This window comes from Rutidosis leptorrhynchoides, unplaced genomic scaffold (assembly GCF_046630445.1).
Source record: "Rutidosis leptorrhynchoides isolate AG116_Rl617_1_P2 unplaced genomic scaffold, CSIRO_AGI_Rlap_v1 contig441, whole genome shotgun sequence".
NCBI classification, from domain to species: domain Eukaryota; kingdom Viridiplantae; phylum Streptophyta; class Magnoliopsida; order Asterales; family Asteraceae; genus Rutidosis; species Rutidosis leptorrhynchoides.
Window position 1 is genome coordinate 1 of NW_027266674.1, and position 68066 is coordinate 68066.

The window sequence follows — 68066 nt, forward strand, 5'->3', positions numbered from 1 at the left end:
GTTATTGTTCGCTGCCATATTGTGCTGCTGTTCGCTGCTATTTGCTGCTGTTCGCTGCCGTATTGTGGGGTTGGCTGCTGCTGTTCGCTACTATATTGTGGGGTTGGCTGCTGCTGTTTGCTGTTGTATTGTGGGGTTGGTTGCTGCTGGTCGCTGCCATATTGTTGTATTGCTGTTGTTCGTTGCTATATTACTGCTGTTCATAACAGCTCGCTGCCGTCTGCTGCTGCTTGCTGTCATTTATTATTATTCGTTGTTGTCCGTCACTATTTTGCTGCTGTCTACTGCTACTTACCGCTTCCTGCAATGTGTTTCCGGTTGGTATTCAATCTCCCTTAGTTAACTTTAAGTAAGAAACCTTATAGCAATTGATAATAACATGTTTATTTTTATTTTTTGTAGAATGTTTTCAAATTTAAACATGGCTAGTAGTACTTCAAGCACACAACAACCTACCTCTAGCAATGAAGTTGTAAAACAACCATTATGGAGGTATGTTACTAAGTTAATTAATCATACTGATGCGGGGGAAAATTTGTCTTGGAGATGCAACTTTTGTCATAAAGATTATAAGAGTTCATACACGAGAGTGAGGGGCCATTTGATGATGATAAGTGGAAAATGAATTGGAAAGTGCACAAAACTAGAAAAAGAAGATCTTTTGGAGATGGAAAAATTAGAGGAAGAGGTCAATACTCAATTAATGAGTATAGAAACTAGAAATGTACATTTGCCTCTTGCTAGTTATTCACTTAATTGTGGTAGTGGTGATGGAATGGATTTATCATAGAACTCCAAAAAAAAAAAGGAAAGGTGGAAGTGGGAGAGGAAAATCACTTGAAAATGCATTTAATATGACTCAACGGGAACGTCTAGATTGTGAGATTGCTAGGATGTTTTATTCGGTGGGCTTGCCGTTTAACCTAGCAAGAAATCCTTATTTTCAATCCGCTTTCACTTATGCTGCTAATCATAATATTGTGGGTTATGTACCACCGAAATATAATTTGTTGAGGATCACTTTATTGCAAAAAGAGAATGCAAATATTGATAGGTTGTGTACACCTATCAAAATCATGTGGAAGGAGAAGGGTGTAAGTATTGTGAGTGATTGATGGAGCGACTCACAAAGAAGACCGCTTATTAATTTCATGGCGGTATCGGATGGAGAACCGATGTTTATAAAATCGGTTGATTGCTCAGGAGAAACAAAAGATATGCATTTCATTTTTAACTTGCTGAAAGGAGTTATCAATGAAATTGGGCATGAGAATGTGGTCCAAGTAATTACGGATAATGCTTCAAATTGTAAGGGCGCGGGACAACTCATTGAGCAAGAATTTCTATCCGCACACTCTTAATCTAACTTTGAAGAACATTTGTGCTGCGAAAAATATGGAGAGCAATCAAATAGTTTATGAGGAATGTAGTTGGATTTCAGATATTGTTAAAGAAGTTGTGCAAATCAAACATTTCATCATGAACCATTCTATGAGATTAGCAATATATCATGAGTTTGTTAGCTTGAAGTTGCTTTCTATAGTGGATACACGTTTTGCTTCGATGATTGTGATGCTTAGGAGATTCAAGTTGATAAAAAGTGGTCTTCAAAACATGGTGATTTGTGACAAATGGAATATCTATCGAGATGTTAATCAAGAGAAAGCTAAGTTTGTCAAGGAGAAAGTGTTGGATGATTTTTGGTGGGATTTGATTGATTATATACTTTCATTCACGGCTCCTATTTATGATATGCTTAGAATTTGTGACACCGATAAACCTTGTCTTCACTTAGTTTATGATATGTGGGGTTCGATGATCGAAAAAGTGAAGAAAGTTATATATGCACATGAAGTGAAGAGGCTAGATGAGAAATCCACATTTTATGAGGTAATTCACACAATTCTTGTTGATCGTTGGACAAAGAACAACACTCCACTTCATTGCTTGACACATATCTTAAATCCCAGGTAAGTTCTAAAATTGTATGAAATTATTATTTTAGTAGTTATTCTTTCTTTAACATGATAATATAATGCTCATTTTATTTATTATTGTTTTCTAATTTTATTTTATTTTATTAAATAAATGTACTATAGTGATCAATGGCTTGATGAAGATCCTACTCTAATTTCTCCATACAAGAATAAGGAGATCAACCAAGAAAGACTGAAATGCTTCAAGAAATACTTTCCTAACTTGAATGAGCGCGATAATGTGAATTTGGAGTACGTGGATTTTGCGAGTAAAAATGAGGATTTTAGAGATTTTGATTCCATTCAAAATCGATATTCTATGGATCCTAAGGCTTGGTGGGTTGATCATGGTGCATGTGCACCGATGCTTCAAAATATAGCCTTAAAGCTTCTTGCACAACCTTCTTTTTCATCATGTGCTAAGAGAAATTGGACTACTTACTCATTTGTGCATTCGGTGAGAAGAAATAAGATGACCCCAAAACACGCAAAAGATTTGGTTTTTATTCATAGCAATTTTTGTCTTATATCAAGAAAAAGCCCACAATATGCAGAAGGAGAGACTAAAATGTGGGATATTGGCGGAGATGCATTTGACTTGTTTGAAGATATTGGAGTGCTTGAAGTTGCAAATCTTTCACTTGATGAGCCGGAGATGGAGTCTGGTTTTTTTTTTCAGAAGAAGTGGATAATATGGATGAAAGACTTTTTGTTATATTACTTGATGGAACGTTGATTGTTTTTTTGCCTATTGTTAAATTTAAATTTAATAGTGGAATGTGGATTTCTTGTTTTTTCCTTTAAGTTTTATGGATTATTACAATGAAATGTAGTTGAATTTGTCAAATTAAAAAAATGAATGATATTAACAAATGTAGGATTAATGTTTTTATTATAGATTAATTATAAGCTCTTATTATTATTATTATTATTATTATTATTATTATTATTATTATTATTATTATTATTTAGTTATTTATTCATTTATATATAAAAATATTTATTTAATATTTAACGTGTTAGAACGTGTCGGAATTCTCTACTTTTTGAGAAATGACGTGTCACGTGTCGTGTGTTGCGTGTCGGTGCTACCTAGCCAGCAGCACGCTCGAAGAAGCCCATGCCTCCACCGAGTTCCTCAACTGCTGCCACATCCGAGCTTTCTCCAAGCTTGATCAAGCAAAGAAACGTTTCCCCAGCCATGTTGACTCCCCTGCCAGCGAACCCACCATCGTCTATCTCCTTCCACCGAGCAGACCAACATCTTCCACTCACTCTCTCTCTTTGCCAGCGCCATTGATTGAGGCTAGCAGTCCATCGGAGACATCAACCGAAATAGCCGAGCTCCTCTCCTACGCTGCGCCCTTCATCCGCGTGTCTTTGGTCCAGCACTCAGCCCACGGTTTGGCCAGCAAATCCCACGAGCCCAACAGCCCAGCAAGCAGCCCATAGTTCGGCATCTTCAAGCCCAACTCTCCGCAAGCCCAACCCAAGTTGATTAGAAGTAGCCTGGTCCAAAGCAAGCCCACAACTTGAAGCCCAAATCAGCGAGGCCCAAGCAAGTTCAGCACATCTTCAGCCCATCTTGCGCCCACGAAGCAAGTCCACACTCGTGGGTGTCGTCACGAGCCCAAGTTTAGTCGCGGTCGCGGTGTTCCGGTCTTCGCTTTGCACAAGTGAGTTTAGTTCACTAAACCCTGCTTAGTTTGCTAATTATGGTTATGGGTTGATTAGTGTTAATGAAGTCTGATTATGGGGTTAGATTAGTTTAGATTAATTAAATTAGTGACTTAACAATGCAAGTTAGGTGGTTAGACATAACCATTAGCAAGTAGACACGCTATATTAATTATTGAATGGGTCTTGGGATTTTTTCCGGTCCGTTCCGACTTCCAATTAGGCGATACGGGCCTAAGTTGGATTTTTAGTATTTATTTAATTAATTTTTGAAATTATTTAATTAATTATTTATTTTAGTCGGTCATACAACTAGAGTCTTAATTTCCATAAGAAGAGTTTCTTTGTTTAGAAATAACTTGTCTTTATGATTGATTTGTCAATCAATTGAATCAGTCAAATCTTTATTGGTGTGAAATCTAAACCAAATCATTAGCTGTTATAGGTAATTGGTCTCGTTTTGAACTAGTCACCTTCTAAATGTGTGCTTTATTCTGAACTAGCTATGCTATGAACTTTCCAAGTTCTAGATTGGCTACATTCTAAACCTTGTCAGGATGGGAATGAGAGTAATTTTCTTAGTCTTTATCTTCAGAATAAAGTATAGAGTTTAAGTTTAAGTGTGTTTCGTTTGAACTAAACTTTATAAATAGCGCTAAAATGAGATGTTTCCATCCCTCGAGTGTATCCCCGAAACAACATTCTTCAAGACAATTATCATATTTAAGAAAATTTATTGGATAGTTTGCCAATTTCAAAATATATTATAAGTTTTCTCAACAATTGAGTAGACTAGAAAGTTCGGGTACCAAATAGCAAAGTTTAGGGGGTCTATTAGGCAATAAATCGGACAAGGTTGTTCTCAGCCTACAAAACTGTTTTCAATTGAGTCCCTAGGAAAGCCTGCAATTATCACATAGTTTCGGTGCTTATTTGCAAAAATTCCATATATGAAAGTTGTTATTAATAGAATGATCTAACTCCCTATAATATTTGGAGGGAATTTGAAATTTCTAAATATTTTTCCTGTATTTTACAAAACCAGGTCATATTTCAGGTTAAAATTGGAGCAATGTTGATTCTGGGTCAATTTTGGATCTTTCGGATCAAAACTCGGTCAAATAGTCTTAGTGACCTTTGAAATACACTTCATAAGCTTTCCAATGACACCTAAATCAAGTGAATTGGAGTTCATTTAGTGGGTCAATTGAACTAAAACTTAATTGCTCAGAATCAGTAAAAATGAACAAAGGATTCAATCATTGGCTCACAATTTGACTGTTGACTCTTCAAGGCTAATTAGCGTAAATTGCATGTGATTGTTAGATTGTACGCTTAGGGCTGATGCATGTCTCGATGGGTACTTTAGAGGGGATGATTAGGTCAGTGGTTAATGATGTTGTCCATCTCTTTATATACGCAAATAGCGGTCAATTATCATTAATCTCAATTAATGAGCCCTAGTCTATTAAGATGTGGAATGAGATAATTGAAATGCATGATCAACTCCAAAACCAATCTCAAGGCAAATCGAATGACGATTCAATGTGAACGTTGCTAATGCTTCACATTGTTTGAGTGCATGTTATGAATTGTGTGGATGAATGAATGAATGTCCAAGCTGACACTTGTCGGGACATGGGCAAAGATGGCAGTCCATAGAGACGGTGGCTAATGACGAGTCGATGGCAACGGTGAAAGACCGATGTCCGTTTTGGCCTTATCTTTGTAATATTTTGTTTATTGTTTAGTTTAGTTTATCATTCTTAGGATTAGCTTCAATTTTAATTCCCAAAAAAATTAAAAATCAACTTAGACTGAGCCTCATTTTTAAACAAATAGCTTAGGTTTAGCTCTAATCAATCAAATAGAATTAGGCTCGCCTTAGCTTTTCAATAGCAAGTTTTTGAGGGTTCATGTCCCAAGACTCAACAACAAGGCCATGTATTATTTACCCGACAGATTGCGGGACATTTAAGTTTCTCGTACTTAGGTAGCCGCTTTCAATTCATAGCGTTTTTACTTTCGGCACCACGTTTCAATAAATTGAGTGTTAATCACTTTCCTAGATTAGGAGAGGCTTAGTTTAAAATCTCAATGAACTCCCCACAAGAACATTTGCTCAGACACCTAGTGGACTAATACCTTTAGGATCATAAAAGGTAAACCAAAATTGCATAATCACCAAAAAAACCAACTAGTTAGGCACTGAGAAGACATAATTAGAAATATTAGTGTAATTAAGTCCTCAATCCTAGAAATATTTGGTAATGTAAAAAAAGACAAAATTATTCTACTTCTTGTTTGGGTTCTAGCCAACCCCCAAGCGACTCCTAGTAACTCTTGGTATCTAAAAAACTTCAAAAATAATCCCAACGTCCTATGACGTATAGGCTTGGGCCCGTGCTCATGATTGATGAATCTTTTGGATCGTCGATAAGATGATGTATTTGAGTCATTTTTTAGCTGAAGCGATTGGATTGTCTCGTGAGCAAATACCTCTAAATCTGCCCCCCAAAGGCAGTCCCTTGAGGCATAAGTCGTGACAAAATAATGAGGTCTCTTAAGAAAAAATTATCAAAAGTATTATTAAGTTATTAACAGCACGTGATAATTAATTTGTTTTTATTTTTTGTTCCCAATAACATGTTTGGAATAGAAATCTGTTTAATAATATAATTTTATTTTTCTATTTCTGGAATAAATTTTTAGTTTAGAAATAGGTTTGAAAGAAAATGAGAAGTAAAAAATTTATACTTTACTATTTTTAGAATATAAAAAAAGAAATAAAAAATTTTCCCATCGCTTTGCTACTAGCCTCCCCCTAGCACCCATTGTCCCATGTCATCTCTACTCACGCCGCCACCAATCTCTATCCTCTGTCATTGCCAGCCACCTCCTGTCGCCATTTGCTACTGACAACCTCTTGCCACCACTGCTTCTTGTCCTCCATCACCCATCCCCGTCGGCCGCTGCCTGTCATCCTTTACCGTTCCCATTGCTCGTCAGCTGTTCGAGAGAAGAAATTTTGTGTCTCTATTAAATAAATTTCTGTTTTAAAAACAAAAATTTTGTATCATTATCAAACACATACTTTTGCTTAAAAACACGTTCAGAGAATAGAAAAGTCAATTTTTGGCCAGAAATTGATTCCAACAAAATGATTATCATTTGCGCTCTAAGCCTCTCCAAGCCCAACTTCCCCAACCCAACCACTTCTTCTAGGAAGATCAAGATTAGCGCATATGAAATAATCTACAAGTGCCGAATTTTCGCAACAACGATAGTTTAATGCATAGTAGCAAGATAGTAAAACTGACTACCGAAGTTTATTTTATATAGTGTAATTTTATGAAGTGAGCATTCATTAAATTTTACCAGGAACATATGAATCATTAGTTTAGTATTTCTCCGTAAAATATTACACTGCTCATGTGAATGTTGTTATGTAGATGTGTAAATTATATTTTGTGTTGTATTGACAAAAAATGATAGCATATTGTGATTTTTGTTGATCTCTATTTATATGCCTTGTGTTGTAATATGTAATATATATTTATTATTCTAAATATGATCCCAAAATTGTATTCCTAATTAATTTCGATTTATTGCCCAATTTATCACCCACGTTTATTATGTGATATTTGCCTGTTAATATGTTACCATAACGATATTGATGGAAGTCGTCGGTAACATAAGAAACGGAATAAAACGGCTGGTTGTCTAGTTCAAACCCTATCACTACAGAAAACACACCATCAGGTTTGAGGGATATTGGCTAGTAGAACAAGATGTAGAGATCTAGTGTCTCTATATCACAAATCGATTGTGCTATGTGGATCCGTCCAAGGTTTTGAGGTTTTCCGCCTTTGTAGATTTTCATCAATTGCCAAAGGTATGTTGATCTTTACATTTCCACAAATCGATCCCAACTTTTGAACGGATTTATCCGTGATTGATAAATCAGGATCGTCAAGTTTTAGTTTATATTTAGTCTAACACCTTGGTCACACTTGTATCTGGATTAGTGCTATTATATATTTTATAGGATCTTTTCCGATTGGTTTTGGGACCTATATAGAAGCCACGGAATGTCACCAGGTTGTAATCTTATAGAAAGATTCTTGTGTTTGTAAACAGATATTGCTTCTTTCTCACTTATACTCTTATTATATCTTTAATTTTAAATGCATAAAAGATTTTTTAGAATTAATGTATTCATTCATGTCTTTCTCTTGCTAGTGTCCAAACGACATAATAATTCTATCTTGGTTTCTTTTAGTTTATTTCATAGTTGTCTAATGGGCCATATTTTCCTATAACTCTGGTTCAAGAAAACTCCATCCAGCCACACGCTTGATTGGTGATTGCAAATATGGACATCACTCTCATGAATTTTGATCCCACCACAGCAAGCATGACTCAACGCGTAGTATATAGCCATACTAGACATATAGTATTGCAATCAAATCCATTTACAAGAAACATAAGAATTAGCACTTTTCAGTTTGCAAGAAGATATCATCTAACAGCAAGCACTGAACATTTAAGCATTTCTTGGTCCACAGTTTCACAATCCACCACCAATTCCAGATTTTTAAGTGCATGGAGGTTCTGAGATATCAATTGAAGATTGGCTTGGCAAAACTTGAACAATATTTGTTCTTGTTTGAGTATTGGAGAATTCTGCCACGCTCTTTTCTGAGCGATCGAGCACAATTATGTGCAAGAATGTTCACATTGGAAGAGATCAAGCGCTTTGGAGTCCACTACTCATTAATTCACGAAGGAATTCCTCCTGTCCATCATCAATTCCTTTGACAAAACAAATCGAGAGGTTAACACATGGAAATGAGCTAAAGCACAAAGGATGGAAAGCTCCCTAGCTTCGGCTTTGTGGCATCAAGACTGACTTTGATATGGAGGGAGCGATGAGATTTAGAGGAATGAAGAAATTATTCTCTCTCTTTGAGCGCTAATTGAAGAAGTGAAGAAGCAAGCCATAACTACTTCTAATTTCCCCCAATCTTCGGAGAATGGAATGTCGATGTTTTCAGTGGAATTATTCCATGTTAGCAACTGATGTAGACATAGTGTTGACGTGGAACTACCATGTTAGAATACTTATAGTGGTTGTTGACATCCAAAAAATACCCCTGCTGTCATATGCTGATCACGAGGGATAAAACATTTGAAATTAGCCTCACGACCACATATGTGCCATGATTTACGTCAACCAGTCCCTACTGGTCATAAAAACGAAGGATGGGCAAGAATTTCAAGAGCCCTTGGGTTAGATTTCGATGGACCTACTAGTGGAGACACATGACTTGATAACAAAGCAATTGTTATCATGTGTCTAAACCAAGAGACATTATTGAAGACATAATATTGACAGCTAAGTGTCGGCTAGAATGGTCGATACTTAAAAGGGTGCCAAAATCAAAAGAACGGTTAACACTTACTGGACTAGTCATAAGAACATCGTCGAACGGGTTAGAAAGTAACCAAATGCAAATAAGGCGATTCAATATAGAAAGTCGAGCGACTTTTAAGGAGGAAGCAACCGACCACTGATGGTAATCAAGTTGGCCTATAAATATCGTGGGCACTCCAACGGAGAAGCCTCCTCTTCCCCTCGAATAATATGCAAAAATACTTTATCTTACTCTTTATCTTAGATTAGTCTAGTTTAGCTATAGCTTAAGATTCTTGTCATAGATTCAGTTCTTGCAAATGTCTATATCCCAAGTAATATTGTCGATTAGATTTCGGCGCTATTATACTATCTAGTGTTATCAATTAAATTCTGATGTTGTATCCTCATACCCATCTAAGAATAGTGTTAACTAGATGTTGTTGTCATTGTCTAACGTCGTCAATTAGATTCCGATATTGTATTTTCATACCCATCTAGGAGCAGTGTTTTCTAAGTATTGTTGTCATTATCTAGAGTCGTCGATTAAATTTCGATGTTATGTTCTTGTATCCATCAAAAAGTAGTTCTCACTAGGTGTTACTATCACTATCCAGTATCCTTGATTAGATTCCAACATTGTGTCCTCATATCCATCCATGTGCAATGTATACTAAGTGTTATTCTCATGGTCTAGTGTCATTGATTGGGTTCCAACATTGTGTTCTCGAACTTATTTGAAAGCATTGTTTTCCAAGTGCTATTGTTAATACTCACAGTTGTCAAATCAACCTCCATATTGTACAAACCCCTTTAATTTTAATGGGCTTTCATTAATATGTTGAAGTGAGTTTAAATCAAACCGTTGATTGGATTTCGACATTGATTATCATTAATTTTGAACTCATGTTAGGCGTGTTAAGCAACTTCATTAGAATATTATATATATAATTGTTTATATATATATATATAGATATATATATATATATATATATATATATATTTGTTTGCATTTGACCCGCTTTGTCCAATATTAACACAGAACCCGAGTCTCCTTTAATAAAAATCAAAGTATAACACTTGATAAAAGATACTTCGTTGCGTGATCCAAAACTAATGAAATAGTAGTTTTTTGGGCGTAAGCTTAATGGGGGTACATTTAGGACTAGAAGGAAAATTAAGAATTTTTTTTTAAAGGGTTAATACTATGAAAAACCTCATATTAGTACAATTGTTACAAATTTATCCCAATTAATTTATTAACCACCAAAAACTCAAACCAGTATACCTTTGATAAATTTACCCAAAACTAGTATATTTGTAATAAATTTACTTTTTGTTAGTTTTTATTGAATTTTACTATTAAATTACTGAGTTGAATGACATGTAATAGTTGTCTAGTGTACCGGTTTTTTATTTTACACTTTATTTGTCATAGTTATGCCCATTTTGTGGTTTTTAAGAGTAATAATCTAAGTTAAAGGAGGGTATATTTGTCACAAATATATTGGTTTTGAGTTTTTGACAATCAAAAAATTAATTTATGATAAATTTGTCACAAGTGCATCAATTTTTGGTTTTTTTGTGATTATTTGGGGTGAATTTATTATACATGTACTAGTTTAGGGTTTTTGATAATAAAAAAAAATTAGTTTAAGATAAATTTGTCACGAATATACCAATTTAGGGTATTTCATAGTATTAACCATTTTTTTAAATAAGAAAAAGTTTAGGCAAATTTGAGACTGAACCTAAAGTTTGTGGTTTTTTTTTAAGGAATTAAGTAAAAAAGTCACACTAATAATTTCTAAACTTTTTATCCAACATACAGTATTATTCTTGAACTTTTAATCCGTTCAGTATTGTATTTAAACTATTCATAAATATTCAATTTAGTTTGCAAATTTTAAATTTGGTCAACCTAGTCCTCAAGATATTAATTTTGTTCAATCTATTTCCTTGACTTTTAAAATAAAGTCAAATTAGTTTTTTAATACTATTTACAAGTTTACATAATGATATCATTGCTCAAATTTTATAATATGTTTTATTTCAATTGATTTCCTAAATCAACCAAAAAAAAATACTATTTTTTATTACATTTTTACCCTTTTCATCTTCATGAATTTTATGATTGTTTCATTTAAGTATATTTTGGTTTATGGCCTCTGTAATAGTAAAGATAAAACACCACCCGCTGCGGTGGCGTTGTTGGCTTGAGCTTTGTACCTCCCACAAAAGGTGCCAAGTTCGAATCTTAGTGGCGTTACTTGGTGACTTAACTACTGAGTGTGGTGGCTAGCTTGCGTCAACCCCAAGTTCTTCCCGCCGACTGTCAGCTTTCGGGGTTTCCTGGTCATATATATATATATATAAACTTCATTTAGAATTGCCTCAAGTTGACATTCCTTTATTTTTGGAATAACTATTTTTCATAAGGATATCAAAAAATGATATTAATTTATTTATAGATACCCATAATTATATTAATCTAATCTAGTCTCGACTTTTTTATATAAATAACTTTTTAAGTTTTTAAAATTCATGTTTTCTTATTAAATTTAGTTAAATTTGTAAATTAAGAAAGCAGGTGTAAAACATTTTCCACAGACATGAAATTTTTCGCAAAATAAATATACTCTAATATTATCTCATCTTTCTTGGTGAAAGAACACCTAGGAACATCATTTGGATGATCCACAGTCGCTACAATCATTTGGATGATCCACAGTCGCTACAATCCTTTAATTTTTTTATTTTTTATTTTTTTGTCAAGGCACTCTTTTACATTGATTACCCTATGAAGAGGTCAACATGTTCTCTACTCTCCAAACGTGTAATGAATTTTAGTCAATTTCCCAGAAATGGAACTATCATTTAATCAATTAACTAGAAGATCCGGAGAAAGAAAACAGAATTTTAGTGTTGACATAATTATAGTTCATATAAGACAGTACAAACATCAATATTTCAAATTAGGCATTTAGCTATATTACTTTGAGGTAAATATGTGGACAAAATTTAAGCACAATCTATGTCATTTACATGCTCATCTCAAATTCTGTCCTCGTCAATTAAAGTATTTGCATCATATCCGAATACCTGAAGTAGGGATGAGCATGGTCCGAGTTGGTCCGAGCCACCCCCTAACCCTAGGACCAACCCGTACAGTGTCGATCCTCAATTTTTAGGATCGAGGACCGGCCCTATTGAGCTTGGGACCAAGGACCGGACCGACCGAACCCAATGGGTTCGGTCTGATTCCAGGGTCAACCTGGGACCGATCGATAATTTTTTTCGTCTTAATTTTTATACTCCCTAAAAAAGCAAACCCACAAATTCAAATTACACATCCATCGACAATGCGGCATTATGCAACTAAAACTATAAATACCAATACATATTTAGCAAATTTAAGATGACACAATAATAGAAATTTCATACCTGCTAACCGCTCATCGAGATATGGGACAAGATGGAAAGTTCTTGTAATTATATATTTTTAATATTCATAACACCATATGCAAAAGCGTTTTCCTGCATTTGATCATGTAGAGTCTACTCAACCAAAAATGAATTTCACACCACTTGACTAGCATTTGATCATATAGAGTCCACTCAACCAAAAAATGAGCTTCACACCACTTGACTAGCAAATCACCGTAACAACTGCACTACTACTCTACTCTTCAAAAACTTCTACCATTTGACACAAATTGAAAAGCAAAGTGCAGGTGAAAATCATTAGTAAAATACAACTAAACCATAAAAAGTTCAAAATACTTAATATAAACCATGAATATATAACTTCACATATTGTTAATTCACTTGAACTTCTAAACACCCGAAAACAAAACAAACGACACATAATTAATACTCAACAAAAGTTTTAAATTGAAATTACTATTAGTGCTATTGATAGAACATGTCAATATAATATAATATAACAAACATTTTACTTAGGTTTGAATATATAAAAGAATTATATATAATATACAGGGTTAGTCCAGGGTTGGACCGACCCAAAACTCTTAGGACCGAGGACCAACCCGCACAGTGTTGGTCCTGGAATTTCATGACCAAGGACCGACCCAGTCCCCTTGGGAACCGGACCAGGACCGGCAGGGTTGGGCCGGTCCAGGGTCGGTCCAGGGTCGACCCTAGACTGCTGCTCACCCCTAACCTGAAGACGGGCATTATTCCGCATCCAATGGTGCTCCTACATTTCTCTCCTCCCTTAGGATGAAAAATATGTCAGGTTCCTCTTAAATGGGGTCTTCCCGAGGGAAGCAGATTTAGCGGATTGTCAAATAGGAACTAGCATCACCACAAATTTCGCTCGGCACGGGGTTCTTCTAAATTTTTATCGCGCGCGACATTAGGAAAATCAAATTCGTTGATTTTAAAGATGATATACTATCCTCCAAAGGACTTGTCATTAAGTTATGAAGATCGACTAAAAATTAAATAAAACGCAGGAGAACATTTCACTTACTATGAACTAGAAATCAAGGGTCAAGAACATGATTGTACTAATGTCTAATTAACGCCCTTTCGATCTTTAAACTCAATTTATTTGCTGAAAAAAGTGATTCATGCAATCCTATCAAATTATGAAATCATAAAATTCTTTCCACTAGGTGTTCACGCGCTGTTGTTTGGATTGACTGGGATAATTTCTAAAAGGTGGCCAAACCGTTGAATGAAAATCTAAGCAAATCAAAGACATTAGACACATGTAAAGATAATCAACCAAATCACAAAGAAACAAAGTACAAAAAAATATAAAGGTGAGTATGGAAGAGTAAATTCGATACGAATCGAGCAAAAAGCAGTAGACATTGTTATTAAGTTTTGAGACATAATCCCGTATTAGCTAAAAATGAAATGTCATGTCACTTGAAAGAGATGGAAGAACAATAATAGTAAAGATGGATCTTCATTTAGAATTACCTCGGGTTGACATTCATTTATTAATGGAATAATTATTTTCATAAGGATATCAAAAAATGATATTATTTAATTATGATTGTTTTAATTTTTTTATAAAAATAATTTTTTAAGCTTTTATAATTCATCCTTTCTAATTAAATTTAATTATATTTGTAATTAACAAAGCAGGTGTAAAACATTTCCCTTGGACATGAAATTTTCCGCAAAATAAATGTATTCTAATATTATCTCATCTTTCTTGGTGAAACAGGAACATCATTTTGATGGTCCACAGTTGCAGCAATTTTTTTCATTTTTTTTTTCTGGTCAAAGCACTCTTTTACAATGACTACTCTATGGAGAGGTCAACATGTTCTCTACTCTCGAAACGTGTAATGAATTTTAGTCAATTTCCCAGGAATGTAGAACCATCATTCAATGAATTAACTAGGAGATTCGGGAAAAGAAAACAGAATTTTAGTGTTGACATAATTATAGTTCATACAGACAACAAAAACATCAATATTTCATATTAGGCATTTAGCCATAATTACCTTGAGACAAATATGCAGACAAAATTTAAGCACAATCTATATTATTTACATGCTCATCTCAAATTCTGTCCTTGTCTATTAAAGTGTTTGCATCGTACCCCAAAGCTTGAAGATGAGCATTCTTCCACACCCAATGGTGCTCTTACATGTGTCTCATTCCTCAAGAAATTTTCGTGAACAAAGAAAATACCTTTTATTTATTCATTTTTATAACAAGCGATCATTTTCAAAAAAATATTTTTGGGAAAATTTCAAATAAAAGACTTAAAGTACCAACATCTTTTCAAATAAATGTCTTGAATGGACATTATTTCATGCCATTATTTTCTAAAATAATGATCTAAAGTAAACCTTGTTTCAAATAAAAATCTGAAGTAGCTATATGAATTTCAAAAAAGAGCCTCAACTCACTATTTGATAAGGGCAATTTTGTAGTTTAATTTTTTCTATTTTTTTCCATAAAACAAACGAAAAAGTTACAAAAAAGAAAAAAGAAAAAAAGAACAGAGATGGGACAGAGGGCTCCTTCCCGCCTATGGTCATAGCCCTATTGTTGGTGGGGCATCGACGATGGCCAATGGGGTCGCCAGTACCTAGGCAAGGGCTAGCAACCCTCGTCAATCAAAGACAAGCCCTTCGTCAGAGGCAGGAGGGGGCGGTGACCCTCTCTCAGAACTAAGCCCGAGGTCTGGGGGTGTTGGGCGAGGGCCGCCCAACACCTACACGAAGGTGGGTGACACTCGCCTAGGCTGGGGCGAGGGCGGGCAACCCTCGCGCAGGCACCAACCAACGCTACCACCCCACCAACAATGGGGCGACAACCACAGGCAGGAGGAGTCGCCTTTATTTTTTTTCATAGAGTTTAAGTTTTTTTTAAAATTTTTAATCTAATTTTCAGATAAAAATCTAATTTAATCTAAATTTAAATTTTATTTTGACAAATTTAAATTGTATTTGACAAAAATACCTAGTTAGACGGAATTTTTTGTTGGCCAATGAGCCGATTAGGGTAGGCCCTTATTTAAAACAAATATAATTAGCTCATGTTTTTCTTTAAAACTAATATGACCACTTCAAGCCTTTAGTTAAGAAAATGAATGTACTTTGGGCCCTTATTTGAAATTTTCCTAATATTTTTTAAATTATTCATTTTCTACGGAACAAACAGAGCCTAATTTTAATCTTAAGATCTGGCTACCTAAATGAGACATGCATTTTCATATCATTTTTATATTGGGTTATCTTGAAAGACCCCAAACTAGTATACTCGTAACAAATTTATCTCAAACTACTTTTTTAACCATTAAAGACACCAAATTAATACATCTTTAACAAATTTACCCAAAACCGATACACTAAATTACCATTTGTTAATTTTCGTTAAATTTTACTACCAAATAGCTAAATTAAATGACACGTAATAGTTGACTAGTGTTACAGTTTATGATTTTACTCTCTACCCATTATAGTTGTACTAGTTTTGTGATTTTATTGTGGTATTAATTCAATTTAAAGGATGATATAATTGTCACAAATATACTAATTTAGGGTTTTTGGTGATCAATTTAATTTGAGATAAATTTATTATAAGCATACCAATTTGGGTTTTTGTTGGTCAGTTGGAGTAAATTTATCACAAATATACTAATCCAATACTTTTTATGGTTAAAATATTAGTTTGTGTTATGAAATACATGAATAAATGAGATACGTGAATAAATATTCATTATATTCATCTTATCTAATGTACTTATTATGGTACATTTGTATTATACATTATAAATACATCTCCCTATACAATGGATGTTCATCTTCCTATCCAATACATGTATTATTCGATACATTGATATTAATGATAAGTGCATCATTGTTTTCCTATAAATAAGAGCTTAGTTTTTTGTTGTAAATATAACAGTCATAACAATGATACACTGGAAATAAAATTATCTCCTCTAACTTTCTCTACAATCTCTGATGTCTGATTTTCTCTACTTAATCTCTCTATTATCTCTATTATATATTTGCAATGCAATATTTTACAATAGTTTGAAGTAAATTTATCACATGTATATTAATTTGAAGTTTTTTAGATATTAACATTTTATCTTTCATAGCATTTATTTATTTCTTTCTTTCTTTCTTTCTTTCTTTCACTCTTTTATTTTCCTCCTTCCGTCCATCTTCTGCTCGCGCTAATCAAACGTGCGCGAACTCTAAATGTAGATCCCCAAAATATCTCTACCCGGTCGGAGATCAACAGAACTAAGCTTTAGGCCGAGAACCAATTATGCTCTGCCGTTGACCATCCCTAACCATCACTAGACCATCACCAGACCATCACCTTCGGTCGCTAGCAGATCAACGCTCACGATTACAGGATCGCAAAGATACGCAAAACATGGACAAGGAAAGAGAGACACCACAGAGAGATGGAAATATGCATGGACATCACCAGATGTCGATTAGGTCATTTTCTCGCCGGTCACCACCATTGACCGCCATAGGAGCACGCAGAATCATAGAACAGAGAAACAGAGGCTACTACGTAGGTTCAGCAATGTGCTCGGCGAATACGCAATTACGTCGGAAATCATATCTCGTAGCTAATAAAACGATTAACAACATGAAAAATAAATCAAAACATCTTCAGATTGAACAATTCCACGAACTAATTCGTGATCATATCTAAGAGGCATTTCATCAAACAGGTTCTATGCATTCGACTCGGAGGTGAATCGACGCATCAACGAACGCGGGTTTGATACTGATCTCATACTAAATCGATTTATGATGTTTGTAATCGACAAATTAATAAGAAGAAAATGTCTCGGCCCTAACTCCCTCAGAATAGACCAGAACAGAGCATTTGGTGTTACCTTGCTAAAGAAGCTAATCAGCGTCGCCTTGGATGATCAATCCGAGAAGGAAGCTTCTGCATATTTCGACGACCAAGATCAGGCCGGCGGAGGAGCTTCAAGCGAGATCTGGCCACTTCGATCTCTCAGCCACAGAACAGAGATGAGCAGAGCACGGCCGTCGCGGCCGCGGAAACGAGTGGAAGTCGCGGCAGAGGGCGACGGGAGATCACTGGAAACTGAGAAAATTCTCTACAGAGAGGTTTGGAATTCAGCTTTCGAATCTGGCTCCACGGGCTTTTGATGCTTCTGCATTTTTATGGGCTTGAGTGATGGGTGAACTGGGCTTGTCTAACCGAGAAACCCTGGCTTGGTGGCTTGAGCAGCGGGCAACCCTCTGCTAATTTACCCAGATCATAGATAAACGCATCAGTGTCTTCCTCGCAGGGTTTTCTACTTCTTCGCCGACCATCTTTGAAGGATTTCATGGATGCAAGAACTCTGTAAGCATCCCTTCGTTCTTGTTCGGCTCCCGATGCCAGATGATGCGTGCGTTTCATATGAAATTGGCTACTCGTCTCTTCTTGTTCATAGGAGATGCCCCATGATGTATGGGAAGGGTTTGAAGGATTATGTGGAACAAGTTCCAGCCTCTCGATCTGGGTCATTGTTCTCTGAAAGAACTCTGTAAGCAATCTTCTCTTTCGTTCGCCCCTTTTCGTGGACAAATACGCATGCTCGACGGTGCGCTTATGCATCTAGGGTCTCGGCTCTGGATGTCGGATGACGACCGTGTGTTTTCATATGAAATCGATTTGTGATTTGTTTGGATGGCTTGCGTGATTTAGTTATCTGTATGTGATGGGCTACCTATGAATGGTTATTTTACCCCAAACTTTTTTTTGTCAAAAAAATCAGAACTTTAACTTCAATCCTAAATTTTCCGACAGATTTTTTTTTTTTTTTTTGGGTAAAAAAATCGACTTTAGAGGATGAAAGCTACAGTTCGGATTTTCATATGAAATTGATTGCGATTTGGTTGGATGGCTCGCGTGATTTAGGTATCCGTATGTGACCGGCACGGCTTTGGTCGCACTCGTGTACCGGGATGGGATTCTGATGGCTGCTGACATGGGAGGTTAGCTTCTTTGCTTCATCGGTCTTGCGATTCCCTGATGCTGGTGCGCTTTGATTTGAACAATTTGTTGCTTTCGCTAGGGAGAAATTTTGGCTCTTTTGTCTGTGTTCGGGAATTAGATTTCTGTCAAGGCCATAGAATCATGATCGAGATGTTTGAGTCAAGTTTTGAAGAGTTTAAGATGCTAAAATTTTTGTTGCTTCACTACACCTTTTGTTCTAGCATGCTATATATATATATATGCTACGAAGCACCGACACTTTCCGAGAGCCTCTATGTCGTGTCGTGTGTCGGGTGTCGGTGTTAGTGTCGGTTCTATTTAATATATCTGCTCACTATGAACATAAGTCTTGACCAGTCATGCCAGAATGAAATATTCTACTGCTTCTGAATTTTCTTCCATTTCACTATTTCTGACTATTAAAGTTATCATTACTACATAGCTTTCGAAGTTCTTTGACTTTAGATAGTATAGTGATCTCAAAACTGGTTTCCAATTGTTGGTTGCTTACATGCTCTGGTAACATGGTTATTGAGTCCTACATTATCCTTAATTGTGAGTAAGTTAGTTTCCAGCTTATCTTGATGTTCTGATAGTGAGAAATATTTCGCAGGTTCTTATGGATCCACCTTGAGATACAAAACTATTGAGCGAATAAAGCCTGTTGGAAAACATTCTCTCCTGGGTGCGAGTGGAGAAATAAGTGATTTTCAGGAGATACTGCGTTACCTTGATGAACTGATGTATGTATCAATTGATTAAGATTACAAGCAGCGATTTCTTTTTTATTGCCGAATATTTGTTACCTTGCTTCTCTAACTTTGAGGCGGCTTCTGACTAAGACTGTTGATTTTGGGGTCTGTTGTTGCAGTCTTTACGACAATATGTGGGATGACGGGAATTCCTTGGGGCCCAAAGAGGTGCATAATTATCTGACTCAGCTTATGTATAATAGGCGCAACAAGTTCAACCCATTGTGGAACTCACTAGTTATAGGTGGTGTTAAGAATGGACAGAAATATCTTGGCATGGTAGGCCTCGACCCTTGGTGAGATTCGTTGGACTTTTCAGAATGTTGTCGAATTCTCATTCACTTGGCGTGCAATTTTATCCAGGTTAGCATGATAGGCGTGAGTTTCAAAGAAAACCATGTGGCTACTGGGTTTGGCAATCACCTTGCACGGCCAATTCTTCGTGACGAGTGGAACGAGAACTTGAGTTTTGAAGATGCTGTTAAGCTATTGGAGAAGTGCATGCGCATTCTTCTGTATCGTGATAGATCTGCAGTCAATAAGATTCAGGTTCTAGTTTTATCTGTGTTATTGTTTATGGTTTTCTTCACTTCTCGATGTTTGCATATGCAGCATACTATAAGGTTAGGATGTGATAATATCATATCAGTTGTTGGCATTTTCTTCCTCTTATTCATATAATTGCGTGATTTTGATGAACTGATGCACACTTACGCATCCTTCTTTTGTTGAGGAAAGGATGTCTTATCTGGGACTGAGGGAGAATTACAGTGTATTATCTTGTGGATAACCCAGTTGCACAACCAGCCTCCACATATAACTCTGGCCCCTTTTGGATCCACCATTGCCCAATTCATTCCTCTCTACAATTTTACTTAAGCAGGTCCAACCCACCTGTGATGCATGGTTGTTACCTGGATGTACAATGATTAGTCATGGATGACCTGCATTTGGTTCGTATCCTAAAAATTCTGGGGAGATGTTTCCAGACAGATTTGAAGTCTGGCATCGTGAGGAAGAATAATGAGGATGAATATCAAGTTGTTTCAAGATCTCTGTCCCCTAAATCTTCTTCCCTGTATGCTAGTTTTTGGATAATTAGGAATCCCCAGAGGCTAAGTAACAATTGGAACCCAGGAGATGTCATACTGTTCTTTGGCCATTTTAAAGGGATCTTAGCCTTTTATCTTGACTTTTGAGAACTGGAACTGGTAGCGCTTGAATATGTCGTTAATTGGGTCTCATCTTTTTCTTGCTTCGGAGCTGTTCTTCATATTTACTGAGATAGACGATCCATGTGATAAACTATAAACTAATAAAGTGTGCCAAGGACTGAGCATGAAGAGAAAAAGATTGGGGGGGGGGGAAGAGAGGGACAAGTCGGTTTCATTTTCCTGGAGCTGACGAGTTGCTTTCTAAATTTTGACAAATACTAATTATAGTGATTAGAGAAATTAAATCATAATTGAGAAGGTGGAGAAGGTTCTCATTGGTCATGTTCCTTATAGACAGCAATTGATCTCTGGTGCATGACTTCATTTCGCACTCTTTTGTTGTGATTGTCTCACATGTTCTTCTCTTTGTTCCCTCACATTTTACTTATATGTTGTTCTGTCTACAAGCATTGGACGTTCTTTCTTTGTAATATTGCCATTAGCTTTATTTCGAACCATCTAAATCACATGGCGCTTGACTTGCAGATTGTAAAAATCACAGAAGAAGGAACAACAAATTTTCCGCCCTACTCTTTGAAAACCTTCTGGGGCTTTGAATCATATGAAAACCCCACTGCTGGTGAAGAAGGTTTGTGGTGAACTTCGTTCTGCATATTCTTTTATTCGTTTAGACCCTGATCTTGTCATGTTAATCATGTGATGTAACCTTTAGAAAATGTGTTTTTAGATGTTTTGGAGAGGCTTCTTTGGTAAAGAAGCTGTTGATGCTTTATTCGTCTTCACTGTCGATTGCCCCTTACAGATTCGTACTTCAGTTCTTATGGATACATCATCTGACCTTTTCAGGGTCATTTTGGGGGTAAATTTTGCAGATGGGCCAATGTAGTTAGGGTAGCTTTTGGTTGGAGCAGAACTTGTGCTAGGTGAGAGAAACGGAGACATTGTTTGTGCAGAAATTGAGTAACAGTGCGTAAGGTACAGTAATCTTTATCATAGGGGGGAAAAAGAAAGAAAAGAAAGTGAGTCGGGGCTGTCTATTTCGTTAGGAACATCTTCCACGCAATTGAATCAGAGTAAGGATTTGATCCCTGGGACATGGGCCCACCCACCATGCAGCATTTGTCAACATAACATTGGAAAAACATCTTTCGTAACTTTCACCAAGTTGTCTGACGTAAAACCCTGCTCTTACCACAATTATTGGATCGTGCAGGACATCATTTGAAGATGACCAACTAGAATAAAGTTGGATGAAGTCTGATTTAGATGCAAAATACCCTTGAAGGGTATTCCCCGTTGCTGATCTTGCTGCGGTTATGTATTTCAGCATTCTATCATATCCCATGATCGGATTGCATTTTTTGTTATCGTTTATAGAATGGAGTTGAACTCAATATTTGAAACTTTATGTCGAGAACTTTGATTTTCTTGTTGTGTTCCTGCCTTGCCTGTGTATTTCAGCGTTCTCTCTCATTCAAGCAAGTTTCGGATTGCTTTTCTGTTCGGCTTCGCCTATGGTTTATCGCAGCTTTACTGCTACTGCTCGTTAAAATGCGCCTGTTGTGTTTCTGCTTCGCCCATGTATTTCAGCATTCTCTCACATGATCACATTCAAGCAGGTTTGCATTGTTTTTCTGTTAGCATGTATAGAGTGGAGCGTGACACAATTAGAGATGTCAAAATGGGTTTTAAACCCACATATAACTCATTTAAATTATAAATGGGTCATATATAAATCACTTACATTTTGAAGAGACTACTTAAATGAATTTAAAAATTGAAAGGTTAAAATAAATGGGTTTTAAATAAGTTGGACTTAGAATTCATTTCCAATCCAAGCCTCATACTCTTTCTTTTCCTCTTTAATTTCATAAAAATATTTTTTTATTAAAATCAAAATTATAATTTTTTTTTCTTTTTTCCTTTCCTTTTTTTTTTCCTTTCTTCTTCCTCCGTCTTAGGTTGTATATGTGTGGATCATGAACTTGAAATATATATATATATATATATATATATATATATATATATGTGTGTGTGTGTGTGTGTGTGTGTGTGTGTGGCAAAAAGAGATCCGTATAGCAATCTCAGGGACTCGAATTGGATCTACCATCACCATCTCATACATAATATTGTATTCTTCTTTTGTCGTTGGAGAGAGGAATTAGAGAGGTTAAAAGGAGCATGCATGTGAGAACGAAGGAAAGAACCTATGATGGCTTTGCATACTCTTAAGCTCTCTCCATTGCCAATTGGCCAGAAAAACAATGAGCATGATTTCAGCAACTACAACAAAAGGCCCAAAAATATACAAACGAAAAAGGAGGGGCCCGAGCTAAATCAGGCGTGTTCTGTATGTCTCAAAAGGACCGGACGTCCGAGCTAAACTGGACGTGGTGCGATCCTATATAACGTATAAATTTGCCATATTGTTCTTAGAAATAATTATAGAAAGAAGGCTAGTTTGGTGTTTTCGGCTCACCAGGCACCGCACGGGCTATTTCACGATCAATGAACTGTCGAGTCTGTGACACTAGTGACATGATCCGTGAATCCTCCCATACCCAGGTACCCTTCGGAGTGAAGCTTGTGGTTATCAAGTGAAGAGTGAAGACGCAGAGAGGATGAACACAACTGGTCCGTGGGAATGGTGTCAGGACAGTTAATGCTAGGAGTTCTAGGACGGATACAAGGAGTATATTGTTTAGGAGCTCTGAAGGCAGGGTTGGTCTCCCGTACACAAACTAGTCGAGAGCTGATGCCGCTCTCCTGATGAAGCCAGGACAAATCGAAACTAGTTGTTGAGTCTAACGAGGGATGCTGTCTTGCTCGATGGACTAGAAGCTTGAGTAAAGCTGAGCGTGATACGATCTCGTATAAAATGGTTATTCGTCGTATTGTTCACTAAAACAACTATAAAAGGAAGGCTGGCCTAGCGAATTCTGCTTGCTAAGCGCCACATGGATTGATCTCAGGCCAAGGAAACTATTGACCCGTGACACTAGCATGTCTGCTGTGAGTTTGGGCTAGTATTGCATATGGGTTAGTCAATAGATCACTTGAAACGTGGTCATTATTCGCCGCATGAGGAGTTTGAGGTCATTGCAAGCAAGGCACAATGTGAAGCATTTATATTAATCGGCATGACGGGCATTCCTGGCTTGATTAATTGGCTCGAGAGACAATCCAGTTGGAGGAGAGGTCATGGTTTCCTACACTATTATTTCAATCTCCCATGGTTTCATACACTATTGTTTCAATCTCGCTCTTCTTCTGCAATTAATTTCAAGAGTTTGGTGGGGGTTGATGCTATTGTTCTGCTCTAGTTTTGCTTTTCAGTTTCATGAGATCTTCTCAATGTCAACAAATAACAGGGTATGCAATAGTTTTGCTTTTCAGTTTCATGAGATCTTCTCAATGTCAACAAAAAACAGGGTATGCAATAGTTTTCTTTTCAGTTTCATGAGATCTTCTCAATGTCAACAAATAACAGGGTATGCAATTTTTATGAAGTGCTTCAACTAAATCAGTCAGTCGACTCAGTCTATGATCAGGACATATTCCTCTTCTCTCATCAATCAAGAGATTTGCCCGAGAAAATCAAAGTTCTCGATATCAAGTTCCAGATAAGGTGTCATGCTCCGGACTGCAAAAGTCGACGGAAAAGCAACCTGAACCCGCTCAGATGTGAGAGGGGGCCGAAATCCGTAGGCAGAGCGGAAGCACATGAAACATTTCATATGAGCAGCACTATCAACGAGCTGCCATACAACCTAAAACGTTCTCGACTATGAATACGACGCATGACCTTAGGTCCCAGGATCGAAACCCGGCTTTGATAGAAGGGTAGTTTCCGACAAGTCACCATCCCCTTTTTTTTCTTTATATTTCCTCTCTCTCGCGTGCCTATGTTTTGCCTATGTTTTGGAGGTGAGAGCCTCTGGAGGTAGCTGCTACGTCATCATCAGCAACAAGTCTGAAATCACTTGTCACTGCCCAAGTTTCATGGCAGAAATTGGCATTTGAACTTGGGAGGATTTGTTGTTGGTCTCGTCTCATCCCGCGAAAATGCGTGGTGAAGCAGCACTAGATTGAATTCCGACGTAACCAGACCCGAGTTAACTCCACACCCGATACGCACCGACCAAGCATTCGTGGATGAATGTCCCTCTGTCTGGCTTCAAATGCTTTTAAATTTCAAAGTCCGCAAGATGATTCGAGGAATGATGCCTGCTGTGATCTGTGTTTCCTATCTCGCTACGGACATTGTCCAGCAGCTGGGCTGATCAGTTTCAGACGTGTGGATCGTTCCCTAACGGGCACAAACCAAGAATAAGAGAAGAGATTACTATTGGAATTCCTTATATTCAAAGCCCTTTTTATACGTGTATTTAAGATCATGTGAACCTATCACATATGATGAGCACTCACATCGGTGTCAATTTTTAGAGTGTCGACAGATTATTCATTTGTTCAAGTCCGGCTTGCAAGATTCATAAGAGGTCAAGACGTATAAGAGAATGCAATCTATTTTTCTTTCCTTCTGATTCTGTCGATCAAAGAGACATCCAAAACCACCAGATTCGGTGCTGGCTTCTCATTGCATATAAACATTACATATTACACTTGGATTGACATCCCACAGAAACCCGGGATTTGCTCTCCAAATTAACTCCCATATACCGATGTAAAAAACGGCGCTACCCCGATGGTCTTCGTCCTCAGGATCTTTCTCGCAAGTATTCCCCACTTGGTCTTGTCCTTCTTGTTCTGTTGGTTGATCCTGTCCTTGAAGTTCCTACAAAATGGAAAAAAAACTTCTATTTAGTAAAGACTTTGATTGACATTACAATGTTTTCAATTAGATCGAAAACATGCAAAAGTTCAGTGTGAAACGACACTTTCAGAACCGAGTGAACACAAGGGTTTCTGTAAGCAAAAACGTGTGCCTACATAATTAAGTACAAAATGCAAGAGAAAACCATCGCACAGAAGGAACATACCTGCACAAAGGGACTCGGCAAACGTCTGAATCGGAGCAGAGACGGGAGTGCAGCTCCAACAGCTGCCACATTCGCTTGCAGTGGATGCAACCACCCGGAACCCGTAACTTGCAGCCCGCAAAATGGCGGATAAGCAATTCTAGGCCCTTGCAAGCCTCGAAGCTGCTCTACAAATATGAACTAGAGCTTCCATCGCTTCATATAGTTGCAAATAGATCTTCCTCTCATCTTCCTTCTGATCCTCTCCTTTGTTTGCTGCAATATTAGATCTCAAATTGATTTTCCTTTCTGTTCTCTTTCTAATAGAACCAAAAAGTAAGGAAAGGAATGATGTAACGACAGACAATAAGTTCCAATGCTTACGTTTTCTTCGTGAGCGACGCACTCTAGTAGCTCTTTTTCTAGGAAGGGGTGACTCTGCTTCATCGCAGCCCATCCTTCGGTCTCTGACACATCCTTGAAGTTCTTCACAATCATGCAGTGACAGATGAAGCTAAGACGAGGAGCATCACAGAGCAACGCAAGCTGAAAAATGTCAATGACGTTCTCCATGTTAAGTAGACCCTGCTCGAGTTGCTGCTCACAGATCTGCTTGAGCTGAGGAACCACGAATGATGTGAGAGCACCAGTAAAGGCACAACCAAGTCAGCCATGTCTTGGTTTTCATAACTGCACATGAAACATAAGCCATGCTTAGCATAGAATTCTGGAAGTAGAAAATCTAAAAATTTCCACTATCCTTGAAGCGACAGCAAGGGAGATATATTTACCAGGATGAGTACAAGAATCGAACAAAAACACGAATGGCATCATGAGGAACTCCACCAACCGATAATATTTGATAACGACCCTTTTGTTTAGATTTCTTTAGCATGCCTTCCATTACTGGAGAAGCCATGCACTGCAAAAGAAGAGCCAATTGGTAATGAGTTTAAGAAGTACAAAGTCACACCACTCCCATCATGTGGCCTTAATCATTGAATATAATCAACTTTCGTGTGGGAAAAGAATCAGATCCACTCTCGTGACATAATAATTTGACAACTTAAGTAACGATCATGAAAGGGTGAATTATTTTCAGGCCAAAGTTGTTGTGAAAGGTAAAACATCGATTGCACAAAGTTTCATTTCGAATATGAAAATTTCACTTTCATCATCACAGTAAGAAAGTTCCAGATTGTCAACAGAGAGAGTAGCAAAATTTCAAGCATAGCAATGTTGGATGGAAAGCGACTGAATATTTGCAGAAAGATTTTATGGTTTGAATTGAAACAAGGTTGGATTTATGATTTCTTACAATTATACAAGCATGTGCATAGACGACACCACCATCGTCAGTGTGAAATTGGACATCTGCTTTTATGGCCTTCATCAAAAAGTCGCTCCCATAGATCGATTGCTGTTGTCGAGATGCAGCAATTGCCTCTTTGAGGCACTCCCTCCGTTTGCAGTCTCTTCCTGGCACATTTAGTCAGGGTCGGACCAGGTAATGGAGGTGCTGCCGGGAGACCAGTCCGTGCAAATGATCAATGTATCATTGCTGTTTGTGTCGATCCCTCCCATCTGTTTCTGATTATTCTGCCAAACAAATGGAAACGGACTTAGTTGAAGTTCCTGGTCAAATTCGAGATGCTGTAGTCACTTTACAAAAGCAAATGGCAAAACACGCAACAAACATTCACCTCGGGTAAGTAAGCATGTGATCGCGGGAAACTGTACCTAACATTCAAATTTCTAACCCGAGCACCGACAAGAAAGGGCTTGCTAATGGAAATTGGTAATTGGCACATCTTATTGCCAATTCATTAATGAATAGAATCTGTTGTCTGCCATCAAACCAAGATTATATATAGAGGAGAAACATCTGAGGTAGACATCAGGAAAAAGATCATGGACTTCTAACAATTGCAGAACCAAGTAAGGATTCTCTCAAAATGATCATATTGCTAATGACTAAGCCCAATGAAGCCATAGATTGTGTAAATCTGAAAAAAATGTTTCAGGTTTAAGAGGATCAGACAGTCACTTCCATAATTCTCGCAAGATTTTTTGACTGCTCAATGAATCTTTATCATCACAAGCAAAACTTCAAGAGAAAAGACCCGGTTGCGGAGGACGAAAAGAATCACATACCTCCAATTTCCGATCCGGAGATACCCGGAGAAGAAACAAAAAACCCCGGATACGATGCAAGAACAGATTCGACTCGAAACCGATCCAAATTTGATCCTGTCCGAACCTCGGACACGTTCTGCTTCTATAAATCTCTGGAAGCCGGCGCCAAATCGGGCCTCCTCTCCAACAAAACTGGAGGAATGGGACCAATGCCGAAGGCAGTACAGAATATTTATCAGGAGGAGGAGGAGGAAAAGCGTACAGCTTTTCTGCCAAGAAACACCTTCTGGGTAACCCCTCGAATATGAATCAAGAACCGATCCGCGAGATGCAAAGGCGTCAACTTCCGTTGCGCAGTTTCAATTATTGCCTTGAAATCAACAACCCAATAGAGAGCGGAGGCAGAGACACGGAGAGGAAGGCTCGCTCGACCCAACCGGAATTCCTCGAACCACGCTTCGACCAGCTTTATAGAAAGGACGGACGTCCATTGTCGACGTCGCCCGTTTGTTTCCTTATCTGTCAGTCTTTGTTCGCACACGTCCCTAATCTCTCTTTCTCTCTCCTCTCTCCTCCCTCTCTCTCTCTCTCTCTCTCCACTCTGTCAGGCAACAAGCAAGAAACCCGCACGCGCATCGGCAGGTCAGAGCAGAGAGAGAGGAGAAGGAGAAGGAAGGAGGAAGAAGATCAGGCTGCTGATTCAGACGCACGTCAGGGAAATTTGATACAGGCAGGAAGGAAGGGATCAAGAAACCGGTTCTTTCCCTAAATTATCATTTTTTTATCTTTTCTTTTTCGGGGGTCGATCCCGCTTTTCGCTGCACGCGTTCTCGGGATCTACCAACGGCCGCCAACTGACTTCCCGCTCGATCGCAAGGGATCCTCCCGTGGTTTCTCGTGCTCCCCTAGATTACTCAGCATTTTCTTCTTTAATAACCAAAAATGTTTAAAAAATAGTCAAAGCTATCAAAAATCTAAAACTTTATCTACGAGACACTTTTATCCAATTTTATATAATATGATATATTTATCCTAAACTTATTTTTGTTACATTAAAATTTTCCAATTTCATATTCGTGTGACGTATTATCTAAAAAATTTTGAATCACAAAAAAAGGTTTGAGATTTTTTGTATTATAAAAAAAATTTGAAGTATATATATATATATATAACTTGGAGGTAATTTAGAGTTTTTGATATCATAAAAAAATTGGCATAAATGTATTATGGTAGGTAAAATTTGTAGTTTTTTGTGACTTTAAAAAAAAAAAAGATGAAGCGACCAAACCCGAAAATGGAAAAAAAAAAAAAAAAAAAGGGGGGGGGGAACGCGATGAAGGATAACGACAAATTTTCCTGTGGGACCCATGAAGTGGAGAGACGCCAGCTAAGCTGCGGTTGTGTGGTTTCTCTACGTGCGTTTGGCCCGACCGGGACCCGCCCACCGGTCACCTTCGCAGCAGCGGAGTGAATTGACCGGTTTGACCGGTTTGCGGCCAGATATTTTTAGTGTACTTGGAGGGGAAAAGGTGACAAGAATTTTAGCTGGAGGCCATATATATGGATAGTTTCTTTCGATCGGGACATGCACGGTCGCAATGGGCAGGACAACAACTTGATTTGTGACGAAAAAAATTTAGCGGATGGGAATGCATGTGCGCTTCACGACACTCATGATTTTCAGTCTTGCCAATTAAAATTAGGGGTGATTGACTTTGAAGTGGAAAGCAAAATTTCAGGATTTATCAATCCCTATCATGGAACCTGAAATTTGACGAAGTAGAGTTGATTTCCAAATTATGAAGCTAAGAATTGGCTCATCCAATCATAAAATCACACCTATCAATCCAATGTAGGTCAATCCCTAAAATTGGTGATTTCTTCCTTTTTTTTTCCTTGGTTTCCTCTATTTTCTATAGGTGGAATATTTTCAACATTAAAAGAAAAAATAATTTACTAATTAGGATTTGCTTCAAAAAAAAAAAATTTAAGAAATCTTGGTCAATCTAGTCTGTCGAACAGTAAATCGAGAATCAGATTGGTTACTCTCTATTTCAAGGAAATCACCCAAAACTAGCTAGTTCAATTAGGTCTAATATGATTTGGTTACAAGGTTAGATTGTGATTGATGTGCAACCCTAATCAAAAGCATTTTAGTGTACTAGGGAGTGAAAATGTGACAATTTTAGCTGGAGGCCACATATTTAGAGAGTTTCTTTCGATTGAGACATGTACGATTGTGAATGGGCAGGACAACAACTTGATTCATGACAAAGAAAGTTAGCGGACGATAATGCATGCACGCTTTACGACATCCATGACTTTCAAACCCTCCAATCAAAACTAGGGAATGATCGGTTTTGATATGAGAACTAGGTTTTCAGGGTGGATTGGTCCCACGTTGGAATCTAAAATGAGATTGGGTAAAATTAGTTTCTAACTTATGAAACCAAGAAATTGACCCACCTAATCCTAGAATTGCATTGATTGGTCGAATCCAGTTTCAATGTCAATCCTGGAATCGGTGATTCCTTACTTTTTATTTTTCTTTGGTTTCTCTATTTTTTGCAAGTGGAATTTTTTCAACATTAAAAGAAAAATAAATTTACTAATTAGGATTTGCATTAGAATAAAAAAGGAAAAAAAAAAGAATAAATCTTGGCCAGTCTAGTTTGTCCAGCAATGAAGCGAGAATCAAATTGGTTATTCCTTGTTCCAAGGAAACCACCTAGAACCAGCTAATTCAATTCGATCTAATCTGATCCGGTTACTAGGTTGGATTGAGACTAATGCATACCCCTGATTAGAAGCATGATTGGAGGGAGTTCTCACTAGTACTGTAGATCAAATATTTTACTCTAAAGCTAAGAAAGAACACCTAGATAAGCTCCAAACCTCCATGAAAATCACTTCCAAAGCCAATACAACTTATAATCTCAAACATTTTTTTTAACAAAACAAGAAAATTACAGCATACCCTTCTAAAAGAGAGGTAATCTACACTCAAATGAGGGATGAACTGTTTTAAATAAAGCAAATTACAAAAGCAAAAGGGAGGGTAACCGGACGACACAATAATCAAGCCAACCATGATTTGATTGCTGAACTCTTTAAGTGATTAAAAAACTTACAAGATGAAATGATCCTAATGTTCACTTGTGCAACAATTCAAGGGTCTTATTGTGGATCACACGAGTTTATGGTGCACCTCATGAGGCAAAAAAGCGTCCATGCTGAGGTCGTCTGGTTTTCTGTACGTGGCATTTGTCTCGGACCCGGGACCCACCACCAACACCACCCTTCGCAGCGTTGGGGTGAATTAACCGGTTTCACCGGTTTGCCGCCGGATATTTTTTTGGTGTGCTTGGAGTGGAAAAGGTGACCAAATTTTAGCTGGAGGCCATGTATAACCAGGCAGCATCTTTCGATCGAGACATGAACGGTCCGTGAATGGGCTGGACGACAACTTGGTTCGCGACCAGAAAATTAGCGGACGGTAATCTTCTAGGCATGCGCGATTTTAAAACATATACAATCAGAAGTTTGCATGAGCACGGCATCTAAAAAGTAGAGGCAATCAGGTTCTAGCCTCTTAAATGGATCGACTTCCACTCTAAACCCTAAAATCGTGAATCAAATTCATCTCTAGTTTGAGTTTGGTTCTAGAATTGGTGATTTCTTCTTTTACTCCTTCTTTCATTTCTTCTATTCTCTACGAGTGGAAAGCTTTCCAAAAACAATTATTTACTCATCAAGGCTTGCTTTGAAATTAAAAAAAAAAAAAAAAAAAATCTTGAGATGTCCAATCTATCCAATTATTTTCAATTCCAATTTTTTAAAATCAGTAACCAAGCCAGTCCCTCTAAGAACCACCTAGAACCAATCAGTTCGGTCCGATTACTGGATGAGAACAGACCAATGCACACCTCTTGATTTGACAAAGTTTTCACTAATTAGGAGTGGAAGCAAATAAAACTTGATCAAATTACCATATAAATATATATCTGTGTGTATGTATGTATGTAAAAGATTTTATGTTTATGAGTGCAACCAATATAAAAGTCTTATCTTATGTAGGGCCCTAGCCTGGTGTTTGCTGTTTGGACACTCTTCATCTACACAGCTGCTTCCTTGACAATTCTTCACTTTTGTCGTTGCTGGATGTGTGCGTAAATTGTGGTTCATCTGGCCTTTGGTGGCCTCCCGCTGTTTTTTTTTTTTTTTGTCTTATTTGGCTGTTTGCTTCCTTAGGCCCGCTCTTGCGGTCCTCTTTTGTATTCGGCTCCCCTTTCCACTCACTCTGACTTGTTGTTCTTGTTGAGTGCAAGTTTTATAGCGCCCGGATCTTTTGCAATTATTGGTTAAAGCTCAATATCCTTACCCTTCACCAAATATATATATATAAGTCTTAGTGTGGATCACACGAGATTATGGTGGACCTTATTAGGCAAAAAGCATGTAAGCATATCTTTTCAGAAATGTTTAACGTGAGATTTCTCTCTAGCCTGTTCGGTGCATGTGCGGTTCGTCCGAGATACGTCCACCACTCCCACCAGTAAAACAACGAAATGGCAGTCAAGGCCAATTAAGGGATTCGAAGAGACAATAAAAATTAGAAAATTAGAAAAGGCAGAGGAGCCACGTGTTTCTTATGTTATTTCAGCGATGCAATCGTGAATGGAATTGCATTTGTTTTTCTAGCTCTTCGGGCCGTGTAGGGTCTCACGTCCGTCGATCTACCTTGCAATCATGCATGGATTAGGTGCAATGAATAATTTCTTTTTTCCTTTACTACGCATACTTTCCTCTAATTGATTAGTTTAACCAAACGTCACTGATGGTTCGGTATACTATCTCATTCATTCATGTAAAAATAAGGGTGATATTCGAGAAAGGCATGGATGGAAAAATGGGATTTGTGGGGACACCGATAGGGACTTTTTCTAGGGTAGAAAACCTTCTTCGTTCATGAACTTACATCCTACAGTTGAAAAAGCAAATAGCTTTCTTAAGTCTTAATACAAATAATAAGCAAAAATAGGAAAATAGAACATGAGCACGATTTCCGTTAGGTTGGATTCTACGGTACTTCCATTTTCTTGGCAGCTCTTTCGGATAAGGATTCTCTAAATTTAGATTGTAAATTCATATCCTACATTTATTTCTCCTTCTAGATGACTTTTCGTTAGCTATCAACGGTTGATATTATTTCCCTAATTTCCGCTTTCTCCTTTTATAGCTTTCCTTTCATCTCTTTCCACTGTTTTCCTTTCTGCATCCACACAATCCACTAGCAAAGGCCAATACAAACAAACCCTAGCTGTCACCGTACTCCTCTGGCTGCCAAGACCCATCCGCCCTCCCACCCGCCGCCATCGTGGACATAGTTCATGGAGATTGAAAGAGCACGTTGATGTTGATAACTTTTTTATAAATCTTTTGGCCATTGCTGGCCATGACAACCACCGGAGGAAGAAAGAAAAAAAAAGAAATGAAAATGAAAGAAAATTAAAAAAAAATTAAAAATACATATAAAAAATTTGTCAGAATCCATAATTACTAGTCAAAATGTATAGAAAAGGCTAGATTAACAATTTATCAAAATATTTAGGACTGAATTAATCAATTAAAATATTTGGAACTTAAATGACAAGGTCTAATATGTTTAATATTTTTTTAGTAATTTCTTTTTCTTGATGGGAGTGCATTGTTCCTGGGGGGGACCGATAATTCGAAACACCTCAGCATGTTGCCCAAAAAGGAAAAGAAAAAAAAAAAAGCCAAAAAGCACGAGGATGAAATCATGTCCACGTTCCGTCCAAAAAAAAAAAAAAAATCATGTCACCGTTACCTCCGCGTTGGTCCCCAGCATTTCAGTACTTCCCCCACGGACTTCCGTCCTTACACCATTATAAATATAATCAACGTGACTTATCGGCCTACAAAAAGTATACATATAAATATATATATATATATATATATATATATTATAAAAATACAAATTGACTTATAGCAACACCTAATACTCGAAGTTGAAGGCTAGGTCTAGTTTCCATACGATCGATCGAAACTGACTATTGTTATACTACAATTGTCATCTCCCTTCTTCACATCATTCTCCTCCGCTTGACTTTGCTCGCTGCCTCGATAACATCTACCAAGCAAATCTTTTAAAAGTAGTACAAGTCTCGTTCTTTAATGAATCTCACTTATTAGAGAATAATCATCTCGAATATATTCGCTACTGAATTAAAACGATTCACTCAATTCGGGCGGGTCAACTTTCGAAATGAGCTTTTATGTACTATTTAAGATGACAAGTTGAGATGATAATCATATAAGTGAGTAAGTAAGCTTATACATTGAGCCCCAAGTCCTCTTCTCTCCCATTCATCGTGAGGATTGGAGTGTCATGTGAAGCGTCGGATTGATGTGAAATTTTACAATGTTATATTTATTTATCTAAATTCATCTGGTAAGGTAATCATGTTTTTAAGAAAATGACATTTTATTGATTAGAAAAAACATTACAATCGTCTCAAATCAAGACGTGAGTTGAAGAAAACCACCTAGTTCTCATTTTCATGGATGAGGTTGTCTGAGGGGGCAAGTAGATACTTCACTTCAAAAATCCAATGCCCAGATGGGTTTGCTATGCATACGAAGAGGAAGGGGTCCCCCACCTTACTAGATATTCTCACTAGCGATGCTTGGGAATATTCCTAAAAGAAATTCACCAACATATTTTTCTTTTTGGGTCAGAAAAAATAAACTATATCATTCACTAAGAAAATATAGTAGAGCCTGATAAATAGGCATCAATACATAAGAACTCTCAAAAGTGCTTGAAGAGGGGACAAAACCCAATTCAAACTAAAGAGAATTTATTTTAAAGGAAAATTGATACCTAATCCCCACATGCTCTTTAGGTAATCAAAGCATGGAAATTGTGGAGCACCTGTTTTGTTGTGTCCTTGGACAAAGGAAATTTGGTCAAATCTTATGTTAAAGGTATACATGATAACTACTCTATTTTTTGTTCCATAATTATTTTTCTATTCTAGGCTTGTTTTTATAACAAAAATTCGTTTGGTAAAATTGTTTCATTTTTCTATTTATTAGAGTAGAATTTATACTCCAGAAATAAGTTTGAAACATAAATCAGAAGCAAAAACTTTTTTACTTTTTAATTTTCTGGAAACAGAAATGAGAAATAAAAATTATTTTTATCGTTTTTTTTTTGCTATTAGTTGGTTGTTCATTCATTGTTGCCGGCCGCCGTTCGATTGCCAGTCGCCACCATTAGTTGCCAATTGTCGCCACCACTGCTGTCGCCGCTACTCGTCAGTCACCACCGTCGCTGGAAATGAGAAATTTTGTGTCGTTATCAAAATAAATTTCTACTTCATGAATAAAAAATTTATGTCGCTATCAAACGCTTATTTTTTTCTTAGAAACTCATCCAAAAATAGAAATATAATTTTTTTTTTTCTAGAAATCAATTTCTGACCAGAATGATTATCATTCGCACCCTAAATGTCCATATCTCAAGTTAGGGCCTTACTCAAGTTAAAGATTGCTTTGGAATTCTAAAAGGAAAGTCGAGCAACTCATTAAATCTAGAGTTGGTTGCTGCAACATCGTGGAATATATGGAAGGCATGCAACCAAGCCATCTTTAAGAACGTAACTCAACACAATCAACCTTATCGACTCTGTTTTGCCTGGATTGAAGAGTTTTAACAGATGGAACCGTAAATCGAGCAGATCTAGGAACAAAGACAACGATTTTTCATGGACTTGGACGAAGCTTATAAAATAAACATAAATGGAGCGTACGAACCTGGAGCAGCTCATACAATGGCAATGCCGTCTATGCTAATGAACTAGTCTCTCACTCTATTAGAAGACCTAACTCACTCCTTTCCCAAAAGGCATGAAGCCCTTGTACTTGAGTCTATAGTTAGGACTTAGGCAACGCCTTGGAGAGTCCAGATCAACTTAGTTGGGAAACTCATATATCTTGAAATGCAAAGATATGTTCTGTCGTATTCTAATATCTAGATTATTCATTGCTTTAAAGAAACCAACTTTGGAGCAGGCTGGGTTGCCGAAGCCCACAAGAGAAAACATTTAACATGTTTACCCTTTTATTATCGAGACTAAATTTCTCATCCTGGCAAGAAAATAAATAAATAAACAAGGCAGTTCACGGACGGAGGTGGTCATCGGCCTTAGCCGGGCCAACCCATAAAGGTCAGGTTTAAATCTTTCCAAGCCCGTCCGCCACAAATTTTCATTTACAAATCCGCTAGAGATCCCCCCAGAATACGACTTGATTTGATTTGTTAAAATTCGATTCTCGTCGAGTTGCAGCGACCTATTTCTTGTACCCTGAGTATGCCATTGAGAATAATGCCAATAATTGAAATTGATATGCCCAGTACGTTTGATTGTGCTGTAAAAGGACGGCTCCACATAGCATGAGTCAGAGATCTCTTTCCCCTGGTGAAATGCGAAAATCACCACGCGCAAAGGCCCACTAAATGGCCCGGGTCTACACCAAGCCATCCGACCACATTGATCTGAAAGACTGCAGTGATGGGTGAAAGCCCACCGATCAAAATGATCACTCGTTGGGGGAAAAAGAGTTATAATGCATCATCACATCCATTAGTCCAGGTTCACGGCCCCATGCAACTTGTTAAGTGATTGAATCGAGCAATATCGCGAGTTCCTGAACATTGGTCGCCCTCGTGATACACACAGTCATTACATGGAGAATAAAATGTAACCTTGCTGGGCATGATTAGTAAGCGTTTTCGAGAACACTTGTTAATAAGGTCCCTGCAGTTAATGGAAGCCTGCAAAGAGTTTTCAATGGAAGATAGTAAGTCCGGAGTTCATCAGAGGATTATTGGATGCTCGCAATAGCCTCGGATTTCATTTGGCATAAACTATGGCTGAACAGTACCTATGCTGTATTGTAACTTATATGTTTTGTTGTACGTGTTTTAAAATCGCAACTTCTCATAACTGGGCAAAGCGGCTTTTCCAAATATGACAAATATGCCACGGCTTTAAAGTTGATGCTGCTATTGAATTATCTAACAAATACTTTCAAAAGCCGTAGCACTCCTTTTCATAGTTGAAATCACTGTGCGGATGCATTCTCAAACAAATTCTCTATATTTAATTTGATTTCCGTAAGTTTTTAGCTATATAATAGTCTCAATTATCTCTCTCTAGCAAGATCTTAATAGATTCCACTTAGCATTTTTAAAGCTACTTATGGTGCACCATGGAAGTCCAAGGAAGCAAAAAAAAAATTGCCTAAAGAAAAATAGGTGAAGATGAATGAAATCCATTTTTCATTCGGTTATTTCAATCAACAAAGTCAATTATTTTCTCGAGAGGACATGAATTGTAGCAGTTAGCATTGTTTCCTCAGGTCAAAGGTGAATTTTGGATCCCCTTACTTTGAAAATCCATTAAACGCGTCGCACCCAAATGATATATAATCTCACAACAACTTCATACCGGGCACAAGTTCTCAAGCGGATAGAACCTTGGTAAGATGTGGGGGTGATCACGACTAGTTCAGGAGAGTTGAAAAACATGTTATATCAATTTAAAGAAGAAATTGTACGATCAATCCTAAACTTATTATATACATACAAATTTAATCCTAAACTTTTCGAATTGTAATTGAGTTCTCAAGCTTTGTCGCAATATTATAGATTTTCAACAAAAATTGACTAGAATGACTTATGAAAAAGTTTATGACTTAATCGATAAATTTGAAAAGTTTATGACTGAATTGATATTCGTGTAAGAAGTTTATGATCAATAGAATAATTTTCCCCAAGATAGAGTGCATATCCAAATAAATTGTCTAACATTAAATTGGTTCCACTCAGTGGTTGGAGAATCTATTTGCATTATAGATTAAGTTTATGTTGGATATTTAATTTCACAATGACATTCTATATCAAAATATCTCTCAGTGCTTGTTTACAGGGTTTATATGCTTTTTATATATAGTGGTTTTCCTCCATCTATTAGTTAAGTTTTTAGGTTAAACATTCTAACATATGATACCAAAGCCAATTTTGCCCCTAGTTTATTTCGCTTGCACGGCCTCCCATACTACGTTACTTTTCATATTTAAGACCATTCATTAGAACTTTGGCTTAACTCTTGTACTATTAATAAGGGAAAATAATACAAACAGTCATTTCAAATATGTAATTTAGTTCCTAAACTTTTGATTTTTTTTTTAATATGGTCTATGGACTTAGTCTAATGTGCAATATATCCTTCAACTTTTGGTACATGTTCAATATAGTTTCTAAATTGTATGAAAATGTTCAATGTAGTCCTAGGTCTTGAACTAATGAAATGACTACATTGAAAACTATATCTAACATTTTAATACAGTTCTGGGACTGTATTGAACATGTATCAAAATTTTTAGAGATTACATTGAATAAATAAAAGTTCATGGATCATATTGCACATTAAGTTAAAGTTCAAGGATCACATTGAACAAATTAAGAGTTCATGAACCAAATTGCATATTACACTAGTTCATGAACCAAATTGCACATTACACTAAAGTTCAGGGACCATTTGTGTTATTATCCCTATAAAAAAAAAAAAAGTTGGTCGACCATTCCATGAATCTGTAATTTATCCATCTAAAGCAGGGTTAAAAGTCATTGAAAAGATTTATAAAGTTCGATCCTCTTTCATATTCCTTTTTCTCCTACAGCTTGCTTGGCATGGGGCGTGTAGCCAAGCATCATAATAATAGTCAAAGATGCTGACCGTCTCGGGCTTGTGAAGCTATCAGAGTCAAAGTCTCTAGTCCCCCAGCACTTACTCCCAAGCCAGAAGAACCCCAATGCAAGATGATTGTTTATTCAAGACCTGCTCCACATCTTAAAATACTGAATAGTGGATGACAACTCTGTGTGCCTGGATAGAGGAGGAGCGTCTCCGAGCAAAGCTCTTCCCACCCTCCCTTTTTCTTTTTCCCCTCGTAAATTGATCATACATCATGTCTTTCTGTGAGCAAAAGTCTCAAAGGGGTGCCCAGCCTTTCGCACGTGGAGACGCTCCTCCATCGATTGCTTTCTTTCGTGCCCAAGCTTTCCATCTCTCGTGGCCTAATTCCCTGCCAAAAAGAATAACAAAGGGAACTTTGAATGGCCCCAACACTAAAGAATGCTTAGATTTCTAGAAACGAGCCTGATTAAGTCCAAACGTGAAAAGGTTGCGTTACCCCGCACGTTGGACCCTTAAATTCATGCATTAGGTTGGTACTAGTTGTGCCCTTGAACCCATGCCGGGCATTGATTATAACCATGAATTGGGTGTGCATGAGTAAGGCGACAGATGGATTGAGAATCAATAATTGGCGTTGCAAAAGGATTGATTGATGTGAACAAGGATCATATGGCTTGGGCAAAGCATGGTCAGCAGGGATTGCGGGGCCCTAACAACCCTTGCCCAATTTGGGAAAGGGCCACGACCCTTACTTGCTGTTATTAGCGAGAGTCACTGGCCTTTGGGTAAGGGTCGCAACCCTCCCCCAAATTTGATTCTCCGACTATTGCTGGCCCTTTCCAATGATGGTGGGGCGGCGATGGTCGTGGGCTTGCTTTTTCCATCTTCTTCTTTTCCTTTTGTATTTTTAAAATTTTATTATTATTTTTAAATATATTTAAATAAAAATTATATTAAAAATTAGATTTAGACTAAAACGATGTTGTTTTAATCTTCTATTTTAAGTTTTGGCCATGTCATCATTACATGGGAGAGAGAGAAAAATGGCCACGTGGTATTTTTTAGTAGCTAAGTTGGACGAAATTAACAAAAGAATTTGATTGTACAATTTTGACAAGTTTTAGAATTTAGTTACATTTTTTGAAAGTTTTAGAATACCTTTCCTGATAAGTTTAGGACTTCCGGTGCACTTTTCAATTAAGTCCTTGAATACAATTATCATAATAATTTCCTAAAATTGTATTGCAATTTTGATTTTTGGGGAGACTTTATTGGTGAAATTTCTTCGTCGTTCAACGGCCAGCCATGACTTAATATCCCCTGCTTGTTTATGAAATGAAAATATGTAAAAGATGTGTAAATATATGCACGATCCTTAATTTGTGAGTGTATGCGTGTGCAATATGATTTATACATTTTAACTAGTGAGGCATGCTCAACTTTAGAATTGACAGTCGTGTCATTATTTGGCTGCGTCAGACAAGGGTTCTCTTCGTCCTTTCAGCCACATATATAATACTGGTTTTTAAAGCCAAAAATATATTTGGAGAAAATAAATGTAATCCTTTGGAAGAAAAAACATTTTTTGAAGTCATGACAGGGTAAGGATCAAAACAAACATGATGATAGCCTAAAGAGCATCAAAAGTGTCATAATTTTCATACGACACTCACTTTTTTTTTTCTCCAATCACTTAAGTGACATATAGCATTTTAATCGATTACGTAAGTGTCATGACTTTTTTAGAAAAATTTACCTTAGGTGCCATGCCACGTCTAATTTTTGGCACCTTGATGAATTTTTGGAAAATGTTATGACGTTATAGTACCCAAGTAAACATTTTTTTATAAATTAATGGTATTCAATTGATTGAAAAAAAAAGCTGTGGCATTTAAATAAGTGTTGTATGAAAATTATGGCACTTGTAATGTTATAATCCTCATGACTTTTTATTAAAGCCACATTTTGCTTGTAGTCTTTTTGTGGCATATTATCTCTTTCTTTCTGCAGCAGCTCATACTTAGAAATAAAATAGCAAAGTCTTAGCCCTCAAATATCTCTCTCAAGTTAAATTATAACCCATTGAAAGTAAACTTATAACTTTTTTCTAAGAGTGAAGTGAGGCATCTGTTCCTAACCTTCTTAAATCATGTAACAAGTCCATCAAAAAACTCATTGTTGTATTGGTAAAGTTTGGCATGGTATCGTTTTATAAAATGAAGAACGGAATTATCCTTACATCTCCGACCAATTACAAACCGAATTAGGTGACAAATTAGTCTATAGGATAAAATAAATATTTAATAAAGACAAAGTAAAAAAATTAAATCTAAAAATTTCATTTATTCCTACTTCACCACATTGGGCTATGAATAGATCGATATGTTGAACAGTCGTTTGTTTGTCTTTGCCAGTAAAAATGGCAAAATCAGGAGTTTTAAAGGCTTCCAGAAAAGTCTTATTATCAACCCACTTATGATAATGTTTCCTGTGATTACGTCCGTCTATTCTAATTATTGTCCAACTATTTAGGCAAATTGTTCTGGAGCGATTTGAGGATTCAATTGCTCATGTTGCTGCCCCTTAGGCGATGCTAATATTAACTAGCAACTTAGGCCTACAGTAAATGTTTAGCACATTAGGTGGCACCACTGCATCAGTTGGTCTAATATTTTCAACAGTTGGTGCTTGACCATTCTGTCGATTAGTCTGATTCACCAAATTATTATTACTCATTTGATTATTTGATCGGCATTGTTTTAATTACTACTATTGTTTTGGCTTTGATTTGAAGTCTTGAGCGCAACAGCTCTACCGGAGTTGATAAACTTGGCCTAAATTATTTGCATTAGTAAATTGACTCAGCTGGACTAGGAACATACCTTATAACAAGATACGCTTGGAATTGTCATTGTGATTATTTGGAACATTCTAGCTTTGAGATGGCACCATTGATAATATTGATGACCATTTGCTTAATCACATTCGACATATGATTCACAATGTAGTTGGCCATGTCATTTAGCTATTCTTTGATCGAATTGTGCATGTTGACACCATGCAAGAATTGGTGCAACCTACCTCAATTGCTCTTCATTGAGATGCCTTGGAAGATCAGCATCTCTTGCACAATTATCTTCCATCACTCCTCCAATGGCTAAGGACTCGGAATGTGGAGCCATCTCATTACAAGTTGGTGGTAACATGTTATGGCTACTAGTAATATTGTTAGCCTCTTGTTGATTTCTGGTCCTCACTGTTGCAGTTTTCTTAGATTCAACAAAAGTTGTCCCATAAAAATGGATCTCTGAAAAAGAGAAATATCTTTTAAATATTGAATGAATTAAATTGACAAATGCCGTGAAAGGTCTTTCGTTGATTTTGGACAAGAGGAAATTAAAAATGTAGGAAAGATAAATTTACTGGGAAATAAATTACAAAGAACATTGAGTTCGATTGAATGAACCTTTACGAATAGTACAATGCAGATTTATATAACCTATTATTGACAGTTGCATACAAGTGGCTATTTGATTTTGAATAAACCAGCAACTTTGTAATCCTGTCCGCAATTACAATAAATTACAAGTAATAGACACAATGTCCTATTATTTAGTAAGGATTATGTACAAGTGGTTACCAATCTTGAGAATGCTGGCTTAATCACCTGGCAATAATGTACTCCTATCGATCCACTATGTTTGATGTGCCGGCAGGCCACTACTTATTAACTGCACCATTCCAACAGTTAGCCAAAATATGGAATAGCTTGCTATTTACGATATTGTCGATCAACTTCTCTTAGGTTCTAATGAGGGCTCTTGTCAATGATTCCCACCGTATCTTATCGATTCTCTTCATTATAAACAAGCTCATATCATGGACTAATAACTCTATTGTGAACAAACTTAAGTCTTATCGACCGAGTCCGTCACTCATCGATTTCAGAAATTGATTATGTTTTGGTGTCAATACCTTCTAATTGCCATCCGGGGTGACGTACACCATCCTTGGCCATTGATGTAGAAGCTTACTCATAGCTCTCCCTCTCCCACTCCTCCTTTCAGGCTTTATGTCTCTTTTGTAGTGATTTTTTTTTTTTTTTGTGGCGCCATTGACACAATTAATATCAACACATAGTTCACGTCAAGATTCAATGGCAATTATGCTTCAACCTCGAATTGTTGAAAATCATAGTATACAAATTCAAATGAAAAATAGTTCAAAGACAAATCAAAACTTGCCAAGAATTAGACCTCGCACCGTCATTATGCTTTTAATCGTTTCTACAAAAATAATGACTATTGAGATCATCTTAACAATTAACTCATTTTCATCTAAAAAGTGGACATTATACCCCATCTATCTATGTCTCATTGCAATTTCCATCCTGTCTTTTCATTTTTTACGGTCAAGCTCATTTCATACAGTTACCCCAAATAATATTATTCCTAGGGAGAAATAAATCTAAGCAAATATAAAATATCTCCCTCTCCCTTCTCAAAATTCCACATCAACCTCCTTAAAAAAACATAGAATATTAAAAAAAATTTGCAAAGAAAGTCAGACAATGCCTAATTTAGGGGTAAAAAAAAGAGAGAATGTACTTATACCCTCTGTATAACAACTGTAGCAACACTGTGCTATAAGTAACCGCAAATAACCTCTCTCCCTCCCTCTCTCTCTCTCTCTGCCCCGCTGATTTTGGCGGCACTGAACGCGCCACCTTCTCCTCCTCTCCATATCCATCGCTCCCCACGATTTCATCTCTCTCTCCCTCTCTGTCAATCCCGTCAACGTTGTTTCAGCGCCGAATCTCCCCCACGATTCCTTCTTGCTCGGAGATCTTCACTTCGCTATAACCGTGCAAGGAAACACAGGGCACGCCCGAGACTTAGGCAGAGAAAACTTGAGACAGAACAGAAGGATGGAGTACGGCGACGACTCCGACGTTGTCTCCCTCCTGTGCCAAGAGGACGAGGCCGCCTTCCTCCTCGTCTCCCACGACGACGACGACCGCCCCCGCCGCAGGGGCGCCGACCAGGCGCCGGCGGCGGCGACCATTACCCAGTTCTTCTTCGCCGTCGGCGACGAGGACGAGTACATCCAGAGGCTCGTCCGGCGAGAGACCCGGGACCCTCCGTTCTCGCTCCGCTGCTCCTCCGCCGCCGCCGCCGCCACCCCGCGCAGCCTCTGGCTCGAGCGCGCTCGCACCAGCGCCATCGATTGGATTTTCGATGTCTGTCTGTCTCTCTCTCTCTCTGGATTGTTCTCTCATTAAAGTTGACCGCTTTATCGTTTCTGGGTCGTTATTGCTATTGCTAAAAGAAGGAAAGTCTGCGTTTTGCAGAGGAGGGAATCGTTCGGATTTCACTTGCACACTGCCTATCTGTCCATCACTTACTTCGATCGGTTTCTTGCGATCCGCTCCATAGCCGTAAGCGAGCTCCTATTCCTTTTCATTTGAATTTTGTCCACGAGTGCTTATTCGATGCTTTGGAAATCCGAACATTTCTTATCGGTGCGGTCTCTAAGTAGCTAGAAAAGAGACCCTTCTTGCATTTTCTGGGTCTCTTCTGGTTCTGATGAATCGGGTTCTGAATGATATTTACCTGGGATTGCCGGATTCATATTGCAGGACGGGAAGTTGTGGGCCGTCCGACTGCTGTCGCTGGCGTGCTTGCTTCTGGCGGCGAAGATGGAGGAGTACAGAGTCCCTCCGATATCAGATTTCCAAGCTCAAGATTTCGTTTTCGAGGGTGAAATAATACAGAACACCGAGCTCCTGATCTTGAAAACACTCGAGTGGAAATTGGGTTCGATCACTCCCTTCTCTTATCTGCACTATTTAGTCCTTAAACTCCACGGCCAATCCAGAGAGAGGGAGTTCGTCAATGCAATGGAGCTCGTTCTTGCGCTATCAAAAGGTAAAAAGAAAGCTAGTCTAATCTGTGAGATTAAGCATTTTTGCGTACATAGATTGATGTTGTGTGTATTCATTTTTACTACAACGTGTATTTATCTGTTTATATTCAATTTATGTGCCAGAGATTAATTTGGTGGATTATAGGCCATCTGTTATTGCTGCTGCTGCCGTACTATCGTCATCTTCTGATGCTGAGTTGAGTAGAAAAGCAATGGAACTTAAAACAAGTAGAATCTCATTATGGGATTCTCAAGATAATGTGAGTCTCTGCAAAATATGCTGTCCCTTTCCTAATGATCTTATTGTTAATTCTGATTATAGTCTCTTTTGTCTCCCTGCAACAGGAGCATATATTCGTCTGTTACAACCTTCTTCAGGGAATAATGAAGCAAGAAAAACTCAAGACCCCGCCAAAAATTTCTCACAGAGATGTTCTGAGGAGTGTTTCATCATCTTTAACCTATGCCAGTGGTGGCATCAAGAGGAGGCTTCCATTCAATGACAGTGATCAGAACTGCCCTGTAAAGAAAAAGACCAGAAGGCAATAGTTTCCTGTGATATTGAGCTAGGGTCTTGCTTTGGGGGATGATGATTACAGGTCTAATGAGTGTTTAAAAGTCCCAAATTCAGTAGCATGAGTGGATTTGATGATCTGGGGGTCTTCATTTTCCAATACCCACAAAAAGAGAAAAAGAAGAATATTCTTCAGCCAGTGAAAGCCAAGCGGCTGGAGGAGAAAACAGTATATAATTAAAAAAAGATTGAAACTTTTTCACGGAGGGAGAGAGAGAGAGAGAGAGAGAGAAGCAAGAAGATGACATGAAGTTCAGTACAGAGACCAAGGGGAGTGGGAGAAAGAAGCATCAGCCAATTAATCCCAATCTTGTCTATATTCATGCTAGAAATAGCAGCTTCCTTAGAATGCTGCTATTTGCTTCAATGCCCACTTTGGCATTTTGTTTCATTTTCGATTTTGTTTACCGTGAAATTTGTTTGGTCGGTAGTGATTTGTGTAGTGAAAAACCCTAGCAAAGTCCCTACCTTTTGATGGGAGCTTGGGATGCTTCCTTGTGTCTTTCAAAAGGCTGAAGGCCACGAGGGAATGTGTTGTTTGTTTTTGCTTGATTTGACACATTTGTGTTGCGTTTGGGCCAATAAAAAAGCATGAGATATTGGATGTGATTGGATATTTTGCTTCGAATGTTGGGTCTGGGGAGTCCTTGCTTTTCATGAGTGGCTTCACCTTTTTCCCATTAAGCTGTAGTATGGGAGCCTATAAAAGACCACGCACCCCACGCACCCCTACTCCCTTCCCGCACGATGGGTCGCATTCCATTGCAATCCATCAAAGTGTCTATTACTCTAACAAAAAAAAAAAAAAAAAATCAAGGTGTCTAGATCTTATGAGTATCTTCTGGGTATGGGGAATGAGGAAAATGGTTTATGCATGTTTAGCATATCTATCTTCTTGTTAATGTAGAAAATTTGGGCTCTGAGTGTTTGACAAACCATAATTGAAGGACTTAGGACCATAATAAGCCCATGAAACCAGATGAGGCAATAAGTTTTCTTTACAAGTTGAATGAAAATAAATCGACATGGTATCGGAATACATAAAAGATAAAATGGCAATTTGGACAAAGATGCTCAGAGCTTAGTTGGTAAGTCAGTATGGACATTGTTTCACGGAATGTACGCGATGGAATTAAGAATGTGGGGGTGGTACGTTCTTGATGATTTAATGTGATTAGTGCCTCATAGAAAGGCCTTAAATCAAATTACAATTATCCCATAATTCTCACCAAAAATTGAGTTTGAAAAGATTTTGCACCTCGTATCAAGTTGGCTCTCCATTATGCTCATTGCGTTCTTATTTTTTGTGACACAATGATGGTTTATGTGCTCCTTAATAAACCTTAAAGAATAATTTAGAAAGACTTTTACATCGTGATGTGAATTATGAGCGATAATTTCTGTTTGAGATAATGACATATTGCTCAAAAAAGAATTTAGCAACAAAAAGTCTTCTTATGAATATCTCCACATACCATCTATTCTTAGAGACATGAATTTTTTATTATTATTATTATTATTAGTTTGGTTTCCCAATGACATAAAATCGTGAAAAATTAAACTTAGGCCCTGGTTTTTCACACGAATGTTAGGTAAATATATAGTGATCTTTTTTGCTCCCTCCGATTGGTCCTTGCGGGGCCTTCCTATGATTCATAAAAGTTGGAATGTGTCAGAAGGTCCAATGCTCCACATGCCTTCATGGGATAGGTGGGTCTTACCTTGATCAGGTTTTAAATGGACCGGGTGAATTACAATTGATAGTTATGATAGCATATGATTCGTTGATTTTTTTTTTCTTTTTTATAACGAGTGGCCCAATATCCTCAACAAATCATACTTGGCAAACCCACTTATTTTTAAAGGAGAAAACATTTTGCATGGATCATGACTCCATGGACCTATAAGGTCGCAATTATTGATTATATGAAACCCATCTTGATTAACATATGCAATTAATTAGATCCATGACAGTCTAGGTTAGATAGTGCTCTAGTTCGCAATAATCATGTCCCTTGTGCCCCATGAAAATAAATATTTGATTTGACTTATTCTACATATGATATGGAAAATAACGTTATTCGTAATTCAAAAATGGTATAAGAACTTGTGTTTCTAAAAGCCTCGCCATCATTGAATACTTAATCGACTTAATCCATTGAAGAGAGAGATCAACGGAATTTGCTAATTGGGTTGTAAAGGCCCAAAGAAATAGCCCGCCATGAAATTAGACTTCTTATTCTCCTCTGGGCCTTTGGGAGCTCCTTTGTTCGGAAGCTTTTATAGATGTGTATTCGCCAACTTCATTCTAATGAAATGAAAGTGAATTTTCAACCCCCAAGAAAAACTTAGATTGTGATTTAATTCTCTAAAGCAGCAACTATTTATGAAGTGATAAATTTTAAGCTCCTTAATTTACTTCTTCTTAATGCCACTTCAACAATTCTTCAATGCAGGAACTTTTGCATAATGACTTGATATATAGCAGCCCTCACAGTGATTGCTTTTGTATTGTTTGCTCGGTGAGCTTAAGTTACTGATTTTTTGAAAAATACTAATTGATAATCAAGTTACAATATGCTGCAACAATAAATAAAATACAAATGCTATCCACACTATCATTTAAAATAAAAGAAAATCTCCTGTTTTTAAGGGATTAACTTCAACTGAAGGACATGACAGTTGAGTATTTCAAAGAGTTTTACACCTCAATATGGTCCTATGGATTATTAAAGAGGAGATTAACTAGGTTTTGATTGGAGAAGTGACTCTAGAAGAGGTTACTAAAGCAACCTTCTAGTTGTTACTGAAGCAACTTTCTAGTTGGGCGCTTTGAAAGCTCCTGGACCATATGGTTTGAATGGAAAATTTTATCAACATCACTAGAAGGATATCCAAGAGAAAATATTTAGGGATATAAGGTCATTCTTCAATTCAGGGACTCTTGATCTTGAGTTGAACAACACATATATCACCCTCATATCCAAAATTCATAATCTAGAGAAATTGGAACAATTTCGACCTATCAACGTATGTAATTTTGCATATAAAATCATTTTAGAAGCTATGGCAAATAAATTAATACAATGACTTCCTGATTTGATTGCAACGGAGCAAAGTGCCTCTGTTAGTAGTAGACAAATATAAGACAATATCTTGATAGTGCGGGAAGTGCTTCATCAGTTAGATATCCCAAAGGGAAAAAGGAAATTTCATGCAATCCTGAAGTTAGATATGAATAAAGCATACAATCGTGTAGAATGGGGCTTTCTTGAAGCAAGCATGCTTAAAATAGGTTTTTGTGATATATGGATCTCTTGGGTTATAAAATGTGTCTCTACAGTGTCATTCAATGTCAAAGTTAACAAGAAACCTATGTGCTCGCGATATTAGATAAGGTGACCCCCTATCTCCCCATCTCTTCATCATTGTGACTGATGTATTATCTATGTTGCTGAAAAGAGAAGTAAAATATAGAAGTATTAATGAAATTAAACTGAACAGATTGTATCCATCATCATCCCACATACTTTTTGCAAATGATTTAATACTATTCCTAAAAGGAAATATGATCAAATGTCAGAATGTAGCTATGATCCTCAACCAATATTACTTCACGTTTAGACAAGCCATAAACTTGAACAAATCAGGCATGTTCTTCAGCAAAGACTGCCTAAGCGAGTTGAGGAGGAATATGACATATAAAATAAGACTACCAAAGTTAGAAAAGACAGGGAAGTATCTCGGAATATTCTCCGATTGGGGTGGTTTAAAAAAAACAAATGTTCGCTTGGATCCATGCAAGAGTTAACATGAAATTTGAACGCTGAAAATAGAACTTTTCATCAAAGATAGGGAAAGAAATTCTCCTTAAAATTATAGTGGAAGCTCTACTGCAATATGCTATATCCATCCTTAAAGTTCCTCTATCCATTTGTCAAGCTAATGAAAGAAAGATAGCCACTTTTTGGTGGAAAAACAATGAAATTAAGGCAGGTTTGCATTGGAGAAACCGAGATACTCTTAAATCAAGAAAGGATGAGGATGGATTAAGGTTTCAAGACTTGGTTAAATTCAAAGAGGCAATTGGGTTGACAAGCATGGAGGCTAGTTTAGAATCCTCATTCTCTTTGGAGTTGGATTTTTAAATGATTATATCATCCACATACTAATATATTACATGTAGAAAATGGTTCATGAGCCTCTTGAAGATAGCAAAGTCTAGTCATAGAATGCAATGTTATAAGTCAATCAATATAGTGGTTGGTTGGAAATTGAGAAAAAAAAAACAGCATAAGGGAAGATCAATGGTTATCAAGAGGTTTGATTAGAGGACCTACAAATAGAGATGACCCATCTTAGGTAGGGGTGAGCGCGGTTCCCAATTCTAGAGAGGTCAGTTCGGTTCCTAAACCAAAAACCCTAATTATACTTTAATTCATTTATCCTTCTTTGCCCAACCCCTGTCTCCAACTCTGTCACTTTGAAACCCCAAGCCAAAACACGCCTTGTCCCCGACTCCCCCATACCCTGTCCTTGACTCCCTCGATGATGACACCCCACCGCTTGCTGCCCTCGACGCTACTCGCCCCCCCCCCTCCCGGCTAGACGCCACTCACCCCTCGATGACTCCCCATCACTTTCTACCCTTGATGCCGCATCCCCCCTCACTTGATGCCGCTCGCCCCCTGCTAAATGTTACTAGCCCCCTCTCTTGAGGTCACTAGATGCCACTCACCCCCTTGTTGGATGCCGCTTGCTACCCTCAACTCTGTCACTCTAAAACCCCAAAATACTCCCTATCCCCGACTCCCCCATATTGTGTCCTCCACTCCCTCAACGATGATGTGCCATCGCTCGTCACCATTGACGTCGCTCACCCCCCTCGATGTTACTCGACGCCCCTTGCCCCCCTCGAAGGACTACGCCTCCTCCACCACCACTTCAATCGCAGGTCCAATCTTTGCGCCATCTTGTCTTTTCGGTTCTTCAGTCTTAGATTGGTACGGTTCAATGATTCGTACAATGCCAATGCTTGCTAAATTATAAAAGGACTTGCTAGATGCCGCATTTGTATGAGGTAGCAAGTTCATGTGTGTATTTTCCATTCAAAATGTGTCTCTCTCGGAGGTTGTTAGCTACTGTAACAGTAGTTGCTTGGATTGAATTTGTCTTTATGTAAACTATACGAAAAAGCAATTGGTGCATTTCGACACTATCATAGTAGAAGTAGATTTCCGTATAATTCATGTCTTATAGTGCATAAAACTTTTAGGTTCTGAACTTCCGATCTTGTCTTTTTCTTTTGAATGCATGGTTTATATTGACAACTAATTACAAACCGGTCCTATTCAGATTTCTTCTAGATACTTGGTTTGTTTTTCCTTTACCATTATCTGATCAGAATATTGCTATTAGTGAAAGACCTTCCAGGTTGTATTGACAAATTAATGATTAACTTGGAATTTGCTGTGAATTTCGTTACGTAACTTATATGTCTCTTGCTTTCTTACTCTGCATGACAAAGTGGTCTATTTTGCTTCAACCTCTACTTATGCACTTCCTCTACATTGTCCTATTAGTGATAAATCAAATTGATGCCATACGAAAATGCAAGCATCTATTAATTTTTTTTTCTGATGTCATTTGCTTATGCTCAAGATGAAATTGATTTTGTTTCTAACATTTGCTTTGTTAATCATTAAAGATGTTGAAGTTAAATGAAAATTTTCGATTGAATCCAAAGCCAAAGTCTTGAGAAATGCATGAACTCTCATAATTCTTGAGGCTGATGTACTATTTTTCATGAATTCTTTATCATGTTTGAATTGTTTGCTTGGTGGAAATGGGTTCAAGGTATTTGTCAAGAATTTGCATCCTTTTTTTGAGCATGTGACAACGAATAAAATAGAGGCCGACTACTTGGAAATCTATGAAAAAGAGAAGCAAAAGGTTTTTGAGGTCTTGGATAAGTTGCCTAGTAGAATTAACCTTAGTATAGATGCTTGGGCTAGTTCTGGAGATGTTCGATACTTTTGTTTGGCCACTTATTTCATTGATGAATCTTGGCAACACAAGAAGAAGATACAGAATTTTGTATCGATGGACTTAAGAATTTGCAGCCTATTTTTGTTCTTTAGTCTTAGATTGATTAGTTCAATGTTGCTGAATGAACTTTAAAGAAAATAATCACCTCCATTTAGAGGTTACTATTGGGATATCACGATTTTTATTAGATTCAGACTTTTCCTTTCAATTGGAACTTGAAGAGGAGATACCTATCTCTACTTTATTTATGCCTAAATATGTCCAAACACTCCCCTTGCAATCTTAGTCTGGTGTGTTGTACCAGATTAACCTGCTTAATGACTTCTTTCATCTACCTATTCCAACTGATGAATAAATACAAGTACATATCATTTCAAATTGGAATTTGACATATCATTTCAAATTGAAATTCATGAGTAGTAGTTTGTTTTGTTATAAAATAAATATTTAATCTTTATTTTGAAGTTCCTAACTATATTCTATTATTGTTGTGTAGTGCGAAGTTAATGTATCAAGATAACACGTTAATGGAAGTGGAGGGATGTGAAGAGATGACTCCGATCAGGGAATTGGAATTTTCTGGCGATGAAAATGAAGAAGAGTCATCCCCTACCATGAGTGCCACAAATAAAGTATTAGTTTCTCGTCTTCCTCATCGTGATAGAAAAATATACATTCGAATACTAGAATCATTATGCGAGAATCAATGATAAGGATGGATAAATATATCAAGTGAAGTACATTCATTGTGGGTCTGTACTTAAATACCGTATTGCTAACGGTACTTCTGTAATGAGGAAGCACTTGACCACGAGTAAGAAGTTTCCTCATAATGTAGATAAGAGGCATACATTTTTTGCACCATGTAATGTAGATATGACTGGTAAGGCAAAAGGAGATTCTAATACTAGTAGCTTCTTTTTGACATGGTCGTTTTATTAAGAATGTTGTGGACAAATGCTGGCTCCTTTCATCATCCTTGATGAACAACATTTTTCCTTAGTCGAGAGTATCGAATTTCGTGAATTTGTTAGTGAGTTACAATCTCTCTTTAAACGTTTATCACGTTTTGCAGTGGCAAAAGATTGCATGAAGTTGTATTTCTGTGAAAAAACTTATTTGAAAACTTATTTGAAAACGTTTATCACAACATATACATGAAGTTCCATTCAAAATCTGAATTATTTATCTCTCATTGCACATTTTATTGATAAAAATTAGAAGTTGTATAAAAGAATCATCAATTTTGTGGTAATGCATAGTAATAGAGGTAGGGAGATTGAGAAAATGGTGGAGAAATGCATATAGGAGTGAGGAATATAAAAAAATATGTCAACAATCATGGTGAATAATGCTAGTTCAAACAATGTTGTAATTGGTTATTTAAGGGAAAAACTTTCCAAAAAAAGATTGTTGATATTAGATAATAGTGTTTTGCACATGAGGTGCACAGCTTATATATTAAATTTGATTGTGAGAGATGGCTTGACTACGGTATATGATTCTATCGCATGTATCCGAAATGTAGTTAGGTATGTGAGGAGTTCTCCTATGAGAGCCAAAGCATTTCAATCTTGCATTGAGAGCGAACGGATCACTTATAAGGGTTCGATTATTTTTGACGTTATCACTAGATGGAACTCCACTTATCTCATGTTAGATATCACCATAAAGTTTAGAAAAACTTTTGAAATGATGGAAGAAGATGATCTATCTTTTACAAGTGAACTTAATCATGAAATTCCTTAAGATGATGATTGGAAAAACGCTATTATTTTTTCGAAATTTTTAAAAGAATTCTATGATGCCATCTATCGAATATTAGAAAGTTAATATGTTACTTCAAATGATTATTTTGAATGGATTTGAAAGATGTAGACAATGCTTCGAATCTTAAGCTTCAAGTTATGGGTGCAAAAACGAAAGAAAAATTTGACAAATATTATGGAAGTTTGGATAAAGTAAGTATGATAGTGTCGACTGTGATTGTATTAGATCCTAGAACCAACAAATTCGAGCTTGATGAGTATTTTTAAGAAAAAAAATGATTTTTTTTTTTATCTTGGCATTTTGATGACTCGGGATATTTTGTCTATTCTCGTAACTACTGTTGCTTTAGAGTCAACTTTTAGTACATCGGGTTGTGTGCTTGATAGCTTTTGAAATTCTTTGACTCTCAAAGTAGTGGAAGCTTTGATTTGCACTCAAGATTGGTTGAGAGCTGTTCATGTGTCGATTAATGTTGAAGAGTGCATCGAGAATGCAAATAAATTTGAGTTGGGTAAGTGATGTTTATATTTTTATATATTGTAATTCCTTATATATATATCTAATAAGTGAATATTTTATTTAATATCTTTTTCTTTTTAAGATATGGATTGTCTTAATGAGGAAATTATCATCGGTAAATAGAGTTTACCAGTTAAAGCAAAATGAATATATATGGTAAGGCAACCACCGCCTTGGTGGCCGTGATGGTTTGAGTTCTCTCCCCCTCATGAAAGGGAGGAGTTCGAATCCCATCACAGTCGCTTGGGGTCATAAGTGGGACGCCGAGGGTGGTGGGTCCTCTCGCTTACGTCGCTTACGTGTCCCTCCAGGTTTACTCGCCAGCTACCAGCTGTATGGGGTTCCTAGGTCACCCAAATATATATATGCGGTAAGGCATCTAATACTTATTTTACACTTCCATCCGATGGCTTTAGTTCTCATATATGATTGATTATATAGTCAAGTTAAGCATCGTGGTATGCTCTTTTATGTAGGCTCCAGAAGATGTTAGTTCTCATCATGTCCAATGAGCACTTACACAAATTGCAATGCCGGGCTACCCTATATATGGTGAACTTTCAGTTGCAAAGAAAACATTGTAGTTATAATTGCAAATAACCGATATACGACACTTCAATTTTAAATTTAAAGCTATTATTAAGTTATTAATTATGATTGTTGTTTCTTTTGATTTTAGGTGATAAATTTTGAAACAAATTTTCATGGATGTTTGAGGACCAAAAACTCATCTTTCTTTTAATGCTCATACTCACAATTTTAATGCTTTTTTTTTAATGGTCTAGTTGGTTTTATGGTTTATAAATTTCTTGATACAAAGTTCCCAAACAAAGTTTATGGTCTAGTGAATTTTGTTCCATTTCAATGTAGACTTTTGCTTCTTTCTCTCTCTTTTATCTAGTTGAATTCCTTGTCAAGAATTCATTTTCCTCCATTGATAGTTTTCTTTGTTTTGTATTGTTTTTGATAAATGACAAGCTTAATTATTATTGTTGCGTTCATTTCTTTTAAAAAAAAACTAAAAATGAAACAAAAAAAAAAAGGACCCGTTGGAACCTAAAACTGACCTTGGAACTTGTGGCAAGGTAGGTTTCAAGTTCTTGGTTCCGACGGGTAGGTTCTAGGTTCCAAAAAATGACAAACCTATACGCAATGGTAGATTCCAAGTTCTAGGCAAAATCTGTAAAAAAAACTTGGAACCGTTCATCCCTAATCTTAGGTATCAGAGTTGATAAACAAAGATGAAGCTAGTTGGAAAGAAAACAAAGTGAGAGAGATGTTCGACTACAAAATGTCCTAGGAGATTCTAGCTATCTACCTTAACTCTCAGTTTCCTTGAGATAAATTAATGTGAAAGCTGACTAAAATAGGCCAATTTACAATCAAGAGTGCCTATAATAATCTTAGGGCGTAAGGAGAAATCCATAAACAAAATTGATCATCATCATCCTTTTTAACCTCTAGAGAATTGTGGAATAGAATATGGAATATTAAAATACAACCTGCCCAAAAAGATATTTTTCTTTTTCTTTATCAACTTTGCTAGAATGCACTAGCAACCAAAGAGAATTCATTTCAAAGACATATTGTACCTGAAGCCACTTGCACAATCTGTCATTAGCACTTGAAATCCATTGAGCATCTTTTCCTTTTGTGTCCATGGACTCAACGAGTCTAGAATACTATTGTGGTAAACATACAAAGTTATGTTCATGGAGTGACCTGAATAGAGGAGTGGTTGGTTAATTTTCGATATACTTTGATATCGTTTGAGCAGCTTGCCTTATTATTATGGCACATCTAGAAATCTTGCAACGACTGGGTGTTTAGAGCTAAAATGTTGAATCCCCAGCATGTAATCATCTCAGTAAGGACCATGGAGACAAACTTAAACATATGGGTGGGAAAGAAGGAATGAAAATCGCAAATGCGAACTAACATACCTCTAATTTGGACTCCCCTTCCCTCAAGTGTGCTTAAAATCAACATGGATGGGATCTTATGCTAAAGAAACAGGGGAAGGGGCATTGCTTGTGTATGTCAAGACAGTCGGGGTATCCTCATCAATGGATTTGCTTCTATGGTGAGAATTCTCAGTGAGATAGGCGGAGGCAACTGCTATGCTAGAATTCCTAAAGTACTTTAAAGGAAAAACTGAATTGAAGATGGAGATGGAGATCGATAGAATGGATCTGATGAAGGTGATAGATGAGGGCATAGATCAAGTCAGTTGGGAAGTGCACATTCTGATCATACCAAAGCCCAATCGCGTGTAAAAAAAATTACCAACCTAATAGTTGCCCATTGCAGAAGAGAGCATAATCAAGTGACAGGCTGGGTTGTGAAGGCCCATTGAAATGAGTCTCTGCCAATTAATTGGGTTGCTTATCCCTCAATTTATCTTTTGGAGTTGTTGTGCTTTGAAACTCGTACTTTGGCTCCGTTTAGGAACCACTTTGGAAAGCCCTTTGGGGGTCCAAAGCCCATTTGCCCAAATATTAAGTATTTGGAAACACCCAATAAAACTTGCCTTCAAGTAATACTGGCATTCCAAAGGTTGAAAAGCCCAAGGCAGGTCCTAGGTTACCTTGGGCTTTCAGCATTTTTGAAATGCCCATGTCATTGTTCATGAAAAACTATTCATCTTCTTCTCCAGCGGCGTAGACGAGCTTGAGAGGCTGGTGAGGTCACGGCTGAGGTAGGCGAGGTCACAACTGAGTTCGGTGAGGTTGCGGCGACCATCACCGGCCAATTGCTCGACCTCGGGGAGTCGCGTTGACCGCCTGCGAGGTGTGCGACCCAACGAGTTGCGTCGCCGCGACAAGATCTGGTTGCCCGACCTCCGTGCGACCAGATCTGGTCACGATGAGGTCGCGCGACCTCTGGCAACTAGATCTGGTCGCGCGGAGGTTGGGCAACCGGATCTGGTCATTGCTAGGTCACACCAGTTGCCGTGAGGTCACGTGACCTCCGACACGACCCAGATCTAGGTCGCGCCGATTGCCGCGAGGTCGCACGACCTCTGGCGACCCAAATTTGGGTCACCGCAAGGTCTTACGACCTTCAGTGCACCTAAATCTAGGTCGGGCGACCCTCTCGGAGGTCGCCCGACCCTGAGGTCGCCGGCGGCTATTTGCTTGGCCGGTGAACTTTTTTATTTTTTATTTTTATAATTTTTTTTAATCACCAAAGTTTTTTTTTGTAAATGTGATTCCCCAAACACCATTTTACTTAGAAGTACTTACAAAGGGTTTTTAAATTATAATTTACCAAACACAGTTTGCATTTTGGAAAATATTTTGAATTAAAGGTTTTTGCATTTTCTTAAAGACTTTCCTCAAAAGTCTTCACAAACACACATTTTATCTTTTCAAACTTTCACTTAAATGAGAATGCTACGAAAGCTTTTTCGACAAAAACAAAAAGGGATTGCCCATCGTTAATTGATTAATTCTATCGATAAATAAAATAATGAATTGATTACTTCATGTATTCTATTTTTTACATATTTTAATTTTAAAATCCCAATTTGTACTATATTATTAACAAAATTCAAATTATGAAATATTTTCATATGTGTAGAATTCCTTCATACTGCGTAAATAGTTTATTTCCATTCATTAACGATCTATATATTTCGTAGTAACATAATTTTGCAAAATCTTTCCAAATGTCAATATTGTGGGTACATGCAATGCATGTGCATAGTTTGGCTATCGAAGATCCTTAGAATAACAAACATGATAACAAAAAATGTATAATAAAGCACAAAAGAAAATGCCTTCGACCAATGGAGAAAATAATCAGGTCGCTAATTCTTCACTTTCTTAGATTAAGTGCTTAAACTTGCATGAATTTTTCTAATCAAGCTCTTCTGACTCTTGCTTTGGTCAATAATTGGAGTTAATATGTCGATTCAGAACTCACAGAAAACCTTGATTAGATAAAAACCACGGGTGAATTTTTCCGGCACAGAGATTGCACTTGAGCTTTCCGAGTTGAAATTCTTGCCGCCTACAAAGACCATGTGGGCTACGATTAATTGGAGTAGGAGTGGAGGGATTCTGGACCTGAGTAGGTCCTTAAACTGTTCCTATTCTCGGAGTTAACCCCAACAGTAAAATGTAATAATGATAACTGCGGGGGTCCGAGTCCGGTATCGAACGGGTTACACGCAATTTTCAAGGACTTGATTAGATAAATTAAAAGAAATAGAGACAAAAATCGAGAAAAACGTGCAAGTTTGGGGGGCAAAAAGCAATTTTTTTTTTTCCTTTGTAGGATCGTCGTCGTCGTCGCCAGTTCCAAAATTCAAAAAGCCAGAGACATCTCCATTTTCCCTCTCTTTCTTTCTCTCGCCGTCGCCGATGGAGAAGCGGCTGCGCTCCTCCTTCAAATCCTCGCCGGAGGAGTTCTTCTCCGCCGTCGCCGGCCTCAGCCTGAAATCCTCCAAGGCCGCCCTCAAATCCGTCCTCCACTCTCAGCCCCCTCCTCTCGCCTCCTCCCCGTCGTCGTTCCCCGCCTCCCTCCACCGCGCCGTCTCCCAGTCCGTCGCCGCCCTCAGGGACCTCCTCCGCGGCTCCCCCGATGCCGACCCCGGCGACCTCGCCTCCCCTCCTTCCAAGCGCCCCCGCCGCTCCTCCCGCCGCCTCTCCGAGCCCCTCGGCGGCGGGCCCTCCCCGGCGGGCCTCGACCGCCGGAGGCAGAAGGCCCTGGAGAGGCTCCGGGTCTTGGCGCACGTGGCCCGGCTGTGCGTCTCGGCGGCCCGCGGGGAGAGCTCGGCGGCGGGCGATCTGCTGCCGGCGGTGCGGGCGCTGCACGACAATTTGGTGCTCTTCGAGTCGGACTCGGTCTTGTCGGCGGAGATCGTGGGCTTGTGCGAGGAGTGGTGGAAGGGCGATCTACCCGGGAGAGAGAATTTGATTTCGCAGTTCCTGCCGTTCCTGGTGTCGAGGTCCTTGACTTTGAAGAAGAAGGTCGACGTGGGGAGGGTTTACGCGATGCGGGAAGCGTTCGGCTTGTTTGACTTTGAGGATGACAGCATCGAGGACTTGAAGATGTTGTTGATTCGGTGTGTGATCTCGCCGCTGTATTTGAAGACCGAGGAAGGGAAGCGATTCGTGGCGTTCATGTTTGGGCTGAGCAGGCAGCTCGTGAAGGAAGCTTTGGCGATGATCAAATCGCAGATTCCGTTCGGGAGGAAGTCGATGTTGGAGGCATATGGGGATATACTATTCAGGGCGTGGAATGCTGCGGAAGGAGATTCAAAAGATGAGATTGAAAATGGGTTTTTGCAGGGTTTAATTGAAGGGGCGATACACTTGAGCTCCGCAGCACTTGCAACATCAATCAGAAGAGTCTTGGGTGGGTTTATCAATCAGCGGACTGTTGATGGTGTTGAGAAGGTCCTCTTCCGTCTGACCGAGCCAGTACTTTTCCGCTCACTACAGGTATGGTCAGATTATGGATGAATTTGTTGCTAAAGAAAATGACAAATTTTGTGGGTTTGATTGATAGGAATGAATGATCTGATGATGCTACCTGCATACAGATAAAGAGGTTGTCCCTTTTTATGATATCATTTGATATTGATTGCATCTATAATTATCTTGGTTAGTGGTGAGCAAGCTGGACTTTGATGCTGGCAACTAGGAACAATTAGTGGCATGTGTCGAACCAGCATATAGTTGGGTTATGTTGGACCAGATTCTGCTGTTTATGTCCAATGTTCAGTGAAAGGTGGATCAGTGGCCCTTTTTTTCGTCAGTAGTTTCTGTAGTTTCGTGATGCCAATTAATACTGAACAAACTGAGGGAGTCAGAACAAGAGAATTTTCCTATGTCATTTCACTGATGCAATGTCTGAATGTTTACACTTGCCTTGACAGGTCGCAAACTCAGATGTTAGACAGAATGCACTGCACTTACTGTTGGACGTGTTCCCTCTAGAAGATCCAGATGCCACTAAAGAGGTTAAGGACAGATTACTTGACAGACAGTTCTATCTGTTGGAAAGACTGCTCAAGGATGATTGTCCTGATGTAAGAGTTGTTGCAGTGGAAGGTTGTTGCCGCATCCTTAATCTGTTCTGGGAAGTTATTCCTTCATCTACCATCACCAAGATTATTACAAGGATTTTCGATGACATGGCATATGACAACTGCAGTGAAGTTAGGCTTTCCACTATAAATGGAGTCGCATATTTGCTTGGTAATGGACAGTCACATGAGGTTCTTAAAGTGCTACTACCGAGACTTGCGCATCTGATTACAGATGGTACTCTTTCTGTGCGGGTTGCCCTAATTGAACTTCTCCTCCTCACTAGAGATATTCGATCTTTTCAGTTTAATAAGGTTGAAGTGCTGTCTCCAATCTATTATATGTTAAGATAATGCAGTCTTTTATTATTTGGCTGGTTTTGTTTCTTATTCACACTTATGTTCCATAGGTGGTAACCCTAGAAGCACTACTGTCCATGCTTGCAACTGATCAGGCACAAGTTGCACAAAAGATCACGAGATTGCTTTTGCCATCATATTTTCCCTCCAAGGTAACTTTTGAAGAGGCATGTAATCGATGTGTTACACTTATCAAGAGGTCGCCCAAGGCTGGAGCAAGGTTTTGTGAGTATGCTGCCTCGGAAGGTGCACCGTTGAAGTCTCTTATGCAACTTTTCAAAGTATTTATTAGTTTTGTTTTGTCAACCGATAAGCTGAATGAGGATCAGATTGAGGGTTTACTTGATGCTGCTGCATACATTTGTAAGCAACTTGTTGGTGAGCCATCATACAAGGATGCCCTGAAGGAAATATTTGCAAATGACAAGCTGAAGTGCTTATTTGCTGCGGCACCAACTGCGCATGCTCAATCTTCTGTTCTCAATATCGTCTCTGCCATCTCCCCAGATGATGTGTCAGGGCTCATTGAAGAATGTGGGCGCATAGTCATGGACTGTATTGGTATATGTGAAAATGAAGAAAGGCAATCTGAAGTAAGAAGTGCCCATAAGTTGTTGCTCTCTTATGATCAATGTGATGATATGTTTGACACTTTCTCAAAATTGCTGCAAAATGCTGCTTTCCATTGCCATAAGAAGTTTGGCATTGATATGTCAGAGAAGCAGAGTAATTCCTCATCAAAAAGGAAAAAAAATCAGTCATCGGTGAGAAACTTAGCTAAAAAGACAAGAGTCGGCCAGCAGATGCCATCCAGCTTTGAGGATGGCTATCTGGTTGCTGTAGGAGTAGCCTGGCAAATAAGAGACTTGCTTGGATGTGAGGACTCTCGGAAGGCTATGTTGGCTTCTTCATCTTGTGAACTGATTCTTAATACTCTAAAGGTTATCACAACAGCCAGCATTGTGGAGTGTGTGAATGTTGAATGCATGAGCATATACCCTCTCTTGGCATATACAACCTTGGTGATGCACATGGCCGCAGCAGATCCTAGCCTGAGTAGTTCACAGAACTCTCGCAACAGTATGTATAGCACATCAAACCCTTCAAGAGCAGTGATAGAGGTAAAAATCTTTCTTTTTATAAGTGACTTGTAATGACTATTACTAGTAGGAAGTTCACTTTGGACAAAATGGTGATGATGATTACGTACTATTTGTTCATTATGGTTTCTGGTCCATCTGCATGATAGATTTCTTCCTTTGTCTCACTTTTTTCATATACCAGTCTTCTCATTCTGTTCTTGCTAGGATCAGTTAGGGAAAATAAAGTGTAAACCTGTTACCAGGCATTATGCCTACATTGTGATACTGACTGATGACCGATTTTAAGGTGCGCCAGATCCCAATTTTTCTCATGCTCAGCTTATAACATGAAAAAATATCACCGTCGGGTGGAACAGTACAAACTGAATATCAAATGCACATATGAAATTGGACTTTTTGTAAGCTTTCACTAGAAACATGGGACTGATGTAATGTCCAGGTTTCTGTTAACGAAATATGCCGGCAGTTGATAGAGACATATTTTTCAGATGTCTGTACAACAGCAGAGTACCCATTATGGATTTCTTATGAGTGTTTGTGTAAACCAAGTTAGGATGGAAGAGTGACAGATCTGGCACAGAACTTGATTTGTACATTCATTAACATCTTCCAATCTGTATTCTTTTGATACTTGTATTGGTTTAGATGTGTCTTCATTATATATGTTGAAATTAACTGTTTGAGGGGTTTGAACCCTTTGTTGTATTCTTGCCAACCAGTCTCTATGATGGAGTAAAATATTATGTTAACAGCAGGGATATGCTTCTTCCATTTGTGCTTCATCAGTGCCATCCATAGAAAAGAAATGAATAGGATTGGCTTCCTTTCAACTTTAAGCTCAGGGCCCTGGTTTGAGGTTTTAGCCTTACATACTTTTGTTGAGTGAGCCTTTTCTATGAGTGGTAGATGACTGAAGAACCTGTGTAGGTGCTTGGCTAATTATCCTGCATTACTAGGTTATGGATCAGTTGCTAAAGTGTGCGGAGAAGCTGCTTAGAGCTGGTGGCCCTGTTAATCCTGCCTCTGGACAAAAGGAAAAGGAACCAGCAACAGATGCCTCTCAACCAAGTGATAGTGGTGAGTGTGTGTGGAAGGGCATACGAGAAAAAGGGAGAGATATCCTGTATTCTAACTATCTGCTATTATGTGAATTTCCCATTTATTCATATTCTTATAAAGTTGAACTTGTAACGTGCATGAAGCAACAGTAATTAGCTTATAGTTTGCTGCTGTGAATACATTCACAATTCCATCTAATCCATGAGATGGTATTGTTACTTGAATTAAAATTCTCCAAGTGTGGATGGAAATGGTAGCATCTGCCTATCCTGCTTTTATTAGCAAGAGCGTAATCCTTGTTATAGTGAGATGCTCTTCATCATTCATGCTGCTTTCATCTGCAGAAGGACAACTGTTGGTTAAGTAGGTTTTGTGACTTTGTTCATCTAAATTGCCAATACATTCTGAGTCAAGGAAATCTCAAAAGGGTTACTCTTGTTGGCATGATTTAGTTCATGATCAAAAGAAGATTAGGGTATAGATGAACAGCATATATGGCCTTTTGAACACTTTACTGGGCAACTGGGCATTGGTTAGCTGATTTTTCTTTCTTTAGGTTGATGGTATTGCTTTGTTGATGAAGTACACTGTTTCAAATTGTCAAAATTTGAAAAAGTATCTGCACAATCACCTCTATGGGTTCATTACGGCAGATGTTTTGCGTGTGCTCTGGTTGGCTGCTAACGTTTTATTCTTGTGACATCATTCCAGAATCAACAGGAAAAAAGATATCCAGAAAGGTGAAGATGCTAACCGCAATTTTCAAGTTCATAAGTGATGCCATAACCTTGAGATTTTATTCTGGCAATTATGGGAGATGCTTACATTGCGCATCAGCAGCCGTTCGACAGATCATCTCAGATTTAGCACAACTATCTAGCCAGTCATTGCAATTGACAGAGGATGACATGAAAGAAATGACCACGTGTCTGAAGAGCTCCTTCACTTACATGGTAAAATTGCTTAATTTAGTCCTTACAGACACCAGCGAAGCTTCAAGGGTTCAGTTGGAAATCTTTGATCTAGCCAATCATTTGCTCGATCTGATAATTAGTGTCGAGTTATCATTAGGGTATGGTTGCGTCACGCGTCTTATTGCAGCAGCCAAACCATGGCTGCCTGATTTGGTTGTGGCCCTGGGATCCACATATATGCTGAACAAGATCCATGGAGATGTTTCTTTAACCATGTCCGATATTTCAACCCATTTTCCATCATGGCCGTCAGTTATAGCAAGGATGGAGGTGGATGAGCTCTCTGAAGATTGTTCTGAAGTGGAGGATGAGAGCATCTCTCGATCCGAGAAGTACCCAGCATTTAAGAAGCTATTGCAAACAGTACTCGATCTGCTGAGAGCAAATGTTAATCTACTCGATGCAGTTGGAATGATCTTCTTGGCTGGTTCATTGTTTGGGCTCGAGAGGGATAATGACGGCCTTGTGTTGGGACTCTTGCACTTTGTGACTGCAAAGCTAGTTGGGCACGAAAATCAACATTGGGATCAACTTGATATGATGTTGGCTTCTCTTGATCAAATCTATCTTCCGATTGAGAAAAAGCTTGGAGAACAAATTCCCGGATATAGACAGAACCGATTGAGTGCCGCTCGGGCTTTGCTTGAACCTGTTTGGATGAATCATCATAGCTTCGAAAGTGGGAGATTTTCTGAGATGGATGAACAATAACCGGGCATATGCCCAACTTGTACAGATAATCCAGACTAGGAAGTTTGTCAAATTGTAAGGCGGGGTAAGGTCCCCAAAGCTTAAGGGAATTTTGTCAAGCTAGTAAACTTCTGTTCGATCGTTTCTCCCACATATGCCCTTACTCGTTAAATTTCAATAATTTCAACGGTGGATTTCTGCTAGAGGGTATTTTGATATGAGTTTTTTCCTCCCGGATGGTGTTCGAGATCGATTGATCGTGCGCCTGCGGAGTTCAACTCAAGAAGATTGGGAAGCACCAACAGGTCAATTATTTAACCTTGTTTTTATAGATTCAGCGAAAATTCTCCCGCACTCTTATAACACGATAATATCATATTAGATTTAAATATGGTGCAATAACAATGTGAGGTTGAGCATGCTGTTCAAACCATATCCAAGAAGGGATCATCCCAACAGCAGTATCTTCAAGCAGCTTATAAAATTAAAGCTGTCGTTCTCGTGCACTCCACAACAAAATAAGTTGATCCACCAGTGATTTGGATGTATTGATAAGACTAGCAGGGTTAGGTTGTCTTTACAAGTCAATCCCACTAAACACATGGTGCGGAGCAGCAATATCATATTCCAGAAAGAGGATCCATCATGAAACACGTTGGAGCTCCACAAGGTCACATCATCAATCAATCCTCGATCATACAAAGTGTATACTTAACTATTGCATGGAAAGAGAGCGGCAGTGCACGTTGGAATAGCTATAATCAACCTAACTTTCAATCATCTTTCAGCATCACACCATTCAAAGTAAGTCGCAGTAAATTCATAGCTCAAGCGTCTAGATATAAGATTAGGGATCTATTGGGCTAACTATAGGTAAATTGCTTCCTTTGGAGCATTGACCTTATTGCAATGGTCCAAGTGAGCGTCCATTAACAAGTACTAGCTACAGAGAGAAACTTCAGTGTGCTGGAGAGGAGAGAAGTGGGGGGTTGGGTTTGCTTTGGTGTACAAAGTGGGTTCAGAGATATGTTAATGGAGAAAGCGGCTTACATTAAATAATGGCGCCTACCACTACATTGAGTGGGAGAGTCTGCTCGCCAAGAGCATTAAATTCAAGCGTCATGAGTAATTTCATTTAATGGTGACCATGGCCCTTTTCTACAATAAAATCTTATTGGCGATTGTTCTAGAGATACAGGTTAAAGATTCATACATAAATATTGTCATTTTCAGAGTACCAATGGCAAGACCTTTAAAAATATAGTGGAAAGATACTCTTTGTAACTCACACGGAAAGAGTGTAAAAAAAAGTTACAAATTTATTGCGCCGATGCCAATTTAATCTTAAACTTTTTTTGATTAATTTTGCCTTGATTTTGCTGATTTGAATGCTAGGCAGTCTACATGGCATTGCCGACACTAATATGGATAATTTCTAATAGTATTTTAATATTTTTTTCTCATATTTAGTTTTTTTTTTTTTTTTGCCTTTCTTCTTCCTTTGGTCAATGACCAGCCATGGTAAGAAGAGTTGGCCTTGCTTAGGCGAGGGTCGCTGTTGCCCACCATAGGCAAGGCTTGGCCGAGCAAGGGCTCCCCTAGCCAAAAATATGGCGAGGCTATCTTGGCTTGGGCGAGGGTTGGCCTCACTAGATCTAGGGAGGTGAGCCATTGCCCTCACTTGGTCAGGCCTCATTTGTGGTGAGTGATGGGGACCTTTGCCTAGGTGAGGCCAGCTTGCCCTACCATGGTCAATGGCCGGCCAACACGAAGGAAAAAGAAAGGCCAAAAAAAAAATGAAAGAAAAAAAGAACGAAAAAATTTAAAAGAAATTGAAAAAATACAATTAAAAATTGTTCATATTAGCGCTAAAACACAAGTTGGCCGGTGTTCACATTAGCAATATCTAGCCAAAATTAGATAGAATAACTGAATTGATATTATGTTAAAATGTTAATGACTAAATTAACATCAATAAAAGATTTAGAACTAAATTGGCACAAATGCAATATGTTTATGACTTTTTTTGACACATTTCCCCGTATTTTGCGATTAATTTGTTTTAGTAATGAAGCCATGTTTGCAACTTGCCTTTGTTATTTTATAAATTTAATTTTCCAAGATATCTCTCGTTAGAGTTACAAATATCTTGAAACTTTTGAACACTATGCCAATGAGATAGATTTGGAATCCAGTTCTCCATTATGAGCCTATTCGACATTGTTGGTGAAAGCACTTTGTACTTTTATAAGATTAGTTATCAAACCTTCTAATTCTATTGATCCCTAAGCACAGATATGTTTATCAGATAAAGCTACCTTTAAGGTTATTCTAATATTAAAGTTCTCGCGTTCATTGATAGGAATTTTAATGAAGGCAGTTTAAGGGCTTTAACTAATTATTAATGTCACGTTGGTTAAGGCTAAACACCAATAGGACTCAAGGACAAGAGCATGGAGTCCAGTGCCGGCGGAGGCAACTCCCTAGGAAGCTTCCTTGGGATCAACTAGATATATATCACGGACAATGAATGAGTGATCCTTGAACGTTTTTCTCAATGTTAAATACCATCCTTAAACTTAATTTTTTGCAATTAGATCCCAGAATTTTCGAAAATTCACTCAATAGCTAGTAGTTTAGGAAGGTGCTTGTGAATTGCACAAGTCTGAAACTATATTTGTATTATTATTGTGGACATACAAAAAGACACCATCTTATCAACATACGGAAGCATCACCCTCCCATTAGTCGTTCTCAAAAGCCCTCCCCACTTGCTTTTTCTTTGGATGAACTTTCTGATCTGGTTGACAACGTTTGCACTCTTTCCAACTGTAATTGCAGGTAGTCTCACAGTGATAGGTCCAACCTTTCTTATCAACAAATGGTCCCAAAATGGGGCTTGTTCCACGCACCCTGCTCACATCATTTTTCACTAAAATGAGGGACGTCAGGGAAAGAAGTGGAGAAGAAATTGAAAGAAAAGGCTGAAAAGGAGAGCACGATTTACCCTACTAAAAAGTTTGACCATATAAGGAATCATGGACCACACCCCCCGCTACTTTAGTTTGCTACATTTTCTAATATGTCCATTTAAAATTCTAAAAGTATTTGCTGATGTGACCGTAATTTCTATTGACTCGACGTATTAAATTGGACACGCGTGTTCACTTGGCTTATATGTGCTTTTACATCGTCTCTCTATTGGCTCGGCGTATTAAATTGGACATGCGTGTTCACTTGGCTTATATGTGCTTTTGCATCCTCTCTCTCTCTCTCATTATTTTGGTCCCAAAAAAAGGAGAAAAATAATTAGAATAAATGTATTGTAAGTTCTAAAACTTATTAAGGAAATACAATTTAGTCATAAAACATACAAAAAGTGCAATCGAATCCTAAAACTTATCAAATTAGTATAATCGAATCCTAAAATCTATCAAATTAGTGCAACCGAGTTCTTTCATTAATTCTATCTAACTTGATTACGGAAAAGCTTACATGGATTTTTTTAAATATTATCTCTCTTCTATGTGAATAAAATATGAAACACAAGGCTAAAACCTTCATTTTGGTTCAAATATGATCTTTGATATTAATTTTATTTAAATTAAATTAAAAAAAAAAAGCTCAATTTGAAAAAAGGGAGAAAGGGGGATGAGAAACCGGGCGGCAAGCCATGTCATCGCCACATAAGATAGAGAAAATAAAAAATCAAAAAGGTCACATAAGTGTTTTTCATTAATTAAGTGGGATTGAGTTAATGGAATGACTCGATTTACTAATTTGACAACTTTTAAGACTTTTACTGCACTTATCCAAAATGATTTGCTAACTTGAAAAATTGACGTGGCAGCCCACATCAATCTTTTGGCCCAATAAATGCTTCTTAGTAGGTTGAAACGAAATGACTATATTAAGTGACTTTTTCGAAGTTTGGATTTTAATTAAATAAAAATAAGGTTTATGAACTACGTTGAATATTGAAAAAAAAAAATTCAAAGATCACTCACGTTGCGTTATGGTAGGTTTTTTCTTTTTGGCGGAAATAAAGATTCCATTAATTTCTTAGAATAATATTCGAGAGGTACATAAAAGTCTTTTAAGCCTAACAAATCCCAAATAATTATAGAATAAACCAGATGCTAGAATGCAAACAGCAAAACACAGTTTGGAACTAGAAGTACACTCTGGTCCCTAAAAAACAAATCTGTCACCGTAAATATTTAGCTGCCAATAAGTAGATTTAGTGATGAGCACACACCGAGATCCTCCACTTTAATGGACGCACATCTAGATTCAACGTCCTCATCATCATCGTTGTGCGAAGACACCAACATCAATATATTGAAACAAATCAAATACTTGATTTAGACCTAAATCTAAATCGGGAGGGTAAAATCCCTAGATCTAGATCTGAATTGGAAGAGGAGAGCAGCCTAATTTTAGAGAGGTTGTGAAGTTGTGTCACGAACATTCTATTCGGTGGATGTTGGCTAGATGAATGACCGAACTGGCATCAATGTTCACCTAAGATTACCTGCAAAAATTCATTCACATACATAAACTCCCAAAACAGATTAGGAAAGAAAAGAAAAGATAATCAAAGTAAAGAAAAAGAAAATAAGAGAC

The 68066-nt window shown here is 37.8% G+C and overlaps 4 protein-coding genes across 4 annotated transcripts; 3 read left to right on the forward strand and 1 right to left on the reverse strand.

Annotated features, from left to right (window-relative positions):
• Nucleotides 1-1395: 1395 nt before the first annotated feature.
• LOC139883734 (uncharacterized) lies at nucleotides 1396-2712 on the forward strand. Its single transcript, XM_071867871.1, has 2 exons — nucleotides 1396-1970; nucleotides 2100-2712. Exons 1-2 carry the CDS (start codon nucleotides 1396-1398, stop codon nucleotides 2710-2712), a joined length of 1188 nt encoding a protein of 395 aa, XP_071723972.1.
• A 15233-nt stretch (nucleotides 2713-17945) lies between these two features.
• On the forward strand, nucleotides 17946-21115 carry LOC139883735 (proteasome subunit beta type-4-like). The gene is made up of 6 exons (XM_071867872.1): nucleotides 17946-18097; nucleotides 18472-18548; nucleotides 19163-19292; nucleotides 19421-19580; nucleotides 19665-19850; nucleotides 21002-21115. The coding sequence occupies exons 1-6, from the start codon at nucleotides 17946-17948 to the stop codon at nucleotides 21113-21115; spliced, it is 819 nt and encodes a 272-aa protein (XP_071723973.1).
• Nucleotides 21116-24051: 2936 nt separating this feature from the next.
• On the reverse strand, nucleotides 24052-27448 carry LOC139883736 (BTB/POZ and TAZ domain-containing protein 4-like). The gene is given in 11 exon segments (XM_071867873.1): nucleotides 24052-24234; nucleotides 25157-25271; nucleotides 25477-25642; nucleotides 25645-25726; nucleotides 25834-26090; nucleotides 26093-26145; nucleotides 26247-26377; nucleotides 26774-26836; nucleotides 26838-26934; nucleotides 26987-27090; nucleotides 27380-27448. Coding segments are annotated over 11 exon segments (1320 nt in total).
• A 30136-nt stretch (nucleotides 27449-57584) lies between these two features.
• On the forward strand, nucleotides 57585-63461 carry LOC139883737 (uncharacterized). The gene is made up of 5 exons (XM_071867874.1): nucleotides 57585-58667; nucleotides 59105-59569; nucleotides 59665-60735; nucleotides 61674-61794; nucleotides 62488-63461. The coding sequence occupies exons 1-5, from the start codon at nucleotides 57585-57587 to the stop codon at nucleotides 63459-63461; spliced, it is 3714 nt and encodes a 1237-aa protein (XP_071723975.1).
• Nucleotides 63462-68066: the final 4605 nt, after the last annotated feature.

Bases quoted from the DNA above. Each gene is read 5' to 3' on its own strand.
- LOC139883734 (XM_071867871.1), top strand. From the start codon at position 1,396: ATGGAGAGCAATCAAATAGTTTATGAGGAATGTAGTTGGATTTCAGAT. The intron at 1,971-2,099 runs GTAAGTTCTAAA...AATGTACTATAG, and splicing joins ACACATATCTTAAATCCCAG to TGATCAATGGCTTGATGAAG.
- LOC139883735 (XM_071867872.1), top strand. From the start codon at position 17,946: ATGCCAGATGATGCGTGCGTTTCATATGAAATTGGCTACTCGTCTCTT. The intron at 18,098-18,471 runs GTAAGCAATCTT...CGCGTGATTTAG, and splicing joins TTGTTCTCTGAAAGAACTCT to GTATCCGTATGTGACCGGCA. The intron at 18,549-19,162 runs GTTAGCTTCTTT...AATATTTCGCAG, and splicing joins GATGGCTGCTGACATGGGAG to GTTCTTATGGATCCACCTTG.
- LOC139883737 (XM_071867874.1), top strand. From the start codon at position 57,585: ATGGAGAAGCGGCTGCGCTCCTCCTTCAAATCCTCGCCGGAGGAGTTC. The intron at 58,668-59,104 runs GTATGGTCAGAT...TTGCCTTGACAG, and splicing joins TACTTTTCCGCTCACTACAG to GTCGCAAACTCAGATGTTAG. The intron at 60,736-61,673 runs GTAAAAATCTTT...CTGCATTACTAG, and splicing joins CTTCAAGAGCAGTGATAGAG to GTTATGGATCAGTTGCTAAA.